Raw genomic sequence first — 72,089 nt, 5'->3', positions numbered from 1 at the left:
AGGATGGTCGGGGTGATATCCTTGACCTTGGATGGCTATATCCCATGTGGGTCGACTGTCCCCAAGTCCATCAACAGTACCAGTGAGCCCAGGCAGGGTCCCCATTCTTGCTCTGGGGGAAAAGCTGTAATGGTGGACAGCCGGAACAGCAGGATGGTCGGGGTGATATCCCTGGCCTTGGGTGGCTGTCTCCCATGTGGGCGGAGCATCTCGCAGCCCAGCAGCGGTTCCAGGAAGCTCCGGCAGGGTCCCACTCCCTCAGGGATGAGGACCCTGCCAGGACTTCCTGGGACAGCCACTTCACTTGGAGATGGTCGCCCCATATGGGAGACAACTCCCCAAGGCCACAAACATTACCCCCAACTATCCTGGACTGTTACAGCTTCTCCCTCCGGGAAAGGTTGGGGACCCTGCCGGGGCTCCCTGGGAGTGCCGCTGCGCTTGGTGATGGATGGTGGACCCACATGGTAGAGTCGTCCAAGGCCGGGGACATCACCCCAGACCATCATGGAGCTCTGGCTAGGCAGCATTACATGTTGGGGCTCCTTGGGACTGCCGTTGGACATGGGGATGGTCAACACTTTTTCTTTTTCACCCAGGTAGGTGCACCCACACATGAGGTACTGTTTTCATTCGGACACCTGTGGGAATGTGGGAAGGTAGGATATGTGTTGTTGGCGGTATGTTTCAGTAGTTTCCTGGTGGTAAATGTCTGAAAATTGTGTTTTAACCCCTTAATTTCAGACTTTGCAGGCTTTTGGGTAATAAATTCTAGGGTGATTCGTGGAAGTCAGACCTCTGTGGGTTCCCACAGGAGTCTGCTCTCCCTAAACACTTTGGTTACCAGTGGTTTAGCCTTTTCCCTTTGCGCCCAGGTAGGTGTACCCATACATGTGAGGTACCATTTTCATTGGGACACCTGCGGGAAGGTAGGACATTTGTTTTCTCTTGGTTTTCATACCGTTTTCATACATTTGCTACACTGCACTTTGTTACACAACCCTTTAATTTCCAAAATGTGACCTACCTTTAGTTGCTGATTTAGGCAATGTATGCTTTTGTAACCTGCACTAGTCACCTACACTTCAAAAGGTCTGTCTGTGCTCTTTCAAAAATGCTATGCTTGCCATTCCTCACATTTATTTTCCTTATTTTCACATGCTAATTACATCTGTTTAGGCCGTAAGCATAAAAACCTGTGTACCATGGCTCTGTTTTTGGCTTGTAGTATTGCTTGTTCTGTGAAACAATACAAAAAATGTGTGATTTCCTAACTGATAGAGTCAGGGGAACGAAGCGGGGCATTGCTTTTCTCAATATTCACAGAAGTCATTACCTTACAGGTCCAACCATGTCCAGCACATACCTTTTTTATCTGTCCAAATGTTCCCTACATAGATGTTGCCTGACCTGCGCAAATCACCCCTTCCTAAAATTGGAATTTTGTCTACTTTTCAGAAATGTATGCCTTTCTGTCTTCCCATTCAGCATCCTACCCTCCTCTTCCATTCCGTCCACGCATGGACTATTGGGGTAAAAATCGCATACCTCTCACAAAATGGATGGTAACCTTATAAAAATGTTTTTTTTTCTTTCCACTCAACCTGTTCTTGAAAGCCTGGAAAATGGTGAATTCAGCACAGCAAACCATTTGTTCCTAGCTCTCGCAAGGAAAAAACCACAGGCTTCTTTGTACATCATTTTATTGGCATTTTCTGAAAATATGCAACATGTGCTCCTTTTTGGTTATTTTCTCTCACCCCCATACAGCAAACTAGGATCGCCTACATGTGGGAAGAAAGGGGGCCGAATTTGGCTGAGATATCACATGTAACAAAAAGGTTACAAGGGATTGAATGGCAACATACCGAAACCACCCAAAAAAGGGGCTTGGCATGGGGTGCGAGGGGGGAATCCATTGGCAGTTAAGGGGTTAAAAACAAATAACACATAAACTTAAAGAAATAGACAATTGGGTAATGGAGGTGTTTTTATTATGACAAGTGCTTACACTCTAAAGCAACAAATAGTACATCTACATGTGTAGACTGGCTACATACTATACATTACACAGTATATTTGGCAATTGCCTTTTTAAAACCAAAGATCGAATTGGTGGAGCCATATGGAGTGAACTTGCTTTACCGGAGGGGATTGGAAGAAAAAGAAGCTGAATAGTGAAACATTTGTGGAAAATGGAAAACAAGTTCTCATAACTGCACATGAAAAGCTGCAAGAATTTGATAACAGGAAAAGTAAACTTTATTATTGCAAATGTTCACAATCTTTCGTCACAATATTTCCTGTAGGGGCTCAACAGATATCACGACTTCACACCTTCAGCAGGGGCACGCTGATCCACATCGCCGGAGGTTTGTGACGCAATTATCGATTTATAAATGATTTGCTTTGCATAATGGTGCTGTATTGTGAACAAGTACAGGAAAACTATAGACAACTAAAGGTCTCAGAACATTTCCAAGTAAAAAATGTCACTCGAATTATGGATTTATATGACAGTGAGTTAAAATAACATGAAAAGCAACTCACACTGCCTAAAATTAAAAATGTGATTAGAGTGGAAGGAACTCACAAACACATGACACTTTTCTGAAGGGCACCTGGTACTTTTTAATCCATTTGACTCTTTGCACTTTAGTCAGGCATTTCCAATATTCACGATTTGTTTTGGTGAAGTAATATGGGTCTGCGTTGACTTTTGCACTCAGCATTTTTATATGGATGTACAATGGATTTGTATGTACAAGGCAGTTTTGTCAGTATTTAACATCAGGCATTTGTCAAGCAGCATGGCCGAGCAGGAACGTACAGACAGAATTTGGCCTGTAGATATTCTGCCCTTGTTCCATAAAAAGCATGATGAACTAGACATTAGGCCTTGACCTGAATGGGCTTGGCCATGGGTAGCCAATGAAGATGGTGCACAACTAGGTGTGTAAGTGGCTACTCTGGCTGCACAGGTTTGCAGGACATGAAGGTGCCATAAGAGGTAGACAGGTATGATATGATATGATATGGTATTTGTAACGCGCCTATACACAAGTGTTTCAGGGCGCGACAAGGCAGGGAGGGGGGTACAAGGGGAGACAGAAAACGATCCTACTAGGCCAGGTGTCATTCAGATCGCGCAAGTGCAGGGGTAGGGGAGGGGAAAAGTGCAAGGGGAAGGGGAGGGGGGGAAGTGCAGTACAAGGTAAGAGGCGTACGTAATAAATAAATAAATAGGGCCAGCTGGTGGCAAGTGTGAGGTAAGTGCAGAACAAGTGCTGGGGGAGGGGGGGCTGTAGGGATACAGAGACAGACCCACAGTGCAAAGGGGTTCCAGGGCATCAGTGCAAGTGGAGAGTGGCAGGGCCCAGGACAGAGGCCGTTTAGAGTGGTCCAATTGCAGGATCAGTGCAGCTTCAGTGAAAATTAATTAGCCGCTCAGCAGGGGAGAGGGAGAGGGAAAGCAGAAGCAAAGAGGAAGGTTTTGAGGTGCTTCCGGAACCGGAGATGGTTCTCCTCAAGTTTCAGGGAGGCAGGAAGGCTGTTCCAGAGGGAGGCCCCTGCCGCGGAGAGAGATCTACCCCCAGCTCGTTGCTTCGAGAAGCGGCTGACCCTGAGGGAGTTGGAGGCGGATGAGCGAAGGGCTCGGGAAGGAAGATATTTGGGAAGAGAGAGTTGAAGGTATTTAGGACCCAGGCCCCAGAAGGCCTTGTGGACAATGCAGAGGGTTTTGAACTTTATCCTCGCAACCACTGGGAGCCAGTGTAGAGATTTCAGTCCTGGAGAGATACGGTCCCTGGGCTTGAGGCCAAGGACAAGTCTCGCAGTTCTGTTCTGGATGAGTTGCAGAGGGCGGAGAGTGGAGGCAGGCAGATTAAGATAGAGGCTGTTACAGTAGTCCAGCTTCGAGAGAACCAGGGCTCGGGAGACAGTGAGCTTCTGGGGGAAGGAGAGGAAGGGAAGAATACCTCTGAGGAGGTGCAGCTGGTAGTGTGACCTCTTGGCGACGTCAGAAATATGAGGAGAGAAGGAGAGTGTGGAGTCGAAGATGACCCCAAGGTTTTTTGCCTTGCAGGTAGGAGCAGGGAGGGGGCCAAGGGAGGCAGGCCAGAGAGCTACAGGGAAGGAGGGAGTGGGAGTACCGATGAGTAGAATCTCAGTCTTACTGGCATTAAGGCAGAGGTCATTGGCGGCACACCATTCTTGGATAGCAGACAGACAGTCAGAGATGAGGGAAGGAGAGGGGGAGGCTGAGGGTAGCCTGAAAATGAGCTGGGTATCGTCCGCATAGCACTGGAAATTAGGGCAGAGAGCGGCGATGCAGTGGGCAAGGAGTGCCAGATACTGGTTGAACAGCCAGGGAGAGAGGTTAGATCCCTGGGGGACACCACAGGTGGAGAAAAAGATGTTGGAGAGGAAGGACCCCAGTTGGACCTGGGAGGGTCGATTTGAAAGGAAAGAGGTCAACCACGCCAGAGCCTGACCAGTGATACCCAGGTTTTCCCGGAGACGGTTGAGCAGGATGGCATGGTTGACAGTGTCAAAGGCAGAGGAGAGATCGAGCAGAATGAGAACACACGGAGTGTTGGAATCAAGGTTCAAGAGCAGGTCTTCACGGATGTTCAGGAGAGCAGTTTCCGTGCTTCTGGCAGCTCTGAAGCCAGATTGATGGTCATGAAGACTACCAACAGATTCAGCATGGAGGTTAAGCTGGGAGATGGCCAGTTTCTCCAGGAGCTTGCCCAGGAAGGGAGTGATGGAGATAGGGCGATAGTTAGCCGGGCAGGAGGGGTCGGAAGAGGGTTTCTTGAGAAGAGGGTGGTTATGCCAGAAATAGGGCGTTGCAGTGGTCCCTGGACGACACAACAAGTGAGGACACCACAGGGGCACGTAACTCAGAAAGGAGTAAATTAAGAACCTTACTAAGGGTTTTCAGTTGAATATAGCCCCTTTGACATACTGTAAGTATCAGATTCCGCAGACAGAAAAGCTAATATATTTACCCCTAAAGATGGCCAAAAAGAGTTGGTCCAATAGACAGCAGAGGAAGGCGGGCCCACCACCAGCATCTCCAATGTTTCCCTGTTCAACTTGAGCCAGCTATTACACATCCATGCAACCACAGCTTCGAGGCAGGACCTAAATCTGGTTCCTTTCTCAACAAGAGAGAGATCTAAACAGACCAGGATCTGTGTCATCTGTTAAGAATAACATTGGAAGCCGTGAGAGCAGATAAGCTTGGTAAGAAGTTGCATGTACATGTTAAACAAAATCTGGAAGATGGAGGAAACCTGAGGGACTCCACATGTCAAGGCAGTGGGCACATAGTGAAAAGGGGTGAGGGAAATTGACTGTTCGGTAAGAGAGAAAAAAAGAAAAACAGGAAAGAATAGCACAAGAAAGGCTGGCCCGGACAAGCAAGACGGCATGGTCAATGGTATCAAGGGCAGTGTATAATTCAAGTAACAAAGCACCAACGCTGCCCGAGTCTCTGCAGCCAAACCACATTGTCAACATTGGAGACCAGCACCCCTCTATGCCACGTCCTGAACGAAAACCGGATTGGGAAGTGTGGAAGAAGAAAGATTACTCAAGAAAGGGCAGACGAAGGCTTCAAAGAGCTTCCTAACAAGATTCCAAGATGGCTACTGTGACCACTCAACTGTGAGGAGCGTGCTCTACCCCAGCGACCCAAAAAAGGAGCAATAAGCAGTGTTAAAAACAAGACCCGATGGCAGCAAACGCAAAGGGGATGACCCGAGAACCAAGTGGTCCCCAAATTAACTCTAACCGAAGCGTTTGAAGGCAGAGAGGGTTAGAGTGAGTGGACCTGAGACCGCCAGCAGCGATGCATTTGTGGGGACTGGCAGCCGAGCCGTAGAAGATCAGAGAGAACCCCAGTGGGTGGTGCAGAAGATGCAGGGTGCCCGTTCAGCCATGGCAACATAGGCGAGACTGAGGAGTGTGAGCGGACCACCACGGATCCCAGGTGGCAGCACAGGGGACACAATGCTGCCAGATCAGTGCGCCTGCCGGGATGCGCTGGCACACCACAACAGCACGGCAATCCAGCAGAGCCAGCACGGCCTGGACACCCAGCTACAAAAGGAAGGAGGGGGAGCGGGTAGTATTCCCCTGAAATCCGGCACCGCCTTGGCCCCATACAGCAAGCCTAGCTCCTTGCGGCGCAGGACCTCCACGAACCACAGGGCGCAGGGCCCCCATGAGCTGTGATGCGCCCCAGCTGGTAGAGGGTAAAAGGCATAATTAAGGGAGTCGGCAGCCACGAAGCGGATGCACCAAAGCCACTCCCCTCCCAAACAACAGACATGGAAGTTTATCAAAGCATCTGCCCAAACGCACCCTACTGAAGTGGGAGAATGGGAACGCACCCTCCCCCCAATCTCGTCTAGGCCCTGGTCTAGAGAATCACGGCCCAGACACCCCCCATGAGAGGAGTTTGTATACCTACCAGATGACAAAATACCTTGGTTCAAAAACCTACATATACGAGGAGTATGCCCACCAGCACGCCATATTCAAGCCGACGCCTGCGACATGGATCATCTCGACTAGAACAACATTCACAAGTATTCACATCGTTAGAGATGCCATGATGACATAACCAACAGACAAGAACATGCACACTGGTCACTCACACACCCACCCACACAAAGAACATACTTAGTGCTATGACGTAGGTGACTGACACACCCACTGACATGCATCGTTGTTATTTTTCACGTAGGTCTTCTACAGCACTGCACAAATGCAAGACGCCTGAAGAGCTCAGGTATATGCTTGCTGATGCTTTCTCGCTACCTATACTCATGAAGATACCACCATGCACATCTAAGTACTGCATATTGTTGTGATGTGCTTGGTTAGTCTGATGTGGTTTGTCATGTGATTTATGATGTCACCTGAGTGCCTGTGGAATGTTGACGCATGAGTGGGAGAATGCTGTGGTGAGTGTTCTAGGTTGTGTCAGTTGAGCCCTCCCTCCCTGGGTGATGGGTGCCGGTGTCTTTCTCTCTCCTTATTGCTTATTTCTTAATTCTGTAACTGTAACTGTAACATAAGAACTGAAGTAAACTTATCAAGTAACCTAAAGCTGCCTGGACTGAGCTTTATAACAATGGCGACGAGGATGTCTTTAAAAAAAGGAACCCATGTGCAAAGGAAGATGAAGAGAAACTAAGTGAAGTGATGAAGAAGCTAATGATTCAAGTCGCCTGCTGCGGGGGGGTGCAGGATGAATCAGGTCCAGAAGAAAACAGAAGACACCGCCCCCAAGGATCAAGTAAGCGAACCCATCACCCAGGGTGTATAAGGGAGGAGGTTTAATGGATCACTATAAATGGGGTCAGCAGCCCGCAGAGATTGGGAGTGCTCCATCCCTGGGCATAAGTTGTTATGGATGTGATCCATTATGTTTAAACGCTTGAACATCAGCTGCAACTTTAATAGGGGCGCTGTGTTGGTGGGCCATAAGTGACTTCCTGGGACAGCGGGAGTTAAGAGAGGCTTGCCCTTAAGTTGTATGCGTCACGTAAGAAAGATGAAGTAAAGGAAACCGGGTGAAAAGTTGTTTTTGACTGGTTTGCGCTCGGATGATTAAAAGTAGCAAAATAAACGCACGTACGAAAATAAATGCACAACGTGCGAAGCGCAGAAGTTGAAGTGACATTATATCTGACATTGAAAGATGGAAGTCCTAATGAGAGGTGGTCCGTTTATAAAAGTCGTGCGATATTGGCATGGAGGATCCAGTAATGGCATTAAACAAGTGTCTGTGCAAATGACAGTGCCTGGCAAGTGACCGTTGGTCATGGGTCAGCGCAGGAGTACCTTCGTCTTCTGTGGCAAGTTCAGGTCTGATGACGTCATGTGTCAACTGAAGGATTCGGCGATCCTTTGGAACTTAGAGTCATAAAGATTCTTACTGTCAGAGAAGTGTACCGGTGCTCGGGAGTCCGTGGCTATCTTGTGAGCTGCGTCAGGGTTTCGAATAACGGACCCTGCAACGTCGTTCAGCGTGTCCAGGAAGTGATTTTCCTTTCTGTGTTACGGGTTCCTATATTAGCTGCGTCGTAGTTGGAGACTGGCACATAAAGTGACTAGCATTGTTTTTTCAGAGCGATGGAAAAAGTGCTTCTTGAAATGATGGGGCAGTGTTGCGTGTATGCCTCTGCTAGAGTGGCATTAAATCGAACTTGGACTCGATGCAAGTAGGGTCTCATCGTAATGCAGCTGAGTCTGGTCTGGCTGTGGGAATCCGGAAGAGACGAAATGAACACTCGTGGAAGGAAGCTACACTGTCACATGAGGAGATTTATGTTGTGGCAATGAAGATGGAACCCTGTTCTTTTGTGAACAGAGAGTCTTATAGGATATAAATAGAGGCAGCCAACGAGGTGCATGAAGAAGCAGGGATGAGCCCAGCTGATGCCGCTCCGTCTCAAATAGTGAGGCGTTGTAGTGGCCAACGTATAAGGTGACCGTTATAGGTCGAGAAAGTATTATGAGCATCATGCTACGTGTTAAGAGTCTAAAGTCGCCAGGTTTATTAATGCATTGCCTGTTTTGGGACATTCGCCAAAGTAGGAAGTAATATGGATTTTATGTGAAGTTATACTTCTACAACAATGTCGGAAGTATAAGCTACGGCCAGTAAGCACTCTTAAGTTGAACGCAGTAGTTTCTGTGTTCATTAGAACATGCCCCGTGCATATGCATATTTTCTAATTGTTGAGATTGGTTATGTAGTTCAGTGCTAATAGGTTTTGAGGATTTGCAGGCCCTATGGACTTATGCTCATATGTGAAGATTCATATGTGTATGCAGAAGTAAGATGTGGAGCTCATTTCGGTGTGAGTGGTTAGTAAATTAGCAATTATGTTAGGGACCTAACATATTTCAAGGATTTGCAGGAATGTGGACTTCTGAAGTTAAATTGTGCATAGCTGAATGCAATGCAAGATGATGTATGTGAGGTGAAGCCTGTGTGGATTGATCTATTTAACGTTTTGAGGATTTTTAGGAGTAAGTTGTTACACAACAACATGGACTTTTAGGCATATGTAACAATCAAATCTAGAAGTGAAGGAAAATTTCATATGCTAGGTATAATATGTTGGAGTTTAAAAAAGAAAATGTTAAATGGTGATTTGAGAATGTCATGTATATCCATGCAATTGAGAAGTATGGAAGTGAAGGTATGTCGCTAGTATGACATATCTAGTTAATAAGTATGGATTTATTCAAGAATGAGTGGGTGCAACATTCATTTTTTTTAGATATTAGGGAGGTAGCGCCTCGGTTGGTATTAACAGTAGGTAGTTTCAATGTTTGGGTGAGTTTGGTTAGGTGGTAGCGCCACTTAACAGTGCTCTCTTTTAGTGCTTTTGGTTGCACTGTTTAGGTCATGGAGATTGCGTATGTGATGCGATTAAGGTGAGGTAGCGCCTCTGTAGGTTTTATGTGTGAGTAAGGTGAATCCTGGGGGTAGCGCCTTTTCAGGAATTTTAATGAGTGGTTAGTTAGAGTTGCACTAATAAGAAGGGTTCTGCTGTGTCTTGGCTATAGCAGTAGTCTAGTGTCTTGATGTTATGGCGGCAGTGCACTCTTTGGAGAATATTATTCTTAACCTAAGGGACAGCTAGTAGAAGTCAGATTAAGCGGGTTGCTGGTAGGGGACGCCCTCTAGTTAATACTGTGTCAAAGTGAAGATGCTGTTCAAGGTGAAGAATTGCATAGTGATTTGTTTATTTTTATGTGTTATGTGTTGATCCTGGCTATTTTGATATGGTCAGGGTTTTGATTATGGGACTGGATTGTACTGCCATTGAGAAGAGAGTTAGAGTCAACCATATGTTTTGTAGATGGTCTTGGAGTTGACTGGCCAGCATCTCCAAGCTGTTTGAGGAGCTTTACACCATGTTGTGGTTAGGTTTGTTGGATTGGCTTGGTTCATCCATATATATGTATTTGCTTGTGTGTTTCTGAGGCATGCCTGTTGCTAGTTTTGTGTGTTAGTGAGCTGTAGAGTTTTACTGAACCTCTTATCTGTCTATGGTGATTTCGTTGTCATCCTGATGACTAGCATTGCGTCGGGGTGACAAGTTGGTGCTTCAGGGTGGCAGCCTGAAGGCTCGCCTGTGGCAGGGGTGAGCAGGAGGACCAAAGTTGTTTTGTGTTGGTTATGGTATTGTGGGTTAGGTATAGCCTTGGATCTGGGTGGTTTGTGTCTAGTGTGGGAGACTAGAATCTGCCCGTGGCAGGGGTGGATGGGAGGTGATTAGTGTTGTTATATATGGTGTTTAAGAATGATAGGCGGAGCTCTGGAATTGCATAGTTGTGGGTTTTTCATGTAAAACTTCCATTGCCCTCTGGTTTGGATGTGATGTGTGTCGTGTGAACATGTCTGGTAATGTTGTGAAGCTCTTGTTGCAAGTGTGTTTGGTAAGGAGGGAGATGTGTTGTGATGTGCTTGGTTAGTCTGATGTGGTTTGTCATGTGATTTATGATGTCACCTGAGTGCCTGTGGAATGTTGACGCATGAGTGGGAGAATGCTGTGGTGAGTGTTCTAGGTTGTGTCAGTTGAGCCCTCCCTCCCTGGGTGATGGGTGCCGGTGTCTTTCTCTCTCCTTATTGCTTATGTCTTAATTCTGTAACTGTAACTGTAACATAAGAACTGAAGTAAACTTATCAAGTAACCTAAAGCTGCCTGGACTGAGCTTTATAACACATATGACACTCGGTCACCCCGCAAAGACTATAGTATGGATTATGTACCGCCACCCACGAACTAGGCCCAAGTAGGCCGCAAGCAAGAGTCCCCAGGCAGGAGCCTTGCAAACGAAATCCTCCCGGAACGAAAATACAAGTGCTGACCAGGCAGAACGAGCCCCAGCGAGAGCCCACCGCCAAGGCCATGATGTTGCAACCCGCATGCCGCGCTTCCAGCGCCAAGGTTATACCTGCCAGTGCCAAGCCCTCAGAGGTGAAAAACCAAAATCTAATGCTCATAATTCTGCTCCAGCGACGGTCTCCCCACACGTGACCAAGCCAAACTGACAAGATGCCAGGCTCACGAGACAGAAAGTCACCAGGGTCCCACGTCTGGGACACAGGTTGCAACAACGAAGCCGCAAGTTGGACACCTACAGCAATGGGAAAGACATGCACACCAGGCCGTAAGCAGACCTGTCCATTGTCCGCACAAACACATAGTTGCACATTGTTGCTAGTGTCAGGTACACCGCGAGCTGGGAATGACGATGGTCCCAGGCTTGGGGGCTCGCGGATGAACCAATCAGAATACAGGGGGCTCATCACTGACGCCATTACTCTTAGCCAATTACCAAGGGTCCCCTTGTAACAATTCCGATGTAGCAACTGTTAGGGACAGCCCAAGTGTGCCACCTGACCTTAACCAATAACATTTCTTTCCATAGGGTACCTATACTAACCCTACCACTCGGGGAACCAACCCAAAGTGGCGATAGGTTTTGTGATGATTTTCCCAGGTGACGCAAGTAGCGCGTCATACTGCTGTAAAAAGGACCTGCGAGCCCCACTAACGACGAGAGTCTCACCGAATGCATACGATCTGAGACCTTTCCCTGCCGTTATTATAATAAACAGCAGTACCTGCCTTGCTCCTTGTGTGTGTCCCATACTCCTTTTGGGGATACGGGAGGAGTCGGGGCCTCCCCAGCCCGGAGGTCCGCGGACGGCTCTGCCGGCCCCCGGGCGATCACCCCGACACTACACTTGGAAGGGGACCGGACCCCCCTCTCCCCCGTTACGGCGGAGAGACCCTCAGCATACCTGGACCCAGGCAAAGGCCCAAACCCATACCATTCAGCCAACATCAGAGGCAAACTGCAGTAATAGAAGGGCAACAGCACTAAGTCTCATACAGGATCTCCCTGGCCAACTGCCAGGGAAGGAACCCGGGAGCGCGGCACATGCCCCTAGCTCCCAGCATTGGACTCCGCAGGAGAGCACTGCTCTGCTCCACCACCCACCCTCATGAAAACTAACCCTGCCATGCAAGATTAACCGAGAAGGAACCTCCAGGGGGGCAAAAGCATACTTAGAGGCCCAGGCCCAGGAGCGATGGGAGCACAGGGGCACCTCAGGAAGGAATTCAAGAAGCTCCTGGGATCTTGGCCAGTCTGACACCGCCACCTTCACCACTTTAAGGTCCCCTTCATACAGAACAACTGGCCAATACCCCAGGGCCATGAGGAACCTCAGAGGCCTGGGGAGAAGCCACCCACAGTAGTGCAGGCAGGCACTTACCATCACCCAGCAATGTTGCGCAACAAGCCAAAGGAGGCCAAAGAGGAACCCCGGGGCCAAGATCTCAAAAAAACAGGAAGGGACCCTCCTAAAGCTATGGATTAAGGAGGGGGAAGCCCCAGAGGAAGAGGATCCCACGGTGACAGAGAGGCAGGGGTCGGAGGAACCCCCAGCGCTGCTCCAGGGGCAAGAGGTCACGAGCAAGGTGCTGCAACTAAGGCGTTCAGTGACCAAATGACGGCTACCCTTAAGACACAATTAAGCCTAATACGTACAGAACTTGCACAATCCCTGCAGGAAATCAAAGGCGACATAGTTGTTTTGGGTGACAGAGTTCATACAAATGAAAACGCCAATCAAGAACTCATTGAAGACACACAGACGATATATGTATTAGCGGAGCAGCTGGCGGTAGCAACACACAACCTGGAGCTCCAAGCAGAGGACTTGGAGAACCGCTCGAAAAGGTCCAACATCAGGGTGAAGGGGCTGCCAGATAGTGAGCGATGCCAACCTCAGGGAAACAATGCAGCACGTGTTCAAAGATTTGCTGGACATAGAGGTTGGGGGAGAAATTATCATAAATAGAATTCACTGCGTTGTCCCACTGCAAGAAGAATCCGGGGCCAAGGCAAGAGAAATGGAGATGGCTTTACAGCAATACGACCGAAGAATCGATCCTCCAAGTGGCGAGGAAAGCAACCCTGATAAAGGTGAAAGGCACTGTCATAGAACTTTTCCAGGACCTGGCCAAATACGCACCAACAAAGAGGGAAATGGGCCCAGTGACCAAAGCCCAGAGAAGATGCAGGTGGACAATCTCCTTTGGAATAGTCTTTAAGTGGGAAGGGCGCCAACACCACATCACCATGTTGCATGAGGGACTCAAGATCTGGAATATTGAAGAAGGGGAGGACATAATAGGAGGCCAGAACATGAAAGCCACCAAGAGAAGCCATGGGAGTGGAGAAGAGTAGAGGGGTCAAAGTCAAGACGCAAATAATTGCAGGGCCCGGGGGGCAGCAACCGAAGCCCCCAGGTTGAATAGGCCATCCACTTAACAGCAGCGGTGGGGACCACGAGACAAGGGTGAAGATCTGGGTAGGGTTACAAGAGGAATGTGAGCCTAAGGGTAAGCTGGGGGAGACAGGGGGCATGGTGACAGATCTTGGAAACGAGGGAGAGCAGAGAAATGGCTCACCCCACACAGTTATTCTCTGGGATGGGAACGAGACCCGGCAACCTAGGATGACGTTACGGCCTGGGGAAGTTGAGCCAAGTCCAGCCGGAGGGGGTGAGAGGCAAATCGAGGAGGATCGCTGCGACATGGTTACTCTCGGGGCGTAACGGGGTATGGGTAGCAGAAAAGGGATCCAAATACTAACACTCAATGTTAAGAGGACTAAACACACCGGCTAAGAGATGGAAACTGGAGAACCTCCTCCAAGATACCAAGCCCGACATTGTGACACTCCAGCAGATCCATATCCGTATGCAAGACAAACACAGAAGGAAGTTGAGAGGGCACGCCCAGGTTCTACAGGCCAACGACCAGAGCAAGGCTCGAGTGCTCCTGATAGCGTTTAGACACCTACCTGACGTCCAAATAATAGGCACAAAAGCCGACAAGGAAGGTAGATTCCTCTTCGTCCAGCTACAATGGAGGGGGGAACCTCCCACAGTCACCACGGTGTATGCCCCCAACTCAGGGCAGGACTGATACTTGCAGGGGTTTTTGGAGGAGCTAGACCAGTTCACAACGGGCCAGCTAATAGCGACAGGGGATTTTTACTTGGCGTGGCCAGAAGCATGGACAGGACGCCCACATCTAAAGGCCCATCTAGTAAACTACAGGATAGCATAAACAGAATGGTATTAGCAGATACATGGCATGAACTAAAAGGGGACACCAAGGGGTATATTACTCACATGTGCACCGATCCTTCTTAAGAATTGATTACATATGGGTTTTCGATGACAGTGCTTGGCCAAGTAGGAAACATAGAAAGATGACCCATAGCCCTGTCCGACCACGCTCCCCTGCAGCTAAGAAATCCATTGGCAATAGAGGGGGGAGGCCTCGGGGCTCTGGAAGTGGCGGTTCAGCGGATTAGCTGCACCTGTCTGCGAAGGGTAGACAAATGATGATCGGTTCAGTGTAGCGCGCGTGCAGCCCCGGACATCTAAGGGCATCAAAGACCTGTTATTGATGAATCTCGTGTGAAACGCGACTAGTCCCTCTAAGAAGTTGAAAGCTGACCGCTGGGGGAGGGGAGGGGTCGCATAACTAGTTAGCATGCAGGAGTCTCGTTCGTTATCGGAATTAACCAGACAAATCGCTCCACCAACTAAGAACGGCCATGCACCACCACCCACAGAATCGTGAAAGAACTATCAATCTGTCAATCCTTTCCGTGTCTGGGCCGGGTGATGTTTCCTGGTGGTGCCCTTTCATCAATTCCTTTAAGTTTCAGCTTTGCAACCATACTCTACCGGAACCCAAAGAAGCTGCTCAGCGGGTCATGGGAAAAACGAGGCCAGATCGGTAGTCTGCATAGTTTAAGGTCGGAGCTACAATGGTATCGGATCATCTTCGAAAACTCAGACTTTCGTTCTTGATTAATGAAAACATTCTTGGCTAATGCTTTCGCTTTGGTTCGTCTTGCACCGGTCCAAAAATGTCACCTGTAGTGGCACAATACAAGTGCCCCCGGCCGTCTCACGGCGCCGGTTCCGAAAACCAACAAAATAGAACCAGAGTCCTATTCCATTATTCCTAGCTGAAGTATTCAGGCGACCGGCCTGCTTTGAGCACTCCCATTATTTCAAAGTAAACGCTTCCGACCCCCAGGACACTCAGGCAATAGCTCCAAGGGGGGGCCCAGGGGCAGGGGCTGGGACAGGCGGTAGCTCACCTCCCTGCGGACCGCCAGCTCGATCCCAAGATCCAACTATGAGCTTTTTAACTGCAGCAACTTTAATGTACGCTATTGGAGCTGGAATTACTGTGGCTGCTAGCATTAGACTTGCCCTCCAATGGGTACTCGTTAAAGGAATTACTGTGGCTGCAGACATCAGTCTTACCCTCCAATGGGTACTCGTTAAAGGATTTAAAGTGTACTCATTCCAATTACAGTGCCTTGAAAGAGTCCTGTATTGTTATTTTTTGTCACTACCTCCTGGAGTCGAGAGTGGGTAATTTGCGCGCCTGCTGCCTTCCGTATCTCAGGCTCCCTCTCAAGAATCGAACACTGATTCCCCATTACCCATGGTCACCATGGTAGGCACAGAAAGTACCATCGAAAGTTGACAGGGCACACATCTGAATGCATCGTCGCCGTCATGGGGACGTGCGATCGGCCCAAGGTTATCTAGCGTCACCAAAGTCGCTGGCGAGCCGGTCTGATAAATGCACGCATCCTGGAAGGTCTGAGCTCGTCGGCATGTATTAGCTTTAGAATTACCACAATTATCAAAATAATAGATGGAGTGATCAAAGGAACCATAACTGATTGAATGAACCATTCACAGTCTCACTGTACCGGCCGTGTGTACTTACACGTGCATGGCTTAATCTTTGAGACAAGCATATGATACTGGCAGGACCAACCGGGTAGCCGAACCTGCTGGAGGGTGACAATGGGGGGAGCTGCAAGCCCGCCTCGGAGCCGACCTACGCACCCTCTGTGGCTGTTTGCAGGACCAGAGCGTCAAAGAGCGTCCCCCAAAGCGTGCGGGTCGGGTGGACAGGTCAGTCACACAGGCGCCGGCGGCACGGCCTGCTCCGCCATGCAGTGGGAGGGACGAGACCAGGCTTAGGCACAACTTGAAGCGGTAGGGGGTTTGGCGACAGAGGGGTTCAGCACCCCATGGAACGTGCGTTCCGAACTGCTGGAGAAACGTGCTTGGTGGAAGAGGGGACGCATCATGGCTTGCGGGGGGACCCCGTCCACTCTGATCTGACCACTTGGGAGATGCCAGGCAGCTCTGACCACTGGGGAGCTGCCGGGCTGCTCAGCCTTTGCTCTGCTCAGTGGGGAGGGCGAGGGGGGCAGACTATTGCCACGGTCCCAAGGCAGGTGGAAGCAAATTGCTTGAAACAGCCGAGGTTGGCCAAGCAGGCCAACCCTAGATGGATCAAGTGCGCAAAATCGATCCCATGGAGTGCTCGGAAGAGTGCCCCCAGCAGGACAGTCTCTGCTGGAGGTGCGGTAGTTTTGCCACAGATCCCGGGTCAGCAGCGAGAACGAAGAGGAGCACAGACAGGTCCCCCCACAGAGCGGCCATCTGGTAGGGCAATGCATTCCAATGGGCCTGGATGGGAAGGGCCTTTGGCCCCCCGCCTGACAAAGGATCGGCCCGTCCCCAAGGGCATGTGCCAGCACCAATGTCATCCTCGAGCTCTGGCCAGGACACCTTAGAGCTTTCCCCCCCCTCCACATAAGAGGTTTCTTGCCCATCTTGGAGCTTATCCCTCCGGTGAGGGACAGTCGACCCACACATGAGACAGGCGCCCAAGGCCGGGGCAGCACCCCCCCCCGGCCTGGAGCTTTAGCAGGGCCCCTTTAGAGCTTCTCATGCCGCCGGGTTTAGGGACTCTCGACCCACATGCACAAGGCTGGTGCCCAAGGCCGGTGGGGGCAGCGACCCTGGAGCTCTGGCCCGGGACGCCTTAGAGCTTCTCCCGCCACGTAAGAGCTTTTCCCTCCAGGGAGGGACGGGGCTCCCCACCACCGCCACTGGGCATGGGGACAGTTGACCCAGACGTGAGACAGGCATCCAAGGCCAGGGGCCAGCACCCCCCCAGCCACCCTGGAGCTTTAGCAGGGGCCCTTTAGAGCCTTTCCCTGTGGGGAGAGATGGGGACCCCACCGGAGCTCCCCACAACCACCGCTGGGCTCGGGGACTTTCGAAACCAGGCACGAGACTGGCGCCCAGGGCCAGGGGATGCAGCACGGCCATCTCCCTGGAGCTCTGGCCAGGCCCCCCCTTTGAGCTTCTCCCACCACATTAGAGCCTTTCCCTCCGGGACTAACCCACAAACACTTTGGAACTCAAGGCCAGTAACTGTGAGCGCATATACCCCAAGGTGGAGGAAAGGGACCTGCTAAGGGCATCCCTTGACACAGGCATCCCGTCTTGGACTTGACCCTTGGCTGTGGTTTCTAGGTAGGGACAGTGGGAATCTAGTGGGAATCTAGTTCATCCATTCATGCGCGTCACTTATTAGATGACAAGGCATTTGGCTACCTTAAGAGAGTCATAGTTACTCTCGCCTTTACCTGCGCTTCATTGAATTTCTTCACTTTGACATTCAGAGCACTGGGCAGAAATCACATTGCGTCAACACCCACCTCAGGCCTTCGCAATTCTTTATTTTAAATAAACAGTCGGATTACCCTGGTCCACACCAGTTCTAAGTCAGCTGCTAGGCGTCAGTCGGCCTGAACCCTTGGAGGGGAACAGAGAGGCGGCCACCGCAGCTGTGGCGATCCACAGGCAGGGCCTGGCTCACATCGAGAGTCAGCGCCACCCCTGGTGGGAGGGGAATGAGATGCCTCCTCCAGCCGTGGCGCATGGCCCGCCCCACTACGCAGCCCAACCGACCCAGCCCTCATAGCCAATCCTTATCCCGAAGTTACAGATCTGGCTTACCGAAGTCCCTTACCTACATTGTTCCAACATGCCAGAGGCTGTTCACTGTGGAGACCTGCTGCGGATATGGGTACGGCCCAGCACTAGATTTACACCATCTCCCCCGCATTTTCAAGGACCAGCAAGAGCTCACTGCACGCCACCGGAACCGCAATGCTTTCCAAGACTTGGGCCCCCCTCTCAGGGCGAACCCATTCCAGGGTGCCCTGCCCTTCACAAAGAAAAGAGAACCCTCCTTAGTGGATTCCGACTTCCATGACACCGTCCTGCTGACTATATCAAACAACACCTTTACTGGGGTCTGATGAGCATCGGCATCGGGCGCCTTAACTCGGCATTCAGTTCATCCTGCAGCGCCAGTTCTGCTTAACAAAGTTGCCGACTGGGCACTTGCATTCACTGCCTGGCTCCACGCCAGAAAGACAGGCTTCGTACATATTAGGTTGAAATCATTTTTGCCCCAAGAGCTCTAATCATTCCCTTTACCAGATAAAACTGTGGTTTCTGTGTGCCAGCTATCCTGAGGGGAAACTCCAGCGGGAACCAGCTACTAGATGGTTCGATTAGTCTTTTGCCCCTATACCCAGGTCAGACGACCGATTTACACATCAGGACTGCTATGGACCTCCACCAGGCCTAGATCACCATCTTTCGGGTCCTATCACAGACGCTCATGCTGCATTTCCCTGAGAGCGGGCGAGACGGGTCAGTCCGCGACAGGATCCCACTGCAATCGGCACGCGCTGGCCATCACCTTCTTTGCACTACAGAGTTTCAATCGGCCCTCCAACTTGTGCACATGTTAAGACTCCTCAGACCCCTGGCACTCTTTGTGGGGCTCCCCACCCAGCGGCACAACGTGGTCGGGGCGCTCTGAGGTCCGTCCACCACAGTCGCATTGAGAGCCCTGTCCCCCTTCGCCGCACCAGTGACCCCCAAGAGGGGCCAGGACAGTTGCCAGAGAAGGGCACGGCAGCAGTCAATCTCCCTCGGCCCAGCAGGCACAGCAAAACTGCTGTCAGGGGGCTGTAACACTCTCTGCCAGAGCAGAGAGCCACCTACCCCCTGGGGCCTACCCAGCCCGTCGCGGTGCACCGCCACAGAGGAAATGCGCTCTGCAGGGGCCGGGTCTGCCCAGGCCAAAGTCTCACAAGGGCATCCACCGTTCCAGGCGACCGACCTGCCTCCCATGTTGAATCCGGTGGGTGGACTGCACAGACCCCACCAGTTTACCCCTCTACGGTTTCATGCCCTCTTGAACTCTCTCTTCAAAGTTGTTTTCAACTTTTCCTTACGGTACTTGTTAACCATCCGTCTTGCGCACGTATTTAGCCTTAGATGGAGTTTACCACAGGCTTTGGGATGCATTCCCAAGCAACCTGACTCCAAGAAGACCTGATTCCGGTGTGCCAGAGGCAGCTACCGGCCTAACACCATCCGAAGGGTGAGACTCGATCAGAAGGACTTGAGTCCCCTGAGCGATGCCAGGGAGTAGATCTTCTGTATGCCACATTTCCCACACCTGCCGTTGAACAGAGATTTGGCGCTGGGCTCTTCCCTTTTCACTGGCCATTACTGAGGGAATCCTGGTTAGTTTCTTTTCCTCCGCTTAGTAATAAGTTCAGCGGGTCACGACATCTGATCTGAGGCCGTAGTCGGGGGGAGCACAAAGCTCAGGGCAGCTGGCCTCAGGCCTGTACAGGGGCGGGGGGGTAGTATTACCCAGCCCTGTGCCTCTGGCGCAGCAGAGTGTGCGATGTCCCAACCTGCGACCGAACTCCACATGGTCACAAGGCCCGTGCTCCATGGCCATCCTACGCCGGTAGTTGCTGGACACCAAAGACAGCCACACACAGCATGGCCAGGTGCAGGAGAGGCAGTCTGTGGCGAGACAGCCCAGCGCCCTGTCCAGCTCAGCCGAGACCATTGTGGTTTAACCTCGACGGCTGTTATGTAAGCCTGCTGTGCCATGGCTCAGGGCTCGCGCCTGGTGTGCTGGGCCCCTGTCTGCCTGGGGAAGCACCCTTTGAGAGAAGTCAGGTTTCCCTCGGCTCCCGGCTGCCCCATTTCGGGGCTTCCCTGCTGAACGGGGTGCGCCCACCAATGCCCACCCACTGGCGGGTCAGAAAGTGGAAAGCATGGCCCTGGCCAGTGCAGTGGCCTGCTTGGTGACGAAAGGGGGCCGCACAGGGCTTCCTTTCCGGTGCATGGTTGAGGACATCCCCAGCAGGTTAACCCAACCCTGCCAGGTGTCACCATCCATCTGCTGGGTTGCGGTCTCCCCCCAATGTTGGAAGGGAATCTCTGCTCGCCGGCGCCTGGTTGCCCACGCACCCCGGACCTCTCTGCGAAAGGTGCCCCGGGCTGTGTGAGTGCCCGTCTGGGATGTAACCGAGGTCGGGCCGCGGCTCTCCCGCCGGCTGCTCCGCTGTTCATGTTCCTTCATGCCCCCACTCACAAGCAGATACCCCAGCCCTACATGTCCCAGCCCTACATGTCCCAATTCACACTCAAATGCCCCATTTCTCCTTCCAAACACATTTTCAAGATTCAAATGCCACCTACCTCCTTACCCACATGCCACCATCCCTCCCTACGAACCCACACAAAGACACCAACATCCGTCCCTCCATACCTACACCAAGCTCTACCTCTCAGAGCCACACCCATATGCTTCACCCTCGACCTCCAGACTCACACTCAGATGGCACCATCCACCCTCTCTCTATACCCACACCGATTACCCCATCCCTTCAACATACACATGCTCCCACCCCTCCCATAAACATGGGAACATCCTTCAAGCTAGACATACATACCCCATCCCTCCATTCAAACCCAGATGCCCCCTTCCTTCCCAACAGAGTGCTCCAGCCCTCACTCAGACCCAAATGCCCCATCATTCCCTGACATGCCCCCATCATGTGCCCTGTCCCGCCATTCCAGATCAACAATGCCCCCTTCCGATCCAGACTCGGAGATGCCCAATCCCTTCAAGACCCATACAATGATGCCTCAGCCTCCCTCCTCACAGCAAGATGCCCCATCCCTTCCCTGACCAATGAGCACCCATCCCTCCCTCTAGACCCACACCAATGTGTCCTATGCCACCCGTCACACCCACAACAATGTCCTCATCCCTCAGGACCCACACCCATATGCCCCATCCCTCCCTCCAGATACACACCATGCTCCTATCCCTCCCTCCAGAACCACACCACTGTGTCCCTATCCCACCCTCCAGACCCACATCAAAGTCCCTATCCCACCCTCCAGACCCACACCACTGTGTCCCTATCCCACCCTCCAGACACACAACACTGTGTCCCTATCCCTCGCTCCAGACCCACACCACTGTGTCCCTATGCCTCTCTCCAGACCCACACCACTGTGTCCCTATGCCTCCCTCCAGACACGCACCACTGTTTCCCTATCCCTCGCTCCCTCCAGACCGACACCACTGTGTCCCTATGCCTCTCTCCAGACCCACACCACTGTGTCCCTATCCCTCCCTCCAGCCATGCACCACTATGTCCCTATCCCTCTCTCCAGACCCACACCAGTGTCCCTATGCCTCCCTCCAGACACGCACCACTGTGTCACAATTTCTCCCTCCAGACCCACTGTGCCCTATCCCTCCCAAACCCACACAAATGTGCCCGCACCCCCTCCCTCCAGAGCCACACCAATATGCCATCTTACCCTCCTAACCCACACCTAGATGACCCATGCCACCCTCCAGACCCACTGTGCCCATCCCTCTCGCAGACCCACACCAATGTACCCCAAACCCACACCACTGTCCCTATCCCTCCGCCCAGACCCACACCACTATGTTCCTATCCCTCCCTCCAGACCCACACAAATGTGCCCCTTCCTCCAGACCCACACCAATGTGCCCCATCCTGCCAGACCGACCAGTGTCCCCCTATCCATCCATTCAGAACCCACTAAGATTCCCATCCCTCCCTCTAGACCAATACCACAATGCTCCATCCTCCCTCCACATAGCAAGATGCCCCATCCCCTTGCAACAGATGCCCATGTGACGATCCTGAATCACACGCAGATAGCCCCAGCCAACCCCATCTAAAACCACCCATCCTAGTATGCCCCATCCCCCAGACCCACACTAATGTGCCCCAACCCAGCCTCCCAACCCACACCTAGATGACCCATGCAACCCTCCAGACCCACTGTGCACCATCTCTCCCTCAGAAAACACACCCATGTGCCGCATCCCTCCCCTAAACCGACACCAATGTGCCCCATCACCTCCCTCCAAAGCCACACCAAGATACCCCGTCCCACCCCACACCTAGGTGACCCATGCCACCCTCCACACCCACTGTGCCCCATCTCTAGCTCCAGAAACACACCCATGTGCCCCATCCCTCCCCTAGACCCAAACCAATGTGGTCCCACTACCTCCCTCCAGAGCCACACCAAGATGCCCCATCCCACCCTCCCAACCCACACCTAGATGACCCATGCTAGACTCCAGACCCACTGTGCCCCATCTCTCCCTCCGGAAACACTCATGTGCCACATCCCTCCCCCTAAACCCACACCAAAGTGTCCCATCCCTCCCATCAAACCCACACCAATGTGGTCCCACCCCCTCCCTCCAGAGCCACACCAAGATGCCCCAACCCACCCTCCCAACCCACACCTAGATGACCCATGCCACCCTCCAGACCCACTGTGCCCCATCTCTCCCTCAGAAAACACACCCATGTGCCACATCCCTCCCCTAATCCCACACCAATGTGCCCCCACCCCCTCCCTCCAGAGCCACACCAAGATGCCCCATCCCACCCTCCCAACCTACACCTAGATGACCCATGCCACCCTCCAGACCGACTGTGCCCCATCTCTCCCTCCGGAAACACACCCATGTGCCACATCCCTCCCCCTAAACCCACAATCTGCCCCATCCCTCCCATCAAACCCACACCAATGTGGTCCCACCCCCTCCCTCCAGAGCCACACCAAGATGCCCCAGCCCACCCTACCAACCCACACCTAGATGACCCATGCCGCCCTCCAGACCCACTGTGCCCCATCTCTCCCTCAGAAAACACACCCATGTGCCACATCCGTCCCCCCAGACCCACACCAAAGTGCCCCATCCCTCCCATCAAACCCATACGAGTGTGCCCCCACCGCCTCCCTCCAGAGCCACACCAAGAGGCCTCATCCTACCCTCCCAACCAACACCTAGATGAGCCATGCCACCCTCCACACCGACTGTGCCCCATCTCTCCCTCCAGACCCACAACCATGTCCCCCATCCCTCCCCCACCCACACCAATGTGCCCCAGCGTGGCCCTATCAATCCATTCAGACCCCACCAAGATGACCCCAGCTCTCCCTTAGGACAATACCACAATGCCCCATCCTCCCTTCACATAGTAAGATGCCCCTTCCCCTTGCAACAGATAACCCATGTGCCGATCCTGAATCATACGCGGATAGTCAGCAAACCCCCTCTAAAACCACACATCCTAGTATGCCCCATCCCCCCAGACACACACCGATGTGCCACATCCCCTCCTTCCAGACCCGCACCAATATGCAGCCATCCCTCCCAAGACCAATGTCCCTGTCCCTCCCAAACCCACACCAATGTGCCCTGCCCCCACATCAAACTCACACCAATGTGCCCCCAGACCGACACCAATGTGCCCCTATCCATTGCAGACCCCAAGATGCCACCATCCCTCCATGCACACAGCAAGATACCCCCATCCTGCCCTCCAGACCCCCACCTAGATGAACCACCCCTCCCCCAGTCCCACAATGTGCCCCTATCCCTCCCCCAGACACATCAATGTGCCCCATCCCAACAGATCTACACCAGCGTGCCCTATCCAACCATTCAGGCCCCACCAAGATGCCCCATCACTCCCTCTTGTCTAGACCAAGACAATAATGCCCCATCCTCCCTCCACATAGCAAGATGCCCCTCCCCCTTGCAACAGATGCTCAGCCCCAGTCGACCCCTCTAAAACCACCCATCCTAAACACACCCTCATGAAAGATTAAATGACTCTATTAGCCCCCTTTGATCAGTTAAACACCACCATCCACTGTCTCCCTGTTCCTTTTCTTAGCCCCCCATGCCTTTCATGATGAATAGCTGAACGTGATTTTTAAATAAATGTAATTTCCCGCTCCCATATGGAAATCTGGTGGTGTGCAGGAACGTTCGTGGTATCTCGTAAGAAAATGCTAATTGTATTTGCAGCCAAGAGCAGACGGACTGCAGCTGCTGCTGTAGCCTGGCAGCCAGAGCCTTGCCCAGACAAGACCAAGTCCGACGCTCCAGGATCTCGTAGAAACATTCCCGGTATTAAAAAAAAAATGCCCACCCCAACCACTGCAAGCCAGCACTTGCCACTCATTGCGGAGTCCGGCGGAAATGACACGGATGACATCACTGAGCACGCGAGGAAGAGGGGGCGGCCGTTGCTATGGTTCTTTTCTCGGATGGGAACTAGTCGCTACCCTAGGAGCATGGCAGAGTGGAGTGAAAGCAACTATAGGCTAGGAGCATGCGCAGAGTGGAGAGAAGGCTTCTCATAGGCAAGGAGCATGCATAGAGTGGAGAGAAGGCTTCTCATAGGCTAGCAGCATGCGCAGAGTGGAGTGAAGCCACCATAGGCTAGGAGCATGCGCAGAGTGGAGGCACGACCTCTCATGGGCTAGGAGTATGCGCAGAGTGGAGAGAAGGCTTCTCATAGGCTAGGAGCATGCGCAGAGTGGAGTGAAGCCACCATAGGCTAGGAGCATGCATAGCTCTCAACCTTTTTCGATGCAAATGCGGGTGAAATCGCCCGATTTTGTGTTTGGCGGGTGAGAGGCCCATTGAAATGAATGGGCGTGCACGAGGCTTGGCGGGTGACTCACCTGTTTACAAGGCGGGTGACACCCGCCAAAAGCGGGTGAGTTGAGGGCTATGAGCATGCGCAGAGTGGAGAGAAGGCTTCTCATAGGCTAAGAGCATGCATAGAGTGGAGAGGCGACCATTCATAGGCTAGGAGCATGGCAGAGTGGAGTGAAGCCACCATAGGCTAGGAGCATGCGCAGAGAGGAGAGAAGGCTTCTCATAGGCTAGGAGCATGCATAGAGTGGAGAGGCGACCATTCATAGGCTAGGAGCATGGCAGAGTGGAGTGAAGCCAGCATAGGCTAGGAGCATGGCAGAGTGGAGTGAAGCCACCATAGGCTAGGAGCATGCGCAGAGTGGAGGCACAGCCTCTCATGGGCTAGGAGCATGCGCAGAGTGGAGTGAGGCCTCTCATAGGCTAGGAGCATGCGCAGAGTGGAGAGAAGGCTTCTCATAGGCTAGTAGCATGCATAGAGTGGAGAGGCGACCATTCATAGGCTAGGAGCATGGCAGAGTGGAGTGAAGCCACTATAGGCTAGGAGCATGGCAGAGTGGAGTGAAGCCACCATAGGCTAGGAGTATGCGCAGAGTGGAGGCACGGCCTCTCATGGGCTAGGAGCATGCGCAGAGTGGAGTGAGGCCTCTCATAGGCTAGGAGCATGTGCAGAGTGGAGAGAAGGCTTCTCATAGGCTAGGAGCATGCGCAGAGTGGAGAGAAGGCTTCTCATAGGCTAGGAGCATGCGCAGAGTGGAGTGAAGCCACCATAGGCTAGGAGCATGCGCAGAGTGGAGAGAAGGCTTCTCATAGGCTAAGAGCATGCATAGAGTGGAGAGGCGAACATTCATAGGCTAGGAGCATGGCAGAGTGGAGTGAAGCCACCATAGGCTAGGAGCATGCGCAGAGAGGAGAGAAGGCTTCTCATAGGCTAGGAGCATGCATAGAGTGGAGAGGCGACCATTCATAGGCTAGGAGCATGGCAGAGTGGAGTGAAGCCAGCATAGGCTAGGAGCATGGCAGAGTGGAGTGAAGCCACCATAGGCTAGGAGCATGCGCAGAGTGGAGAGAAGGCTTCTCATAGGCTAGGAGCATGCGCAGAGTGGAGTGAAGCCACCATAGGCTAGGAGCATGCGCAGAGTGGAGAGAAGGCTTCTCATAGGCTAAGAGCATGCATAGAGTGGAGAGGCGACCATTCATAGGCTAGGAGCATGGCAGAGTGGAGTGAAGCCACCATAGGCTAGGAGCATGCGCAGAGAGGAGAGAAGGCTTCTCATAGGCTAGGAGCATGCATAGAGTGGAGAGGCGACCATTCATAGGCTAGGAGCATGGCAGAGTGGAGTGAAGCCAGCATAGGCTAGGAGCATGGCAGAGTGGAGTGAAGCCACCATAGGCTAGGAGCATGCGCAGAGTGGAGGCACAGCCTCTCATGGGCTAGGAGCATGCGCAGAGTGGAGTGAGGCCTCTCATAGGCTAGGAGCATGCGCAGAGTGGAGAGAAGGCTTCTCATAGGCTAGTAGCATGCATAGAGTGGAGAGGCGACCATTCATAGGCTAGGAGCATGGCAGAGTGGAGTGAAGCCACTATAGGCTAGGAGCATGGCAGAGTGGAGTGAAGCCACCATAGGCTAGGAGTATGCGCAGAGTGGAGGCACGGCCTCTCATGGGCTAGGAGCATGCGCAGAGTGGAGTGAGGCCTCTCATAGGCTAGGAGCATGTGCAGAGTGGAGAGAAGGCTTCTCATAGGCTAGGAGCATGCATAGAGTGGAGAGGCGACCATTCATAGGCTAGGAGCATGGCAGAGTGGAGTGAAGCCACCATAGGCTAGGAGCATGGCAGAGTGGAGTGAAGCCACCATAGGCTAGGAGCATGCGCAGAGTGGAGGCACGGCCTCTCATGGGCTAGGAGCATGCGCAGAGTGGAGTGAGGCCTCTCATAGGCTAGGAGCATGTGCAGAGTGGAGAGAAGGCTTCTCATAGGCTAGGAGCATGCGTAGAGTGGAGAGGTGACCATTCATAGGCTAGGAGCATGGCAGAGTGGAATGAAGCCACCATAGGCTAGGAGCATGGCAGAGTGGAGAGAAGGCTTCTCATAGGCTAGGAGCATGCATAGAGTGGAGAGGCGACCATTCATAGGCTAGGAGAATGGCAGAGTGGAGTGAAGCCACCATAGGTTAGGAGCATGGCAGAGTGGAGTGAAGCCACCATAGGCTAGGAGCATGGCAAGGAGCATGCATAGAGTGGAGAGGCGACCATTCATAGGCTAGGAGCATGGCAGAATGGAGTGAAGCCACCATAGGCTAGGAGCATGCGCAGAGTGGAGAGAAAGCTTCTCATAGGCTAGGAGCATGCATAGAGTGGAGAGGCGACCATTCATAGGCTAGGAGCATGGCAGAGTGGAGTGAAGCCACCATAGGCTAGGAGCATGGCAGAGTGGAGAGAAGGCTTCTCATAGGCTAGGAGCATACATAGAGTGGAGAGGCGACCATTCATAGGCTAGGAGCATGGCAGAGTGGAGTGAAGCCATCATAGGCTAGGAGCATGCGCAGAGTGGAGAGAAGGCTTCTCATAGGCTAGGAGCATGCATAGAGTGGAGAGGCGACCATTCATAGGCTAGGAGCATGGCAGAGTGGAGTGAAGCCACCATAGGCTAGGAGCATGCGCAGAGTGGAGATAAGGTTTCTCATAGGCTAGGAGCATGCATAGAGTGGAGAGGCGACCATTCATAGGCTAGGAGCATGGCAGAGTGGAGTGAAGCCACCATAGGCTAGGAGCATGGCAGAGTGGAGAGAAGGCTTCTCATAGGCTAGGCGCATGCATGGAGTGGAGAGGCGACCATTCATAGGCTAGGAGCATGGCAGAGTGGAGTGAAGCCACCATAGGCTAGGAGCATGCGCAGAGTGGAGAGAAGGCTTCTCATAGGCTAGGAGCATGCATAGAGTGGAGAGGCGACCATTCATAGGCTAGGAGCATGCGCAGAGTGGAGGCACGGCCTCTCATGGGCTAGGAGCATGCGCAGAGTGGAGAGAAGGCTTCTCATAGGCTAGGAGCATGCATAGAGTGGAGAGGCGACCATTCATAGGCTAGGAGCATGGCAGAGTAGAGTGAAGCCACCATAGGCTAGGAGCATGCGCAGAGTGGAGAAAGGCTTCTCATAGGCTAGGAGCATGCATAGAGTGGAGAGGTGACCATTCATAGGCTAGGAGCATGGCAGAGTGGAGTGAAGCCACCATAGGCTAGGAGCATGGCAGAGTGGAGTGAAGCCACCATAGGCTAGGAGCATGGCAGAGTGGAGAGAAGGCTTCTCATAGGCTAGGAGCATGCATAGAGTGGAGAGGCGACCATTCATAGGCTAGGAGCATGGCAGAGTGGAGTGAAGCCACCATAGGCTAGGAGCATGGCAGAGTGGAGTGAAGCCACCATAGGCTAGGAGCATGGCAAGGAGCATGCATAGAGTGGAGAGGCGACCATTCATAGGCTAGGAGCATAGCAGAATGGAGTGAAGCCACCATAGGCTAGGAGCATGCACAGAGTGGAGAGAAAGCTTCTCATAGGCTAGGAGCATGCATAGAGTGGAGAGGCGACCATTCATAGGCTAGGAGCATGGCAGAGTGGAGTGAAGCCACCATAGGCTAGGAGCATGGCAGAGTGGAGAGAAGGCTTCTCATAGGCTAGGAGCATGCATAGAGTGGAGAGGCGACCATTCATAGGCTAGGAGCATGGCAGAGTGGAGTGAAGCCACCATAGGCTTGGAGCATGCGCAGAGTGGAGAGAAGGCTTCTCATAGGCTAGGAGCATGCATAGAGTGGAGAGGTGACCATTCATAGGCTAGGAGCATGGCAGAGTGGAGTGAAGCCACCATAGGCTAGGAGAATGCGCAGAGTGGAGATAAGGTTTCTCATAGGCTAGGAGCATGCATAGAGTGGAGAGGCGACCATTCATAGGCTAGGAGCATGGCAGAGTGGAGTGAAGCCACCATAGGCTGGGAGCATGGCAGAGTGGAGTGAAGCCACCATAGGTTAGGAGCATGGCAGAGTGGAGAGAAAGCTTCTCATAGGCTAGGAACATGCATAGAGTGGAGAGGCGACCATTCATAGGCTAGGAGCATGGCAGAGTGGAGTGAAGCCACCATAGGCTAGGAGCATGCGCAGAGTGGAGATAAGGTTTCTCATAGGCTAGGAGCATGCATAGAGTGGAGAGGCGACCATTCATAGGCTAGGAGCATGGCAGAGTGGAGTGAAGCCACCATAGGCTAGGAGCATGGCAGAGTGGAGAGAAGGCTTCTCATAGGCTAGGCGCATGCATGGAGTGGAGAGGCGACCATTCATAGGCTAGGAGCATGGCAGAGTGGAGTGAAGCCACCATAGGCTAGGAGCATGCGCAGAGTGGAGAGAAGGCTTCTCATAGGCTAGGAGCATGCATAGAGTGGAGAGGCGACCATTCATAGGCTAGGAGCATGCGCAGAGTGGAGGCACGGCCTCTCATGGGCTAGGAGCATGCGCAGAGTGGAGAGAAGGCTTCTCATAGGCTAGGAGCATGCATAGAGTGGAGAGGCGACCATTCATAGGCTAGGAGCATGGCAGAGTAGAGTGAAGCCACCATAGGCTAGGAGCATGCGCAGAGTGGAGAAAGGCTTCTCATAGGCTAGGAGCATGCATAGAGTGGAGAGGTGACCATTCATAGGCTAGGAGCATGGCAGAGTGGAGTGAAGCCACCATAGGCTAGGAGCATGGCAGAGTGGAGTGAAGCCACCATAGGCTAGGAGCATGGCAGAGTGGAGAGAAGGCTTCTCATAGGCTAGGAGCATGCATAGAGTGGAGAGGCGACCATTCATAGGCTAGGAGCATGGCAGAGTGGAGTGAAGCCACCATAGGCTAGGAGCATGGCAGAGTGGAGTGAAGCCACCATAGGCTAGGAGCATGGCAAGGAGCATGCATAGAGTGGAGAGGCGACCATTCATAGGCTAGGAGCATAGCAGAATGGAGTGAAGCCACCATAGGCTAGGAGCATGCACAGAGTGGAGAGAAAGCTTCTCATAGGCTAGGAGCATGCATAGAGTGGAGAGGCGACCATTCATAGGCTAGGAGCATGGCAGAGTGGAGTGAAGCCACCATAGGCTAGGAGCATGGCAGAGTGGAGAGAAGGCTTCTCATAGGCTAGGAGCATGCATAGAGTGGAGAGGCGACCATTCATAGGCTAGGAGCATGGCAGAGTGGAGTGAAGCCACCATAGGCTTGGAGCATGCGCAGAGTGGAGAGAAGGCTTCTCATAGGCTAGGAGCATGCATAGAGTGGAGAGGTGACCATTCATAGGCTAGGAGCATGGCAGAGTGGAGTGAAGCCACCATAGGCTAGGAGAATGCGCAGAGTGGAGATAAGGTTTCTCATAGGCTAGGAGCATGCATAGAGTGGAGAGGCGACCATTCATAGGCTAGGAGCATGGCAGAGTGGAGTGAAGCCACCATAGGCTGGGAGCATGGCAGAGTGGAGTGAAGCCACCATAGGTTAGGAGCATGGCAGAGTGGAGAGAAAGCTTCTCATAGGCTAGGAACATGCATAGAGTGGAGAGGCGACCATTCATAGGCTAGGAGCATGGCAGAGTGGAGTGAAGCCACCATAGGCTAGGAGCATGCGCAGAGTGGAGAGAAGGCTTCTCATAGGCTAGGAGCATGCATAGAGTATGGAGGCGACCATTCATAGGCTAGGAGCATGGCAGAGTGGAGTGAACCCACCATAGACTAGGAGCATGCGCCGAGTGGAGAGAAGGCTTCTCATAGGCTAGGAGCATGCATGGAGTGGAGAGGCGACCATTCATAGGCTAGGAGCATGGCAGAGTGGAGTGAAGCCACCATAGGCTAGGAGCATGCGCAGAGTGGAGAGAAGGCTTCTCATAGGCTAGGAGCATGCATAGAGTGGAGAGGCGACCATTCATAGGCTAGGAGCATGCGCAGAGTGGAGGCACGGCCTCTCATGGGCTAGGAGCATGCGCAGAGTGGAGAGAAGGCTTCTCATAGGCTAGGAGCATGCATAGAGTGGAGAGGCGACCATTCATAGGCTAGGAGCATGGCAGAGTGGAGTGAAGCCACCATAGGCTAGGCGCATGCGCAGAGTGGAGAAAGGCTTCTCATAGGCTAGGAGCATGCATAGAGTGGAGAGGCGACCATTCATAGGCTAGGAGCATGGCAGAGTGGAGTGAAGCCACCATAGGCTAGGAGCATGGCAGAGTGGAGTGAAGCCACCATAGGCTAGGAGCATGCGCAGATTGGAGTGAAGCCACCATAGGCTAGGAGCATGCGCAGAGTGGAGGCACGGCCTCTCATGGGCTAGGAGTATGCGCAGAGTGGAGTGAGGCCTCTCATACGCTAGGAGCATGCGCAGAGTGGAGAGAAGGCTTCTCATAGGGTAGGAGCATGCATAGAGTGGAGAGGCGACCATTCATAGGCTAGGAGCATGGCAGAGTGGAGTGAAGCCACCATAGGCTAGGAGCATGCGCAGAGTGGAGAGAAGGCTTCTCATAGGCTAGGAGCATGCATAGAGTGGAGAGGCGACCATTCATAGGCTAGGAGCATAGCAGAGTGGAGTGAAGCCACCATAGGCTAGGAGCATGCCCAGAGTGGAGATAAGGCTTCCCATAGGCTAGGAGCATGCATAGAGTGGAGAGGCGACCATTCATAGGCTAGGAGCATGGCAGAGTGGAGTGAAGCCACCATAGACTAGGAGCATGCGCAGAGTGGAGAGAAGGCTTCTCATAGGCTAGGAGCATGCATAGAGTGGAGAGGCGACCATTCATAGGCTAGGAGCATGGCAGAGTGGAGTGAAGCCACCATAGGCTAGGAGCATGGCAGAGTCGAGTGAAGCCACCATAGGTTAGGAGCATGCGCAGAGTGGAGGCATGGCCTCTCATAGGCTAGGAGCATGGCAGAGTGGAGAGAAGGCTTCTCATAGGCTAGGAGCATGCATGGAGTGGAGAGGCGACCATTCATAGGCTAGGAGCATGGCAGAGTGGAGTGAAGCCACCATAGGCTAGGAGCATGCGCAGAGTGGAGAGAAGGCTTCTCATAGGCTAGGAGCATGCATAGAGTGGAGAGGCGACCATTCATAGGCTAGGAGCACGCACAGAGTGGAGGCACGGCCTCTCATGGGCTAGGAGCATGCGCAGAGTGGAGAGAAGGCTTCTCATAGGCTAGGAGCATGCATAGAGTGGAGAGGCGACCATTCATAGGCTAGGAGCATGGCAGAGTGGAGTGAAGCCACCATAGGCTAGGAGCATGCGCAGAGTGGAGAAAGGCTTCTCATAGGCTAGGAGCATGCATAGAGTGGAGAGGCGACCATTCATAGGCTAGGAGCATGGCAGAGTGGAGTGAAGCCACCATAGGCTAGGAGCATGGCACAGTGGAGTGAAGCCACCATAGGCTAGGAGCATGGCAGAGTGGAGAGAAGGCTTCTCATAGGCTAGGAGCATGCATAGAGTGGAGAGGCGACCATTCATAGGCTAGGAGCATGGCAGAGTGGAGTGAAGCCACCATAGGCTAGGAGCATGGCAGAGTGGAGTGAAGCCACCATAGGCTAGGAGCATGGCAAGGAGCATGCATAGAGTGGAGAGGCGACCATTCATAGGCTAGGAGCATGGCAGAGTGGAGTGAAGTCACCATAGGCTAGGAGCATGGCAGAGTGGAGAGAAGGCTTCTCATAGGCTAGGAGCATGCATAGAATGGAGAGGCGACCATTCATAGGCTAGGAGCATGGCAGAGTGGAGTGAAGCCACCATAGGCTTGGAGCATGCGCAGAGTGGAGAGAAGGCTTCTCATAGGCTAGGAGCATGCATAGAGTGGAGAGGCGACCATTCATAGGCTAGGAGCATGGCAGAGTGGAGTGAAGCCACCATAGGCTAGGAGCATGCGCAGAGTGGAGATAAGGTTTCTCATAGGCTAGGAGCATGCAGAGAGTGGAGAGGCGACCATTCATAGGCTAGGAGCATGGCAGAGTGGAGTGAAGCCACCATAGGCTGGGAGCATGGCAGAGTGGAGTGAAGCCACCATAGGTTAGGAGCATGCATAGAGCGGAGAGGCGACCATTCATAGGCTAGGAGCATGGCAGAGTGGAGTGAAGCCCCCATAGGCTAGGAGCATGCGCAGAGTGGAGAGAAGGCTTCTCATAGGCTAGGAGCATGCATAGAGTGGGGAGGCGACCATTCATAGGCTAGGAGCATGGCAGAGTGGAGTGAAGCCAGCATAGGCTAGGAGCATGCGCAGAGTGGAGAGAAGGCTTCTCATAGGCTAGGAGCATGCATGGAGTGGAGAGACGACCATTCATAGGCTAGGAGCATGGCAGAGTGGAGTGAAGCCACCATAGGCTAGGAGCATGCACAGAGTGGAGAGAAGGCTTCTCATAGGCTAGGAGCATGCATAGAGTGGAGAGGCGACCATTCATAGGCTAGGAGCATGCGCAGAGTGGAGGCACGGCCTCTCATGGGCTAGGAGCATGCGCAGAGTGGAGAGAAGGCTTCTCATAGGCTAGGAGCATGCATAGAGTGGAGAGGCGACCATTCATAGGCTAGGAGCATGGCAGAGTGGAGTGAAGCCACCATAGGCTAGGAGCATGCGCAGAGTGGAGAAAGGCTTCTCATAGGCTAGGAGCATGCATAGAGTGGAGAGGCGACCATTCATAGGCTAGGAGCATGGCAGAGTGGAGTGAAGCCACCATAGGCTAGGAGCATGAGCAAAGTGGAGTGAAGCCACCATAGGCTAGGAGCATGCGCAGAGTGGAGGCACGGCCTCTCATGGGCTAGGAGTATGCGCAGAGTGGAGTGAGGCCTCTCATAGGCTAGGAGCATGCGCAGAGTGGAGAGAAGGCTTCTCATAGGGTAGGAGCATGCATAGAGTGGAGAGGCGACCATTCATAGGCTAGGAGCATGGCAGAGTGGAGTGAAGCCACCATAGGCTAGGAGCATGCGCAGAGTGGAGAGAAGGCTTCTCATAGGCTAGGAGCATGCATAGAGTGGAGAGGCGACCATTCATAGGCTAGGAGCATGGCAGAGTGGAGTGAAGCCACCATAGGCTAGGAGCATGCACAGAGTGCAGATAAGGCTTCCCATAGGCTAGGAGCATGCATAGAGTGGAGAGGCGACCATTCATAGGCTAGGAGCATGGCAGAGTGGAGTGAAGCCACCATAGACTAGGAGCATGCGCAGAGTGGAGAGAAGGCTTCTCATAGGCTAGGAGCATGCATAGAGTGGAGAGGCGACCATTCATAGGCTAGGAGCATGGCAGAGTGGAGTGAAGCCACCATAGGCTAGGAGCATGGCAGAGTCGAGTGAAGCCACCATAGGTTAGAAGCATGCGTAGAGTGGAGGCACGGCCTCTCATGGGCTAGGAGCATGCGCAGAGTGGAGTGAGGCCTCTCATAGGCTAGGAGCATGCGCAGAGTGGAGAGAAGGCTTCTCATAGGCTAGAAGCATGCATAGAGTGGAGAGGCGACCATTCATAGGCTAGGAGCATGGCAGAGTGAAGTGAAGCCACCATAGGCTAGGAGCATGCGCAGAGTGGAGAGAAGGCTTCTCATAGGCTAGGAGCATGCATAGAGTGGAGAGGTGACCATTCATAGGCTAGGAGCATGGCAGAGTGGAGTGAAGCCACCACAGGCTAGGAGCATGCACAGAGTGGAGAGAAGGCTTCTCATAGGCTAGGAGCATGCGCAGAATGGAGACACGGCCTCTCACGGGCTAAGAGCATGCGCAGAGTGGAGACACGGCCTCTCATAGGATAGGAGCATGCACAGAGTGGAGCCACGGCCTCTCATAGGCTAGGAGCATGCGTAGAGTGGAGTGAGGCCTCTCATAGGCTAGGAGCATGCGCAGAGTGGAGGGAGGGCTCTCATAGGCTAGGAGCATGCGCAGAGTGGAGAGAAGGATTCTTATAGGCTAGGAGCATGCGCAGAGTGGAGTGAAGCCACCATAGGCTAGGAGCATGCACAGAGTGGAGAGAAGGCTTCTCATAGGCTAGGAGCATGCATAGAGTGGAGAGGCGACCATTCATAGGCTAGGAGCATGCGCAGAGTGGAGGCACGGCCTCTCATGGGCTAGGAGCATGCGCAGAGTGGAGAGAAGGCTTCTCATAGGCTAGGAGCATGCATAGAGTGGAGAGGCGACCATTCATAGGCTAGGAGCATGGCAGAGTGGAGTGAAGCCACCATAGGCTAGGAGCATGCGCAGAGTGGAGAAAGGCTTCTCATAGGCTAGGAGCATGCATAGAGTGGAGAGGCAACCATTCATAGGCTAGGAGCATGGCAGAGTGGAGTGAAGCCACCATAGGCTAGGAGCATGCGCAGAGTGGAGTGAAGCCACCATAGGCTAGGAGCATGCGCAGAGTGGAGGCACGGCCTCTCATGGGCTAGGAGTATGCGCAGAGTGGAGTGAGGCCTCTCATAGGCTAGGAGCATGCGCAGAGTGGAGAGAAGGCTTCTCATAGGGTAGGAGCATGCATAGAGTGGAGAGGCGACCATTCATAGGCTAGGAGCATGGCAGAGTGGAGTGAAGCCACCATAGGCTAGGAGCATGCGCAGAGTGGAGAGAAGGCTTCTCATAGGCTAGGAGCATGCATAGAGTGGAGAGGCGACCATTCATAGGCTAGGAGCATGGCAGAGTGGAGTGAAGCCACCATAGGCTAGGAGCATGCACAGAGTGGAGATAAGGCTTCCCATAGGCTAGGAGCATGCATAGAGTGGAGAGGCGACCATTCATAGGCTAGGAGCATGGCAGAGTGGAGTGAAGCCACCATAGACTAGGAGCATGCGCAGAGTGGAGAGAAGGCTTCTCATAGGCTAGGAGCATGCATAGAGTGGAGAGGCGACCATTCATAGGCTAGGAGCATGGCAGAGTGGAGTGAAGCCACCATAGGCTAGGAGCATGGCAGAGTCGAGTGAAGCCACCATAGGTTAGGAGCATGCGCAGAGTGGAGGCACGGCCTCTCATGGGCTAGGAGCATGCGCAGAGTGGAGTGAGGCCTCTCATAGGCTAGGAGCATGCATAGAGTGGAGAGGCGACCATTCATAGGCTAGGAGCATGGCAGAGTGGAGTGAAGCCACCATAGGCTAGGAGCATGCACAGAGTGGAGATAAGGCTTCCCATAGGCTAGGAGCATGCGCAGAGTGGAGGCACGGCCTCTCATGGGCTAGGAGCATGCGCAGAGTAGAGAGAAGGCTTCTCATAGGCTAGGAGCATGCATAGAGTGGAGAGGCGACCATTCATAGGCTAGGAGCATGGCAGAGTGGAGTGAAGCCACCATAGGCTAGGAGCATGCACAGAGTGGAGATAAGGCTTCCCATAGGCTAGGAGCATGCATAGAGTGGGGAGTCGACCATTCATAGGCTATGAGCATGGCAGAGTGGAGTGAAGCCACCATAGACTAGGAGCATGCGCAGAGTGGAGAGAAGGCTTCTCATAGGCTAGGAGTATGCATAGAGTGGAGAGGCGACCATTCATAGGCTAGGAGCATGGCAGAGTGGAGTGAAGCCACCATAGGCTAGGAGCATGGCTGGCAGAGTCGAGTGAAGCCACCATAGGTTAGGAGCATGCGTAGAGTGGAGGCACGGCCTCTCATGGGCTAGGAGCATGCGCAGAGTGGAGTGAGGCCTCTCATAGGCTAGGAGCATGCGCAGAGTGGAGAGAAGGCTTCTCATAGGCTAGAAGCATGCATAGAGTGGAGAGGCGACCATTCATAGGCTAGGAGCATGGCAGAGTGAAGTGAAGCCACCATAGGCTAGGAGCATGCACAGAGTGGAGAGAAGGCTTCTCATAGGCTAGGAGCATGCATAGAGTGGAGAGGTGACCATTCATAGGCTAGGAGCATGGCAGAGTGGAGTGAAGCCACCACAGGCTAGGAGCATGCACAGAGTGGAGAGAAGGCTTCTCATAGGCTAGGAGCATGCGCAGAATGGAGACACGGCCTCTCATGGGCTAAGAGCATGCGCAGAGTGGAGACACGGCCTCTCATAGGATAGGAGCATGCACAGAGTGGAGACACGGCCTCTCATAGGCTAGGAACATGCATAGAGTGGAGAGGCGACCATTCATAGGCTAGGAGCATGGCAGAGTGGAGTGAAGCCACCATAGGCTAGGAGCATGCGCAGAGTGGAGAGAAGGCTTCTCATAGGCTAGGAGCATGCATAGAGTATGGAGGCGACCATTCATAGGCTAGGAGCATGGCAGAGTGGAGTGAACCCACCATAGACTAGGAGCATGCGCCGAGTGGAGCGAAGGCTTCTCATAGGCTAGGAGCATGCATGGAGTGGAGAGGCGACCATTCATAGGCTAGGAGCATGGCAGAGTGGAGTGAAGCCACCATAGGCTAGGAGCATGCGCAGAGTGGAGAGAAGGCTTCTCATAGGCTAGGAGCATGCATAGAGTGGAGAGGCGACCATTCATAGGCTAGGAGCATGCGCAGAGTGGAGGCACGGCCTCTCATGGGCTAGGAGCATGCGCAGAGTGGAGAGAAGGCTTCTCATAGGCTAGGAGCATGCATAGAGTGGAGAGGCGACCATTCATAGGCTAGGAGCATGGCAGAGTGGAGTGAAGCCACCATAGGCTAGGCGCATGCGCAGAGTGGAGAAAGGCTTCTCATAGGCTAGGAGCATGCATAGAGTGGAGAGGCGACCATTCATAGGCTAAGAGCATGGCAGAGTGGAGTGAAGCCACATAGGCTAGGAGCATGGCAGAGTGGAGTGAAGCCACCATAGGCTAGGAGCATGCGCAGAGTGGAGTGAAGCCACCATAGGCTAGGAGCATGCGCAGAGTGGAGGCACGGCCTCTCATGGGCTAGGAGTATGCGCAGAGTGGAGTGAGGCCTCTCATACGCTAGGAGCATGCGCAGAGTGGAGAGAAGGCTTCTCATAGGGTAGGAGCATGCATAGAGTGGAGAGGCGACCATTCATAGGCTAGGAGCATGGCAGAGTGGAGTGAAGCCACCATAGGCTAGGAGCATGCGCAGAGTGGAGAGAAGGCTTCTCATAGGCTAGGAGCATGCATAGAGTGGAGAGGCGACCATTCATAGGCTAGGAGCATAGCAGAGTGGAGTGAAGCCACCATAGGCTAGGAGCATGCCCAGAGTGGAGATAAGGCTTCCCATAGGCTAGGAGCATGCATAGAGTGGAGAGGCGACCATTCATAGGCTAGGAGCATAGCAGAGTGGAGTGAAGCCACCATAGACTAGGAGCATGCGCAGAGTGGAGAGAAGGCTTCTCATAGGCTAGGAGCATGCATAGAGTGGAGAGGCGACCATTCATAGGCTAGGAGCATGGCAGAGTGGAGTGAAGCCACCATAGGCTAGGAGCATGGCAGAGTCGAGTGAAGCCACCATAGGTTAGGAGCATGCGCAGAGTGGAGGCATGGCCTCTCATAGGCTAGGAGCATGGCAGAGTGGAGAGAAGGCTTCTCATAGGCTAGGAGCATGCATGGAGTGGAGAGGCGACCATTCATAGGCTAGGAGCATGGCAGAGTGGAGTGAAGCCACCATAGGCTAGGAGCATGCGCAGAGTGGAGAGAAGGCTTCTCATAGGCTAGGAGCATGCATAGAGTGGAGAGGCGACCATTCATAGGCTAGGAGCACGCGCAGAGTGGAGGCACGGCCTCTCATGGGCTAGGAGCATGCGCAGAGTGGAGAGAAGGCTTCTCATAGGCTAGGAGCATGCATAGAGTGGAGAGGCGACCATTCATAGGCTAGGAGCATGGCAGAGTGGAGTGAAGCCACCATAGGCTAGGAGCATGCGCAGAGTGGAGAAAGGCTTCTCATAGGCTAGGAGCATGCATAGAGTGGAGAGGCGACCATTCATAGGCTAGGAGCATGGCAGAGTGGAGTGAAGCCACCATAGGCTAGGAGCATGGCACAGTGGAGTGAAGCCACCATAGGCTAGGAGCATGGCAGAGTGGAGAGAAGGCTTCTCATAGGCTAGGAGCATGCATAGAGTGGAGAGGCGACCATTCATAGGCTAGGAGCATGGCAGAGTGGAGTGAAGCCACCATAGGCTAGGAGCATGGCAGAGTGGAGTGAAGCCACCATAGGCTAGGAGCATGGCAAGGAGCATGCATAGAGTGGAGAGGCGACCATTCATAGGCTAGGAGCATGGCAGAGTGGAGTGAAGCCACCATAGGCTAGGAGCATGGCAGAGTGGAGAGAAGGCTTCTCATAGGCTAGGAGCATGCATAGAATGGAGAGGCGACCATTCATAGGCTAGGAGCATGGCAGAGTGGAGTGAAGCCACCATAGGCTTGGAGCATGCGCAGAGTGGAGAGAAGGCTTCTCATAGGCTAGGAGCATGCATAGAGTGGAGAGGCGACCATTCATAGGCTAGGAGCATGGCAGAGTGGAGTGAAGCCACCATAGGCTAGGAGCATGCGCAGAGTGGAGATAAGGTTTCTCATAGGCTAGGAGCATGCAGAGAGTGGAGAGGCGACCATTCATAGGCTAGGAGCATGGCAGAGTGGAGTGAAGCCACCATAGGCTGGGAGCATGGCAGAGTGGAGTGAAGCCACCATAGGTTAGGAGCATGCATAGAGTGGAGAGGCGACCATTCATAGGCTAGGAGCATGGCAGAGTAGAGTGAAGCCCCCATAGGCTAGGAGCATGCGCAGAGTGGAGAGAAGGCTTCTCATAGGCTAGGAGCATGCATAGAGTGGGGAGGCGACCATTCATAGGCTAGGAGCATGGCAGAGTGGAGTGAAGCCAGCATAGGCTAGGAGCATGCGCAGAGTGGAGAGAAGGCTTCTCATAGGCTAGGAGCATGCATGGAGTGGAGAGACGACCATTCATAGGCTAGGAGCATGGCAGAGTGGAGTGAAGCCACCATAGGCTAGGAGCATGCACAGAGTGGAGAGAAGGCTTCTCATAGGCTAGGAGCATGCATAGAGTGGAGAGGCGACCATTCATAGGCTAGGAGCATGCGCAGAGTGGAGGCACGGCCTCTCATGGGCTAGGAGCATGCGCAGAGTGGAGAGAAGGCTTCTCATAGGCTAGGAGCATGCATAGAGTGGAGAGGCGACCATTCATAGGCTAGGAGCATGGCAGAGTGGAGTGAAGCCACCATAGGCTAGGAGCATGCGCAGAGTGGAGAAAGGCTTCTCATAGGCTAGGAGCATGCATAGAGTGGAGAGGCGACCATTCATAGGCTAGGAGCATGGCAGAGTGGAGTGAAGCCACCATAGGCTAGGAGCATGCGCAAAGTGGAGTGAAGCCACCATAGGCTAGGAGCATGCGCAGAGTGGAGGCACGGCCTCTCATGGGCTAGGAGTATGCGCAGAGTGGAGTGAGGCCTCTCATAGGCTAGGAGCATGCGCAGAGTGGAGAGAAGGCTTCTCATAGGGTAGGAGCATGCATAGAGTGGAGAGGCGACCATTCATAGGCTAGGAGCATGGCAGAGTGGAGTGAAGCCACCATAGGCTAGGAGCATGCGCAGAGTGGAGAGAAGGCTTCTCATAGGCTAGGAGCATGCATAGAGTGGAGAGGCGACCATTCATAGGCTAGGAGCATGGCAGAGTGGAGTGAAGCCACCATAGGCTAGGAGCATGCGCAGAGTGCAGATAAGGCTTCCCATAGGCTAGGAGCATGCATATAGTGGAGAGGCGACCATTCATAGGCTAGGAGCATGGCAGAGTGGAGTGAAGCCACCATAGACTAGGAGCATGCGCAGAGTGGAGAGAAGGCTTCTCATAGGCTAGGAGCATGCATACAGTGGAGAGGCGACCATTCATAGGCTAGGAGCATGGCAGAGTGGAGTGAAGCCACCATAGGCTAGGAGCATGGCAGAGTCGAGTGAAGCCACCATAGGTTAGGAGCATGCGTAGAGTGGAGGCACGGCCTCTCATGGGCTAGGAGCATGCGCAGAGTGGAGTGAGGCCTCTCATAGGCTAGGAGCATGCGCAGAGTGGAGAGAAGGCTTCTCATAGGCTAGAAGCATGCATAGAGTGGAGAGGCGACCATTCATAGGCTAGGAGCATGGCAGAGTGAAGTGAAGCCACCATAGGCTAGGAGCATGCGCAGAGTGGAGAGAAGGCTTCTCATAGGCTAGGAGCATGCATAGAGTGGAGAGGTGACCATTCATAGGCTAGGAGCATGGCAGAGTGGAGTGAAGCCACCACAGGCTAGGAGCATGCACAGAGTGGAGAGAAGGCTTCTCATAGGCTAGGAGCATGCGCAGAATGGAGACACGGCCTCTCACGGGCTAAGAGCATGCGCAGAGTGGAGACACGGCCTCTCATAGGATAGGAGCATGCACAGAGTGGAGCCACGGCCTCTCATAGGCTAGGAGCATGCGTAGAGTGGAGTGAGGCCTCTCATAGGCTAGGAGCATGCGCAGAGTGGAGGGAGGGCTCTCATAGGCTAGGAGCATGCGCAGAGTGGAGAGAAGGATTCTTATAGGCTAGGAGCATGCGCAGAGTGGAGTGACGCCACCATAGGCTAGGAGCATGCACAGAGTGGAGAGAAGGCTTCTCATAGGCTAGGAGCATGCATAGAGTGGAGAGGCGACCATTCATGGGCTAGGAGCATGCGCAGAGTGGAGGCACGGCCTCTCATGGGCTAGGAGCATGCGCAGAGTGGAGAGAAGGCTTCTCATAGGCTAGGAGCATGCATAGAGTGGAGAGGCGACCATTCATAGGCTAGGAGCATGGCAGAGTGGAGTGAAGCCACCATAGGCTAGGAGCATGCGCAGAGTGGAGAGAAGGCTTCTCATAGGCTAGGAGCATGCATAGAGTGGAGAGGCGACCATTCATAGGCTAGGAGCATGGCAGAGTGGAGTGAAGCCACCATAGGCTAGGAGCATGCACAGAGTGGAGATAAGGCTTCCCATAGGCTAGGAGCATGCATAGAGTGGAGAGGCGACCATTCATAGGCTAGGAGCATGGCAGAGTGGAGTGAAGCCACCATAGACTAGGAGCATGCGCAGAGTGGAGAGAAGGCTTCTCATAGGCTAGGAGCATGCATAGAGTGGAGAGGCGACCATTCATAGGCTAGGAGCATGGCAGAGTGGAGTGAAGCCACCATAGGCTAGGAGCATGGCAGAGTCGAGTGAAGCCACCATAGGTTAGGAGCATGCGCAGAGTGGAGGCACGGCCTCTCATGGGCTAGGAGCATGCGCAGAGTGGAGTGAGGCCTCTCATAGGCTAGGAGCATGCATAGAGTGGAGAGGCGACCATTCATAGGCTAGGAGCATGGCAGAGTGGAGTGAAGCCACCATAGGCTAGGAGCATGCACAGAGTGGAGATAAGGCTTCCCATAGGCTAGGAGCATGCGCAGAGTGGAGGCACGGCCTCTCATGGGCTAGGAGCATGCGCAGAGTAGAGAGAAGGCTTCTCATAGGCTAGGAGCATGCATAGAGTGGAGAGGCGACCATTCATAGGCTAGGAGCATGGCAGAGTGGAGTGAAGCCACCATAGGCTAGGAGCATGCACAGAGTGGAGATAAGGCTTCCCATAGGCTAGGAGCATGCATAGAGTGGAGAGTCGACCATTCATAGGCTATGAGCATGGCAGAGTGGAGTGAAGCCACCATAGACTAGGAGCATGCGCAGAGTGGAGAGAAGGCTTCTCATAGGCTAAGAGTATGCATAGAGTGGAGAGGCGACCATTCATAGGCTAGGAGCATGGCAGAGTGGGGTGAAGCCACCATAGGCTAGGAGCATGGCAGAGTCAAGTGAAGCCACCATAGGTTAGTAGCATGCGTAGAGTGGAGGCACGGCCTCTCATGGGCTAGGAGCATGCGCAGAGTGGAGTGAGGCCTCTCATAGGCTAGGAGCATGCGCAGAGTGGAGAGAAGGCTTCTCATAGGCTAGAAGCATGCATAGAGTGGAGAGGCGACCATTCATAGGCTAGGAGCATGGCAGAGTGAAGTGAAGCCACCATAGGCTAGGAGCATGCACAGAGTGGAGAGAAGGCTTCTCATAGGCTAGGAGCATGCATAGAGTGGAGAGGTGACCATTCATAGGCTAGGAGCATGGCAGAGTGGAGTGAAGCCACCACAGGCTAGGAGCATGCACAGAGTGGAGAGAAGGCTTCTCATAGGCTAGGAGCATGCGCAGAATGGAGACACGGCCTCTCACGGGCTAAGAGCATGCGCAGAGTGGAGACACGGCCTCTCATAGGATAGGAGCATGCGCAGAGTGGAGCCACGGCCTCTCATAGGCTAGGAGCATGCGTAGAGTGGAGTGAGGCCTCTCATAGGCTAGGAGCATGCGCAGAGTGGAGGGAGGGCTCTCATAGGCTAGGAGCATGCGCAGAGTGGAGAGAAGGATTCTTATAGGCTAGGAGCATGCGCAGAGTGGAGTGAAGCCACCATAGGCTAGGAACATGCGCAGAGTGGGGAGAGAGGATGCCCCTCAGAGGCTCGGAGCATGTGCAGAGTGGGGAGAGAGGACCCCCCCTCATTTGCTCGGAGCATGCGCAGAGTGGGGAGAGAGGACCCCCCCTCAAAGGCTAGGAGCATGCGCACTGGAGACCCTGCGTCCTGTCTCACCCTTGGCCTGCGGTGGGTCAGAGGCCCCGATTCTCCTTCTCCGGGAGTCGGAGGTGAGAGGTTTATTATTACCCCCTGTTACGATCGTCCGTCCTGCTCCCTCCTGCAATCGCCCTGCTTCACTGCACACTCAGCAACATTCCGAAATGAACACACTGGAAATCAGAGGTAGAAGAGTATTTGCATATAATGAAAGCACATATCCAAACCACCTGGGTGGACTGCTCTGCTCCCCCAGGCCGGCAACATCCTTATATACAGTTTAGGTGGCTATTCCATTCCTAAACAACATTACTCATGTCAAAGGGATGCCTGCGGCCTGCATCCGGGCCCATGTATGGAGTGTAGCAATCAGAACCCAAGCGATAAATGTGTTCAAGTTCTTATAATGGACTGTTTCCTGAGCACAGGGCAATGTGGCCTTGGGTTCTGGTTACACCTTGTTACGTCCTGTTTGATCTGTGTACATTCTCTCAGAAATGAAATGGGTGTCCATCCCTGGAGGCATGACGGTCACGCATTCCACAGCCACAGTGACCTTGCCGGTTTCAGATCCCATCTCCTTCTATGCAGGGGCCTCCGAGAAAATAGAAAAAACACATAATTAGATCATGTAACATACGCCCACTTTTCTTTTTCATCTCTTTTAGTTTTACAAGTGTTGCCTAATATTTTGTATTTCTACATTTTCCATACCCTTCCTAGCTATACATTTAATAATAGCAATGATGCAATATATACACAGTAATTGTATTACCAACATTTTCTTCTCTGCGCCCATCCTCATCATAACACGTGCATATTACTCTTTTAAATCCATATATGTAAATTTCTTTTGTGTCTATCGTTATTATCATGGCACAGTGCTCGTATCTTCCTACCGCATAGTCATGTGGTTTCGCTCCTCCCCCACCCCCTGATTTAATGCAAAATGGTGCAAACAGTGATTCTTGGAACGTAAATGAAGGTACAGGCCGTCCTGTTTCATCCTTTCTGGTCCCTGCCCTTACACCCCCCACCCATTTTTCCATAGTAAATGGTTCTGCCACCAGCGGTGTCCCTTGTTGTGCATGTGTAGGGAACTGTGCACATAACCAGCAGCTGGATATGTTGAAAGTATCGGCCACCGCCTGGGTGATGATGAGGAAGCCATTCATGTGCCATTTTGCAGTGGAGATCGACAGTAGTGAGAGCATGAGCCATATGCACAGGCACATCTGGAAGACAAAAATAGACATATATTCATCCAGATACCTCTGTAGTACCTTTTTTGGTACGTACTTTCCATACTTTTCTCACACCCTACTTTCTGCCCCTGTCGTGCACATTTCTTTCCATTTATTCCCTTCCTTTTTTCACTCTTTTCAGTTGACTGAGGTGTCTCATAACTAGACCTTCACCATCCCATTGGTCGATACAGTATTCAACGTTACTTATCCTGTCTGTTACAGTGGATGGTCCTTTCCATTTATGTTGACTTTTTGCAGTTCTACCCTCATTACGTAACATCACAGTGTCCGCTATGTGTAGTATCATCTCCTTTCTTGTTTTGTTGTGTTTTCTTGCTGTGTCAATGTCTGTTTGTGCCTGTGTTTCTATTGTCATTTTGCGGATGGCCTGTAATCTAGTTACCAATGCTGATATGTAATCTGCTTCTATAACTTCATAATCTTTGGGTGCCCCCGTTGTCAGTGGCAGCAATAACTTCTCAGTGCTGGGCATGCTTCTTCCGAACAGTATTTCATAGGGCGAGTTCCCAGTAGCCGAGTGTTGTCTTGATCGTATTCCGTGTAGTACGAATGGAAGCAGTAGGTCCCACTGTGATCCTTCTTCATCCATTATTTTGAACAGTCCCTCCCCTGCTTCTCCATACCGATCCTCCTCCTCTGTCTGTGGTTCTGGGGGTGGTGGTGTCGGCCATTCTTCTTCCAATCCTTCTCCTTGCTCTGTTGTTAGGGCCCTGTCTTGTACTTGGAGGGGCGCCATGGGGGGTACCGGTGTACGTGAGTATTCTTTTATTGCCAATTTTGTTGTTGCATCTGACCTGTTGTTTCCTTCAGCCCATCGTCCATAGTCTGAGTCCACCACCAACTTTCAGTGGTATTTTCTGCATTGCCCTAAGTGCCAGTACTACCGCTTGGAGTTCGCCGTACTGTGCGCTTTTTCCTTGAAACACCCTTGAGTTGTGCTGCCACTGATCATTTTGCTTGTACACTACCGCTGCTGCAGCATGTAGCTTGTTATTTACATATGTAGGGCTCCCATCACAATAGAATGTGGGACCATTAATATCTTTATCTGGTGCACATGCCCTGAATATGTTGTGTAATGTGTTCACCATTTCTGCTTTGTATTCATGTGGCTCGTCTACCTGTATACCGTCTACTGGTATGTACTTCTCGCCTCCTTCCTCAAAGTGTAGTGTGATTGTAGTTAATAATGCAATCCATTTACCTATCCTCTGTGTACTGACATTCCCTTGATACATTATGAAGGATAAATAACATCTGTAGAGGTTTGTGGTTTGTTTTAATGATACATGTAGCCCCTCCCCTTATGTATCTAAATTTGTTGCTTGCCCAGTATAGTGTGCATAGCTGTCTCTCGCAGTGATAATGGTGCCATTTCAACTGCTTTATTATATGGTGGGGGACTTACATTGCCCAGTATAGTGTGCATAGCTGTCTCTTGCAGTGATATTGGTGCCATTTGAACTGCTTTATTATATGGTGGGGGACTTACATTGCCCAGTATAGTGTGCATAGCTGTCTCTCGCAGTGATATTGGTGCCATTTGAACTGCTTTATTATATGGTGGGGGACTTACATTGCCCAGTATAGTGTGCATAGCTGTCTCTCGCAGTGATATTGGTGCCATTTGAACTGCTTTATTATATGGTGGGGGACTTACATTGCTCAGTATAGTGTGCATAGCTGTCTCTCGCAGTGATATTGGTGCCATTTGAACTGCTTTATTATATGGTGGGGGACTTACATTGCCCAGTATAGTGTGCATAGCTGTCTCTTGCAGTGATATTGGTGCCATTTGAACTGCTTTATTATATGGTGGGGGACTTACATTGCCCAGTATAGTGTGCATAGCTGTCTCTCGCAGTGATATTGGTGCCATTTGAACTGCTTTATTATATGGTGGGGGACTTTTGGTGCCATTTCAACTGCTTTATTATATGGTGGGGGACTTACATTGCCCAGTATAGTGTGCATAGCTGTCTCTCGCAGTGATATTGGTGCCATTTCAACTGCTTTATTATATGGTGGGGGACTTACATTGCCCAGTATAGTGTGCATAGCTGTCTCTCGCAGTGATATTGGTGCCATTTGAACTGCTTTATTATATGGTGGGGGACTTACATTGCTCAGTATAGTGTGCATAGCTGTCTCTCGCAGTGATATTGGTGCCATTTGAACTGCTTTATTATATGGTGGGGGACTTACATTGCTCAGTATAGTGTGCATAGCCGTCTCTCGCAGTGATATTGGTGCCATTTGAACTGCTTTATTATATGGTGGGGGACTTACATTGCTCAGTATAGTGTGCATAGCTGTCTCTCGCAGTGATATTGGTGCCATTTGAACTGCTTTATTATATGGTGGGGGACTTACATTGCTCAGTATAGTGTGCATAGCTGTCTCTCGCAGTGATATTGGTGCCATTTGAACTGCTTTATTATATGGTGGGGGACTTACATTGCCCAGTATAGTGTGCATAGCTGTCTCTTGCAGTGATATTGGTGCCATTTGAACTGCTTTATTATATGGTGGGGGACTTACATTGCCCAGTATAGTGTGCATAGCTGTCTCTCGCAGTGATATTGGTGCCATTTGAACTGCTTTATTATATGGTGGGGGACTTACATTGCCCAGTATAGTGTGCATAGCTGTCTCTCGCAGTGATATTGGTGCCATTTGAACTGCTTTATTATATGGTGGGGGACTTACATTGCTCAGTATAGTGTGCATAGCTGTCTCTCGCAGTGATATTGGTGCCATTTGAACTGCTTTATTATATGGTGGGGGACTTACATTGCCCAGTATAGTGTGCATAGCTGTCTCTTGCAGTGATATTGGTGCCATTTGAACTGCTTTATTATATGGTGGGGGACTTACATTGCCCAGTATAGTGTGCATAGCTGTCTCTCGCAGTGATATTGGTGCCATTTGAACTGCTTTATTATATGGTGGGGGACTTTTGGTGCCATTTCAACTGCTTTATTATATGGTGGGGGACTTACATTGCCCAGTATAGTGTGCATAGCTGTCTCTCGCAGTGATATTGGTGCCATTTCAACTGCTTTATTATATGGTGGGGGACTTACATTGCCCAGTATAGTGTGCATAGCTGTCTCTCGCAGTGATATTGGTGCCATTTGAACTGCTTTATTATATGGTGGGGGACTTACATTGCTCAGTATAGTGTGCATAGCTGTCTCTCGCAGTGATATTGGTGCCATTTGAACTGCTTTATTATATGGTGGGGGACTTACATTGCTCAGTATAGTGTGCATAGCCGTCTCTCGCAGTGATATTGGTGCCATTTGAACTGCTTTATTATATGGTGGGGGACTTACATTGCTCAGTATAGTGTGCATAGCTGTCTCTCGCAGTGATATTGGTGCCATTTGAACTGCTTTATTATATGGTGGGGGACTTACATTGCTCAGTATAGTGTGCATAGCTGTCTCTCGCAGTGATATTGGTGCCATTTGAACTGCTTTATTATATGGTGGGGGACTTACATTGCCCAGTATAGTGTGCATAGCTGTCTCTTGCAGTGATATTGGTGCCATTTGAACTGCTTTATTATATGGTGGGGGACTTACATTGCCCAGTATAGTGTGCATAGCTGTCTCTCGCAGTGATATTGGTGCCATTTGAACTGCTTTATTATATGGTGGGGGACTTACATTGCCCAGTATAGTGTGCATAGCTGTCTCTTGCAGTGATATTGGTGCCATTTCAACTGCTTTATTATATGGTGGGGGACTTACATTGCTCAGTATAGTGTGCATAGCTGTCTCTCGCAGTGATATTGGTGCCATTTCAACTGCTTTATTATATGGTGGGGGACTTACATTGCTCAGTATAGTGTGCATAGCTGTCTCTCGCAGTGATATTGGTGCCATTTGAACTGCTTTATTATATGGTGGGGGACTTACATTGCCCAGTATAGTGTGCATAGCTGTCTCTCGCAGTGATATTGGTGCCATTTGAACTGCTTTATTATATGGTGGGGGACTTACATTGCCCAGTATAGTGTGCATAGCTGTCTCTCGCAGTGATATTGGTGCCATTTGAACTGCTTTATTATATGGTGGGGGACTTACATTGCCCAGTATAGTGTGCATAGCTGTCTCTTGCAGTGATATTGGTGCCATTTGAACTGCTTTATTATATGGTGGGGGACTTAGATATTCCTCCGGTTGCGTAGTTTTTACAGGCAACACCGGATAGGCCCAATCATCTTTGTCTGGGTGCTTTTGTTTGTATACCTCAAATGCATTTTTGTGCATCTCTAGCTCCTCTTGGCAATCAGTAAGCTGCTGTCTAATATCTTCACACTCTTGTGCCTTTAGCACACTAGTAGACGACATCTGCATACAGTGAGTATTTGCCATTTGCCGTGCGTACATGAGGTTATCTCTCATGTCACACCGCAGTATTTTTTGTCATGTAACCTCAACATTTTCCCCTTTAGTAATGCGATACATCTTCCAGAGACATGTCACAATGCCATGTGTCTTATTATTGCAATAATATTTCTTGCCTGCGGTGTACAGTAACTCATCAATTAAATCCTCCACTGTTCCTGGAGGCCTGTCAATATTCGACCACATGCATATCCCCTTCTTTTTTCATAAAAAGTCCTCAATACCCTCTTTAGCATCCTCTTCCCGCCTGGTCAGTGGACTGGCGTCCGCCATCTTTCTTATTTTTCTGTCCCTATTTGACCCTACCGCAGTGCAAGCTTCCCACCCTGCACAGTGCTTGATGTCAATACAGCTCTGACCCTGCACCTGTAGTGTGCTCTGACTGTACCACAAGCCCTACTTTAACGTGCTCTGACTAACACTGCGGCTCTGTTACTGCCCTTTGACCCTGTACCAACAAAAAAATAGTACTCTGAGGCAACTGACCCTACCAGACAGACAGTTGGCGTTACCTCTAAGTATGTCTCAGAGACCCCAGGCCTCCGAAGTCAGTCTCCCTTGCAACAATAATTAATCCATTTTTAGTGCCACTTTGCACAAAAAAAAAATTACAAATACATTGGTAGAGTGAAAAACACTTTTCACTTACCATATTGGATGTTGCCTCCGCGACTGTGTCAGTGATGGGCGAGAAAGAGAGCTCCCGGGCTTCAGGCACCAAATGTTACGATCGTCCGTCCTGCTCCCTCCTGCAATCGCCCTGCTTCACTGCACACTCAGCAACATTCCGAAATGAACACAAGGGAAACCAGAGGTAGAAGAGTATTTGCATGTAATGAAAGCACGTATCCAAACCGCCTGGGTGCACTGCTCTGCTCCCCCAGGCCGGCAACATCCTTATATACAGTTTAGGTAGCTATTCCATTCCTAAACAACATTACTCATGTCAAAGGGGATGCCTGCGGCCTGCATCCGGGCCCATGTATGGAGTGTAGCAATCAGGACGCGAGCGATAAAAGTGATCAAGTTCTTATAATGGACTGTTTCCTGAGCACAGGGCAATGTGGCCTTGGGTTCTGGTTACACCTTGTTAGGTCCTGTGTGGTCTGTGTACATTCTCTCAAAAATGAAATGGGTTTCCATCCCTGGAGGCATGACGGTCACGCATTCCACAGTCACAGTGACCTTGCCTGTGCCAGATCCCATCTCCTCCTGCGCAGGGGCCTCAGAGAAAATAGAAAAAACACATAATTAGATCATGGAACACCCCCGCATTCCAGCGTTTATTCTGAGTTCTGGGCTCTTATATCCCCTTCCCGTTCCCCAAGGTTTAAGACAGGGGGTGTCAGGTGCCCCACAAGATTCTTCCTCATGTGTTCACACACCAACCACCCCTCCCGCTCCCGGCCACTCTGCTCTCCCCCTGCCACTCCTGTTCTCACCCCCCCGCTACTCCTGCACCCTCCAGCCACTCCTGTCCCCCCCACTCCTGCCCCTCCCCCCCACTCAAATCCCCCCTCCCTGGCCACTCCTGCTCTCCCCCTGACCACTCCTGCTCTCCCCCCTGACCACTCCTGCTCTCCCCCTGACCACTCCTGCTCTCACCCTGCCACTCCTGACCACCTCTGAAAGCTGCTACGCTCCCCCTCTCTGGCTGCTTCTGCGCTCTCCCCCCACCCACCCCTTTCTGGCTGCTCCTGTTCTCTCTCCCCCCACCAACCCCTTTCTGGCTGCTCCTGTTCTCTCTCCCCCCCACCCACCCCTTTCTGGCTGCTCCTGCTCTCTCTCCCCCCTCCACTGCCCCTCTGGCTGCTCCTGCTCTCTCTCCCCCCTCTGCCCCCCTCTGGCAGCTCCTGCTCTCTCTCCCCCCTCCGCCCCCCTCTGCTTGCTCCTGCTCTCTCTCCCCCTCCCCCCCTCTTGCTGCTCTTGTTCTCTCTCCCCCCACCCACCCCTTTCTGGCTGCTCCTGTTCTCTTTCCCCCCACCCACCACTTTCTGGCTGCTCCTGTTCTCTCTCCCCCCACCCACCCCTTTCTGGCTGCTCCTGTTCTCTCTCCCCACCCACCCACCCCTTTCTGGCTGCTCCTGCTCTCTCTCCCCCTCTGCCCCCTCTGGATGCTCCTGCTCTCTCTCCCCCTCTGGCTGCTCCTGCTCTCTCTCCCCCCTCTGCCCCCCTCTGGCTGCTCCTGCTCTCTCTCCCCCTCTGGCTGCTCATGCTCTCTCTACCCCCTTCACCCCCCTCTGGCTGCTCCTGCTCTCTCTCCCCCCTCTGGCTGCTCCTACTCACTCTCCCCCCTCCACCCCCCTCTGGCTGCTCCTGCTCTCTCTCCCCCCTCTGGCTGCTCCTGCTCTCTCTCCCTTCTCCGCCCCCCTCTGGCTGCTCCTGCTCTCTCTCCCCCCTCCGCCCCCCTCTGGCTGCTCCTGCTCTCTCCCCTTCCTGTTCCCCGAGATTTAGGACAGAGGGTGCCTGCCCCACAAGCTTCTTCCTCATATGTTCACACTCTTGCTCTACCCTGGATACTCCTGACCCCCCGCCACTCCTGCCCCCTCCGGCCCCTCCTGCTCTCCCCTAGCTGTTCCTGCCCTCCCTTGCAACTCCTAAACACCCCCGCCACTCCTGCTCTCTGCCAGGCCACTGCAGCCCCCCCCACCCCTGGCCACTCCTGTAATATATCCCCTTCCCATTCCCCGAGGTTTAGGACAGAGGGTGTCTGCCCCACAAGCTTCTTCCTCATATGTTCACACTCCTGCTCTACCCTGCATACTCCTGCACCCCCTGCCACTCCTGCACCCCCGCCACTCCTCCCCCCTGGCCTCTCCTGCTCTCCCCTAGCTGCTCCTGCCCTCCCTTGCAACTCCTACACCCCCCGCCACTCCTGCCCTCTGCCAGGCCACTGCAGCCCCCCCACCCCCAGCCACTCCTGTAATATATCCCCTTCCCGTTCCCTGAGGTTTAGGACAGAGGGTGCCTGCCCCACAAGCTTCTTCCTCATATGTTCGCACTCCTGCTCTACCCTGGGTACTCCTGCCCCCCTGCCACTCCTGCCCCCCGGGCCTCTCCTGCTCTCCCCTGGCTGCTCCTGCCCTCCCTTGCCACTCATACACCCCCCGCCACTCCTGCTCTCTGCCAGGCCACTGCAGCCCCTCCCACCCGCGGCCACTCCTGTAATATATCCCCGTCCCCCGAGGTTTAGGACAGAGGGTGTATGAGCCACAGGCCTCTTCCTAATATGTTCACACTCCTGCTCTCCCCTGGATACTCCCACCACTCCTCCCCCCGCCACTCCTGCCCCCCCTGCCACTCCTGCCCACCCCCACAACTCCTGCTCTCCCCTGGCCACTCCTGCTCTCCCCTGGCCACTTCTGCTCTCACCCCTGGCCACTCCTGCTCTCATGGGCTAGGAGCATGCGCGGAGCATGCACGGAGTGGAGAGGCGGCCTCTCATAGAGGTCCGGATTCTACTTTCCCTGGGAGTTGGAGGTGAGGTTTATTATCCCCATTCTAGCGTTTATTCTGAGTTCTGGGCTAATATATCCCCTTCCCCGAGGTTTAGGACTGAGGGTGCCTGCCCCACAAGCCTCTTCCTCAGATGTTCACACTCCTGCTCTCCCCCTGGCCACGCCTGCTCTCCCCCGGCCACGCCTGTTCTCCCCCCGGCCACGCCTACTCTCCCCCACCCCTGGCCGCTCCTGCTCTCCCCCACCCCCGGCCACTCCTGCTCTCCCCTTCTCCTGCCCCCTCCCGCTCCTGCCCCCTCCCGCTCCTGCTCCCTCCTGCTCCTGCTCCCTCCCGCTCCTTCCCCCCTGGCCACTCCTGCTCCTTCCCCCCTGGCCACTCCTGCTTCTTCCCCCCTGGCCACTCCTGCTCCTTCCCCCCTGTCCACTCCTGCGCCTTCCCCCCCTGGCCACCCCTGCTCTCCCCCACCCCCGGCAGCTCCTGCTCTTCCCCACCCCAGGCCACTCCTGCTCTCCCCCACCACTGGACACTCCTGCTCTCCCCCACCCCCGGCCACTCCTGCTCTCCCCCACCCCCAGCCACTCCTGCTCTCTCCTGCTCCTGCCCCTGTGGCCACTCCCGCTCCATCCCCCCTGGCCACTCCCGCTCCTGCCCCCCTGGCCACTCCCACTCCTTCCCCCCTGGCCACTCCCACTCCTTCCCGCCTGGCCACTCCCGCTCCTTCCTGCCTGGCCACTCCCGCTCCTTCCCGCCTGGCCACTCCTGCTCCTTCCCCCTGGCCACTCCTGCTCCTTCCCCCGTGGCCACTCCTGCTCCTTCCCCCCTGGCCACTCATGCTCTTCCCCCCTGGCCACTCCTGATCCTGCCCCACCCCCGCCACTCCAGCCCTCCTGCCCACCACTCCCACTCCTGCCCCCCTGGCCACTCCCGCTCTCCCCCCTGGCCACTCCTGCCACTCTTGCTCTTCCCCCCACGGCCACTCTTGCTCTTCTCCCCCTGGCCACTCTTGCTTTTCCCCCCGGCCACTCTTGCTCTCCCCCCGGCCACTCCTGCTCACCCCTGGCAACTCCTGCTCTCCCCCTACCCACTCTGGCCGCTCCTGATCTTCCCGGCCTCCAGTCCGCCGGGTAAATATAAAAAAAACAGGAGGGCTAAGACACCCTCCCCTGGCCACTCCTGCTCTCCCCTGGCCACTCCTGCTCTCATCTGGCCACACCTGCTCCCCCCTGGCTACTCCTGCTCTCCTCCCTCCCCCCTTGCCACTTCTACTCTCCCCGGCCTCCAGTCCGCCAGGTAAATATTAAATAATAGGAGGGCTAAGACACCCCCCGGCCACTCCTGCTCCCCCCTGGCCACTCCTGCTCTCCCCCTCCCCCTTCTGGCTGTTCCTGCTCTCCCCGGCCTCTAGTCCATAAGGTAAATATTAAATAACAGGATGGCTAAGCCCCCCGGCAACTCCTGCACCCCCGCCACTCCTCCCCCCTGGCCTCTCCTGCTCTCCCCTAGCTGCTCCTGCCCTCCCTTGCAACTCCTACACCCCCCGCCACTCCTGCCCTCTGCCAGGCCACTGCAGCCCCCCCACCCCCAGCCACTCCTGTAATAAATCCCCTTCCCGTTCCCTGAGGTTTAGGACAGAGGGTGCCTGCCCCACAAGCTTCTTCCTCATATGTTCGCACTCCTGCTCTACCCTGGGTACTCCTGCCCCCCTGGCACTCCTGCCCCCCGGGCCTCTCCTGCTCTCCCCTGGCTGCTCCTGCCCTCCCTTGCCACTCCTACACCCCCCGCCACTCCTGCTCTCTGCCAGGCCACTGCAGCCCCTCCCACCCGCGGCCACTCCTGTAATATATCCCCGTCCCCCGAGGTTTAGGACAGAGGGTGTATGAGCCACAAGCCTCTTCCTAATATGTTCACACTCCTGCTCTCCCCTGGATACTCCCACCACTCCTCTCCCCTGCCACTCCTGCCCCCCCTGCCACTCCTGCCCACCCCACAACTCCTGCTCTCCCCTGGCCACTCCTGCTCTCCCCTGGCCACTTCTGCTCTCACCCCTGGCCACTCCTGCTCTCATGGGCTAGGAGCATGCGCGGAGCATGCGCGGAGTGGAGAGGCGGCCTCTCATAGAGGTCCGGATTCTACTTTCCCTGGGAGTTGGAGGTGAGGTTTATTATCCCCATTCTAGCGTTTATTCTGAGTTCTGGGCTAATATATCCCCTTCCCCGAGGTTTAGGACTGAGGGTGCCTGCCCCACAAGCCTCTTCCTCATATGTTCACACTCCTGCTCTCCCCCTGGCCACGCCTGCTCTCCCCCGGCCACGCCTGTTCTCCCCCCGGCCACGCCTGCTCTCCCCCACCCCCGGCCGCTCCTGCTCTCCCCCACCCCCGGCCACTCCTGCTCTCCCCTTCTCCTGCCCACTCCCGCTCCTGCCCCCTCCCGCTCCTGCTCCCTCCTGCTCCTGCTCCCTCCCGCTCCTTCCCCCCTGGCCACTCCTGCTCCTTCCCCCCTGGCCACTCCTGCTTCTTCCCCCCTGGCCACTCCTGCTCCTTCCCCCCTGTCCACTCCTGCGCCTTCCCCCCCTGGCCACCCCTGCTCTCCCCCACCCCCGGCAGCTCCTGCTCTCCCCCACCCCAGGCCACTCCTGCTCTCCCCCACCACTGGACACTCCTGCTCTCCCCCACCCCCAGCCACTCCTGCTCTCCCCCACCCCCAGCCACTCCTGCTCTCTCCTGCTCCTGCCCCTGTGGCCACTCCCGCTCCATCCCCCCTGGCCACTCCCGCTCCTGCCCCCCTGGCCACTCCCACTCCTTCCCCCCTGGCCACTCCCACTCCTTCCCGCCTGGCCACTCCCGCTCCTTCCTGCCTGGCCACTCCCGCTCCTTCCCGCCTGGCCACTCCTGCTCCTTCCCCCTGGCCACTCCTGCTCCTTCCCCCGTGGCCACTCCTGCTCCTTCCCCCCTGGCCACTCATGCTCTTCCCCCCTGGCCACTCCTGATCCTGCCCCACCCCCGCCACTCCAGCCCTCCTGCCCACCACTCCCACTCCTGCCCCCCTGGCCACTCCCGCTCTCCCCCCTGGCCACTCCTGCCACTCTTGCTCTTCCCCCCACGGCCACTCTTGCTCTTCTCCCCCTGGCCACTCTTGCTTTTCCCCCCGGCCACTCTTGCTCTCCCCCGGCCACTCCTGCTCACCCCTGGCAACTCCTGCTCTCCCCCTACCCACTCTGGCCGCTCCTGATCTTCCCGGCCTCCAGTCCGCCGGGTAAATATAAAAAAAACAGGAGGGCTAAGACACCCTCCCCTGGCCACTCCTGCTCTCCCCTGGCCACTCCTGCTCTCATCTGGCCACACCTGCTCCCCCTGGCTACTCCTGCTCTCCTCCCTCCCCCCCTTGCCACTTCTACTCACCCCGGCCTCCAGTCCGCCAGGTAAATATTAAATAATAGGAGGGCTAAGACACCCCCCGGCCACTCCTGCTCCCCCCTGGCCACTCCTGCTCTCCCCCTCCCCCTTCTGGCTGTTCCTGCTCTCCCCGGCCTCTAGTCCATCAGGTAAATATTAAATAACAGGACGGCTAAGCCCCCCGGCAACTCCGGCTCCCCCCCTGGCACTCCTGCTCTCCCCATAACTCTTCTGGCCACTCCTGCTCTCCCTGGCTTCCAGTCCATCAGGTAAATATTAAATAATAGGAGGGCTAAGACACCACACCCGACCACTCCTACCCTCCTGCCCACCACTCCTGCTCTCCCCCCTGGCCACTCCCACTCCTGTCCTCCTGGCCACTCCCGCTCTCCCATCCTGGCCACTCCTACCACTCTTGCTCTTCCCCCCCGGCCACGCTTGCTCTTCTACCCCTGGCCACGCTTCCTCTTCCCCCCTCCCGGCTACGCTTGCTCTTCCCCCCCGGGCCACGCTTGCTCTTCACCCCCTGGCCACGCTTGCTCTTCCCCCCCTGGCCATGCTTGCTCTCCCCCCCTCGCCACGCTTGCTCTCCTCCCTGGCCACACTTGCTCTCTCCCCCCCCTGGTCACTCATGCTCTCCCCCCCTGGTCACTCATGCTCTTCCCCCCGGTCTCTCATGCTCTTCCCCCCCTGGTCACTCATGCTCTTTGCCCCCCTGGTCACTCATGCTCTTCCCCCCCTGGTCACTCATGCTCTCCCCCCTGGTCACTCATGCTCTTCCCTCCCCCTGGTCACTCATGCTCTTCCCCTACTGGTCACTCATGCTCTTTCCCCCCCTGGTCACTCATGCTCTCCCCCCCTGGTCACTCATGCTCTTCCCTCCCCCTGGTCACTCATGCTCTTCCCTCCCCCTGGTCACTCATGCTCTGCCCCCCCCTGGTCACTCATGTTCTTCCCCCCCTGGTCACTCATGCTCTTCCCTCCCCCTGGTCACTCATGCTCTCCCCCCCTGGTCACTCATGTTCTTCCCCCCCCGGTCACTCATGCTCTTCCCCCCCTGGTCACTCATGCTCTTTCCCCCCCTGGGCACTCATGCTCTTCCCCCCCTGGTCACTCATGCTCTTTCCCCCCGGTCACTCATGCTCTTTCCCCCCTGGTCACTCATGCTCTTCCCCCCTGGTCATTCATGCTCTTTCCCCCCCGGTCACTCATGCTCTTTCCCCCCCCCTGGTCACTCATGCTCTTTCCCCCCTGATCACTCATGCTCTTCCCCCCCCCGGTCACTCATGCTCTCCCCCCCCCTGGTCACCCATGCTCTTCCCCCCTGGTGACTCATGCTCTTCCCCCCCTGGTCACTCATGTTCTCCCCCCCTGGTCACTCATGCTCTTTCCCCCCTGGTCACTCATGCTCTCCCCCCCGGTCACTCATGCTCTTCCCCCCCGGTCACTCATGCTCTTCCCCCCTGGTCACTCATGCTCTTTCCCCCCTCCCCTGGTCACTCATGCCCCCCCCCCCCTGGTCACTCATGCTCCCCCCCCCCTGGTCACTCATGCTTTCCCCCCCTGGTCACTCATGCTCTTCCCCCGCCTGGTCACTCATGCTGTTCCCCCCCCTGGTCACTCATGCTCTCCCCCCCCCTGGTCACTCATGCTCTTTCCTCACCTGGTCACTCATGCTCTTCCCCTGCCTGGTCACTCATGCTTCCCCCCCCGGTCACTCCTGCTCTTCACCTCCTGGTCACTCATGCTCTCCCTCCCTGGTCACTCATGCTCTTCCCCCCCTGGCCACTCCTGCTCTCCCCCCTGGCCACTCCTACTCCTGCCCCACCCCTGGCCACTCCTGCCCACCCGCCCATCACTCCTGCCCTCCCCCCTGGTCACTCCTGCTCTTCCCCCCTGGTCACTCATGCTCTCCCCCCCCGGTCAATCATGCTTCCCCCCCTGGTCAATCATGCTCTTTCCCCCCTGGTTACTCATGCTCTTTCCCCCCCTGGTCACTCACGCTCTTTCCCCCTCTGGTTACTCATGCTCTTGCCCCCCCTGGTCACTCATGCTCTCCCCCCTGGTCACTCATGCTCTCCCCCCCTGGTCACTCATGATCTCCCCCCCCCTGGTCACTCATGCTCTCCACCCCCCGGTTACTCATGCTCTTTTCCCCCCTGGTCACTCATGCTCTTTCCCCCCCTGGTCACTCATGCTCTTCCCCACTGGTCACTCATGCTCTTCCCCCCTGGCCACTCATGCTCTTCTCCCCTAGCCACTCCTGCCCCACCCCCAGCCACTCCCGCACCTGCCCCCCTTGGCCACTCCCGCTCTCCCCCCTGGGCACTCCTCCCACTCTTGCTCTTCCCCCCCTGGTCACTCCTGCCATGCTTGCTCTCCCCCCTGGCTACTCTTGCTCTCCCCTACCCCCGTGGCCACTCCTGCTCCCCCCTGGCAACTCCTGCTCTCCCCCTACCCACTCTGGCCATTAAATAACAGGAGGGCTAAGATACCCCCCTGGTCACTGCTGCTCTCCCGCCCCCCCCCTTTCTGGCTGCTCCTGCTCTTCTCGGCCTCCAGTCCGCCAGGTAAATATAAAAAAAACAGGAGGGCTAAGACACCCTCCCCTGGCCACTCCTGCTCTCCCCTGGCCACTCCTGCTCTCCCCTAGCTGCTCCTGCCCTCCCTTGCAACTCCCACACCCCCCCACCACTCCTGTTCTCTGCTAGGCTACTGCAGTTCCTCCCCCACCCCCGGCCACTCCTGTAATATATCCCCTTCCCGTTCCCCGAGGTTTAAGACAGAGGGTGTCTGCCCCACAAGCTTCTTCCTCATATGTTCACACTCCTGCTCTACCCTGGATACTCCTGCCCCCCCGGCACTCCTGCACCCCTGCCACTCCTTCCCCCCCAGCCCCTCCTGCTCTCCCCTAGCTGCTCCTGCCCTCCCTTGCAACTCCTACACCCCCTGCCACTCCTGCTCTCTGCCAGGCCACTGCATCCCCCCCACCCCCGGCCACTCCTGTAATACATCCCGTTCCCGAGGTTTAGGACAGAGGGTGTCTGCCCCCACAAGCTTCTTCCTCATATGTTCACACTCCTGCTCTACCCTGGATACTCCTGCACCCCTGCCACTCGTGCACCCTCCCGCCCCCTCCTGCTCTCCCCTAGCTGCTCTTGCCCTCCCTTGCAACTATTACACACCCCCCGCCACTCCTGCTCTCTGCCAGGCCACTGCAGCCTCCCCCACCCCCCGGCCACTCCTGTAATATATCCCCTTCCCGTTCCCCGAGGTTTAGGACAAAGGGTGTCTGCCCCACAAGTTTCTTCCTCATATGTTCACACTTCTGTTCTACCCTGGATATTCCTGACCCCCCGCCACTCCTGTACCCCCCCACCACTCCTGCCACCCTGGCCCCTCCTGCTCTCCCCTAGCTGCTCCTCGTCAGCCTCCTCATCGCTATCATCAGAATTACGATTCAGATCAACACCATCACTGTTATCTACATTTGCTGAAGCGATTGGTTCCTCTGAACCAGTACCCAGACTTCGGTTCGCCAGCAATCTCTCGATTAGTTCTAACTTCTTGCCTCTTACAGAAAGATTCTCTTGCCTACAGAGAGCTCGCAAACTCTCAGTATTTTCACCTGACAAGGACTCTTGACTGTAAGTTTCCATCGTAGACATGTTTTTTGAAAGTTGCTTTTTGTGCAAAGTTTGTGGTTAGTTATCCTACAGTGTCGAAAAGCACTCTAAACTGTATACTCGATACAAATCCCACCGCTGTACACCAGTGTTAGGCGGAAACCTGTGCAGTTCCCTCTGGGACAACTGCAAAAGATTTAGGACTACAGGTGTTTGGCGGTGAACCCACTTGGTAGCAGTCTGTACCACACAGATTCACTTGGTAGCTGTGGCTGAGCAGTCAGACCTCCCTCAAGAAGAGTTGAGCAGTATGTGAGTATACAAATAGGGCATTCTTCACAGCAAGACAAGCAAACACGCAACGAGGCTTAGTGTAAAGATATTAAGGTATTTATTTATAACGAAACATCTATCAAAAACACTATGGCACTTTCACGGCAAACAAATCAAACACAATTACTCTACGAAGAAGAAACGATCAATCCCCTAGTAATATTTCGACAAGGCTAGGTTCTACCGGCACCAACTTATTTACAGACAGAGGTGTATACCTCAACCTAGATGGCACTCTAATATTAGTTAGGATGGGAGAGAAAAAGATAGGCAGGTTACGAAATCAACACAGTTCAATACTTCACGGGCAAAAATGCAAGGCAGGAAGGCAGGAATCACAATAGAGCGTAAAGTTCAGAGGCCAGGCCCACTCGGAGAGAGGGCAAGGCGATATGTCCCAAAAAGTCTCTAGTGGAGAGGCCTTCAAGTCTTTGTAGCAAATTTGTTATCGGCAGATTGAACCAGTTCAGAACAATAAATGAGGAAAGCTTGGAGGCGACCCAACGGAAAGGAGAGGATTAAGACACCTCACTCGAACCGATCGAAAGGGAAGCCAGGCGGACACGGTACCTTGTTGTGGAGGGCAGCTCCGGCGGGGGCAGTTGTTCCTGGTGGTGGATGCACGTCGGGTCTTTGCCAAGAGTAGAGATGATCTCGTCGTCGAAGAAAAAGCGAAGTCCGGTGCACCACCAGGGAAGAGACCAGCCGCGGAGTGCTCCGTCACAAGGCACCACCTTTTGGTCGTGGTACAGGGGTAGTGGCTATCCGGTTGCCGAGGTGCTCTGCACGGGCAATTCGACCACTGCGTCCTGAGGCGAATAAAAAGCAAAGGGGACTGGTTGTTCCCACCAGTCAGGGAAGAGACTCTCCGGCAGAGAGATCTCCTCTGTCGTCGGGAAGTGGTGAGTCGGTTCTGCTGGGCTCGACCGGAGGTGTCGTCGTGCAGGTCGGCTCAGCGTTACCCTCGTCGGATTCTTAGGTCCTGTGGCGACTTCTGAAGATCCAGTCCCAAAAGCCCTGCTTTTATGCAGAAAACCCCCATTCATTCAGCCTAGCTGTCAATCAACACATGCTAAGTGGTGAGCGGGGAAGGCTCACCACTTAGCCAATCACTCCAGAGTGCGACCGGAGTTGGCAAGGCAACTCGGTCCAGGGTGCCTAAAAACCCCTCCCATACCCCTGTGGTAACCCAGACAGAATGGCACCACTTTGGAGGGTCTCTGTACAGAGGCCCGCCAAAGTGGAACAAAGGGCTCAACCTTTGGTTTAGGAGTCACAGAGACGAACACAGACGCCATTTTACAAACTGAGTTCTGGCAGAAAATACCATCCGATAAACTTATTTAAGATAAGTAGACCGGTGGTACGTTAGAGATTAACGAGAAAAAGTATTAATCTCCACAATGGGACGAATCCCATAGGGTTATGTTCGGGGTCGGACATAACAAGTAGTTCCACTGCCACCAGCCAAAACTCGACGAGGGGGGACGGGGACAGTGCCCCCTCGAGTAACAGATCCAGGAGTAATTGAATTACCCCTACTAGTACGTCCACAATAAGATGGTTTGTACTAGTTCTGTTAGTAAATTTAGGTCTAGTAAAGCCAATGTGACTTACATGCCCGGGGAGACAGTAGTCAGTCCCCGGGTATGGAGCCTATGGTGGAGGTCCGCTAGGACGCCCCAGTGTTACGGCACGTAGGGTGCGGTGTAACACACATAGAAAAACATATGAGACCCTATGGAGTAAAAGACCCCATAGCCCATAGAACACATTGGCATTCAAAGGAATTACACACATACATGTCCAAGAGTGGGAGAAAAAGAGTCTCACTCTTGGCAGGGATGGAAAAAACAAACTCCAGAAATCCAGCAAAGCTGCTGGGGGACTCACTAGGTTAGGAAATTCAGCCTAAACAGAGAATTCTCCCTAACACTCGCCCCCCCCCCCAGACTAAGGGACAGGAGGATTTAATCCACTCCTGGATGAATCTCATACCTCTAGTCGATGACATACATCCTAGAGAGACCATCAGGATTTTGGTGGTGACACCCTGACCTGTGCTCAATGGTGAAATCAAACCCTTGCAGGCAGATCGACCATCTCAATAGTTTTGGGTTTTCCCCTTTCATTTGCATTAACCATCTCAAGGGTTGGTGGTCAGTCGGAATGACAAAAGTAGAACCATACAAGTACGGCCTAAACTTCTTCAGAGCCCACACGATAGCAAAGCACTCTCTTTCGATTGTTGCCCACCTTGTTTCAGGATCCTTCAGCTTGCGGCTGATGAAGCAAACGGGGTGCTCCCTACCTTTCCTATCCAGTTGACTGAGTACGGCACCTATCCCTACATTTGAAGCATCTGTCTGCACAATGAAGTGTTGGCGGTAATCAGGAGCTCTGAGTACCGGGGCTTGGCAAAGAGCCTTTTTCAGGTTTTCAAAAGCCTGATTGCACTCCTCGTTCCATTTAACCTTTTTAGGAAATTTGGGCGAGGAGATGACATTCAGTGGAGAAGCTATGGTCCCATAGTTCTCTAGGAAATTCCTGTAATACCCAGTGAGGCCTAGAAAGGCTCTCACCTGGGTTTGAGTAGTCGGTGTTGTCCAATTTTGCACAGCTTCAATTTTACTGAGCAAAGGCCTTATTTCTCCACCTCCTACCTCATGTCCAAGATAGACTACCTTACTCTGTCCAATTTGGCATTTACTCGCCTTTATGGTCAGATTGGCTCGTCCAAGAGCCTGCAAAACATCTCTCAGGTGGGTTACATGTTCTTCCCAGGAATTGCTGAACACTGCGATGTCATCCAAGTATGCCATGCAGAAGTCCTCCATCCCATTCAGAACCTGGTTTACCATCCGTTGAAACGTAGCAGGTGCATTCTTCAGTCCGAAAGGCATTACCTTAAACTGGTATAAGCCAAGGGGGGTAGAAAATGCAGTTTTCTCCTTGGCATGGTCTGTCAGGGCTATTTGCCAATAGCCTGACGTCAAGTCAAATGTGCTGAGGAACTTGGCGGCGCCAAGTTTATCCACCAACTCATCTGTTCTTGGCAAAGGGTGGGCATCAGTCTTGGTGACTGCATTAAGAGCTCTATAATCCACGCAGAATCTAAGTTCTTTAGATCCGGCCTTTGGTACTAACACAACTGGGCTAGACCATGGACTAGTAGAGGGCTCTATTACCCCGAGATCGAGCATCTTGCTGACCTCACCTTTGATGTGGGTTCGTACGTTTTCTGACATGCGGTATCCTCTGCTTTTGACTGGCAGACAGTCACCAGTGAGTATGTCGTGCTGGCCCCAAGGGGTCAAGCCTGGTGAAAGCGAGAACAGAGAGGCAAACTGATTCAACATAGATTTGCACTCTTCTTGTTGCTCGGGTGTCAGATTGGAGGAGAGATTTACTCCTTCAACATTTTCATCTAAAGGTAAGCCTCTGAGGAGATCCAGAAGAGCTTCACTCTCTTCTTCTTCCTCGGATGACGCTAGAAGCAACGCTCCTACATCAGGTCGCGAGACATACGCTTTAAGTCGGTTGGTGTGAAAGACTGTCGGAGCCTCCTTGGGATTGCCCAAGTCCACCAGATAGTTAACCTCTCCGAGTTTACCCACGACTCGGAAGGGTCCCATCCACTTATCTTGCAAGGCCCTCTGCCTTGTTGGGATCATAACGAGAATGAGCTGGTCTTGAGCGAACTCAACCATGTTAGCCTTTTGATCGTGCCAGTGCTTGACCAATGCTTGTCCAGCTTTCAAGTTATTGCTTGCTTCCGTCATCATGTGCGACATTCTCCTCCGGAGACCTATCACGTAGTCAGTCACTCTGACTGGCTTGGGGGAAGGAGCACTCTCCAACCCCTCCTTAATCAGGGCCAATGGACCTCTGACGGGATGACCATAGAGTAGTTCGAAGGGTGAGTAACCTACACCCTCCTGAGGGACTTCTCTAAAAGCAAAGAGAAGGCATGGCAGTAGAAGGTCCCACTTACGCTTAAGGGGTTCCTCTAAAGCACCTATCATGCTCTTCATGGTTCGGTTGAACCGTTCTACCAACCCATTGGTTTGTGGGTGGTACGCTGTTGAGAACTTGTAAGTAACTCCACAGGTTTTCCACATGGCTTTCATGTAGTTGGACATAAAGTTTGACCCCCTGTCAGAGATTACTTCCTTAGGAAACCCGACCCTAGTAAAAATACCAAGGAGGGCCTTAGCCACAGCCGGAGCTGTAACAGTCCTCATAGGAATTGCCTCAGGATACCTAGTAGCATGGTCTACTACAACAAGTATAAACCTGTTGCCTGAGGAGGATGGAGTCTCAAGGGGACCAACGATGTCAATCCCTACTCTCTCAAATGGGACTCCCACAACTGGGAGAGGCACTAAAGGTGCCACATTCTTGGAGCCAACCTTACCAGAGGTCTGGCAGGTGTGGCAGCTCCTGCAGTGTTTTTCTACTTCGGCCCCCATCTTTGACCAATAGAAGTAGCGGGAGAGCCTTTCCTTAGTCTTCTTGAAACTCAAGTGACCAGCCAAAGGAATCTTGTGGGCTAACTGCAAGAACTGTGGTCTGTTCTCTTGGGGCACTACAAGTCGTTTGTAGTCTCCAGGTGCAGACTCGGTCGGTTCACTGTAGAAGAGGCCATCTTCCCAGTGCAACCTGTATTTCCCAGGCTCTTGCCCTTCAGCCTGAGCTTCTGCCTGGTGGCAAAGACCTTCCAGAGTTGGACATTCTCTCTGTCCCTTACTGAAGTCTGCCCTGCTGGGTCAACCTTCTGCCAGTAAAGACTGCAGCTCAGGATGGTCAACAGGATCCAGATCTCCAATGAGTTCCTGTCCTTCCATTAGCTCTTCCTCAGAGTCTAATTCTACCACACAGGGTTGTAACTCCCTCTCAGCCTCGGCTGGAGGTGAAGTTACGGGCGTAACTTTGGACAACCGCGGGGAAGTCCGTGTGGGCTGCACTGGAATGCTGGCTGCGGGTTTCGGGATAGAAGTCTTAGGTTTCCCTTTCGCTTCTGATTTCTTGGAGACAGCGGCCGACAATTCCAGTGGAGCAGGAGTGATTTCTTTCTTCATCATCTCCTGGAGAGTACCGCGCATGGTCCTCTCTCTTGCAGGTCTGGTTAGCTCCTGTAACCGTTTACTAGGAGGTCTGGGAGTATGCGATACAACTCTGAGAGTTTTCAAATCGTTACCCAACAGTACGCGTCCTGGTACCTCACTCTGTATGCTGACAGGTATCTTCAAAGTCATGTTGTTACACTGGATGAGAACTTGTAATTGGGGAAGCATCTGCACAGGCCCTCCAGCTAACTTGGTGAGCCGTTTGGGTGCCTTAGCAACATCCTCAGCCTGAAAAAACGATTTATCCACCACAGTTATGCTGGCCCCAGTGTCCCTAATGGCAGGAGTCTCCTGACCATTCACCTGGACACTGTCCTTATAATACTCTTTAGTATTATCGGGGATAGAATTATAGACATCTAAATTCTGTTGTTCCCACAACCCCAGAGATACTAAAGAAACGCTGGCTGAGACTCCAATGGGTTCGTCGTCTAGCAGTAGAAAGTTTCCACTTGCCATTTGGACTTCCTCCTCTGGAGCGAAGGCTAAGGAGACAAGCAGGACCCCTGAAGGTTTACCCTTACATCTGGGATCTCCTTTCACGTGGTCAGTCGAGCCACAAACAAAGCATTTACCGAATGCTTTCTGGAATGGTGGCTTGTTCTGACCTCCTTCCGGTTTGGCACCAGAAGACACACTATTCTGCTGTGGTTTTCCTTGTGGCTTACCCTTCTGGTTTTGTTTGGGGCCCTCTTTGGAATGTGAGTTATTAGAATTATCTTTTGAGTCTTTTTTAGGCTGTTTTCCCTCATCCTTTTTCTGAGTTGCCCCAGAATCCTTATGAGTAGCCCGGTTGGCCACCCATAAGTCAGCAGCCTTAGCTAGCTCCCGGGAATCCAATTCCTTCGAATCAGCCAAGTGCTTTCTGAGCTCAGGAGAACAGGCATCATAAATAGACTCCAACATAAAAAGATTCCTCATACCCTCATAAGTGTACACTTTGTAACCCTTAATCCATACCTCTAGGTTTTTCAACCCTTCACTCACCCAGGTAGCCCAAGGAGTACCATCATGCTTTTTGAGGGTTCTAAACCTCTTAAGATACTGGGAAGGGGTCTTCCCGAATCTAGCTATTAAAGCTAGTTTCACACTTTCATAATCAGTCTTATCTGCCTCCCCCAGCTCCATTACCACATCAGTCGCAACAGGAGGGAGCCTAGAGAACAACCAGGGGAGCAAAGCATTACCGGTGATGTCCTGGAGCCCATGATTGTATTCAAACAGTTTCAACCAATCCAACACATCCAATCTCGGTTCATACATACCCACTAATTCCTTCGGCATCCGGGGTCTTTTGGGACTGGAGCTCCTAGAGGAACCAGAGGAGAGAGAAGCATTTTCCATAGACAACTTTTTCATCTCTAACTCATGATTAAGTTCTATTTCTCTGAGTCTTAACTCAGCTTGCTTCTGCTCAGCCTAGGCATTCATCCGTCTGAACTCGAGCTCTTGGTTTCGTTCGGATTGAGCCAAGAACCGTTTGTATTCTAATTCGAGCTTCATTTTTTCAAGTTCAAAATAAGCAGGGTTACTTGTGGGACCTGGTATGGGCCCCGTAGGCACAGCTGGTAAGGCAGGTAGAGGAGCAGGGGAGACAGTTTCATTAGCCTCTCCGTCCTCGTCAGCCTCCTCATCGCTATCATCAGAATTACGATTCAGATCAACACCATCACTGTTATCTACATTTGCTGAAGCGATTGGTTCCTCTGAACCAGTACCCATACTTCAGTTCGCCAGCAATCTCTCGATTAGTTCTAACTTCTTGCCTCTTACAGAAAGATTCTCTTGCCTCCAGAGAGCTCGCAAACTCTCAGTATTTTCACCTGACAAGGACTCTTGACTGTAAGTTTCCATCGTATACATGTTTTTTGAAAGTTGCTTTTTGTGCAAAGTTTTGTGGTTAGTTATCCTACAGTGTCGAAAAGCACTCTAAACTGTATACTGGATACCAATCCCACCGCTGTACACCAGTGTTAGGCGGAAACCTGTGCAGTTCCCTCTGGGACCACTGCAAAAGATGTAGGACTACAGGTGTTTGGTGGTGAACCCACTTGGTAGCAGTCTGTATCACACAGATTCACTTGGTAGCTGTGGCTGAGCAGTCAGACCTCCCTCAAGAAGAGTTGAGCAGTATGTGGAGTATACGAAATAGGGCAATTCTTCACAGCAAGACAAGCAAACACGCAACGAGGCTTAGTGTAAAGATATTAAGGTATTTATTTATAACGAAACATCTATCAAAAACACTATGGCACTTTCACGGCAAACAAATCAAACACAATTACTCTACGAAGAAGAAACGATCAATCCCCCTAGTAATATTTCGACAAGTCTAGGTTCTACCGGCACCACTTATTTACAGACAGAGGTGTATAACTCAACCTAGATGGCACTCTAATATTAGTTAGGACGGGAGAGAAAAAGATAGGCAGGTTACGAAATCAACACAGTTCAATACTTCACGGGCAAAAATGCAAGGCAGGAAGGCAGGAATCACAATAGAGCGTAAAGTTCAGAGGCCAGGCCCACTCGGAGAGAGGCAAGGCGATATGTCCCAAAAAGTCTCTAGTGGAGAGGCCTTCAAGTCTTTGTAGCAAATTGTTATCGGCAGATTGAACCAGTTCAGAACAATAAATGAGGAAAGCTTGGAGGCGACCCAACGGAAAGGAGAGGATTAAGACACCTCACTCGAACCGTTCGAAAGGGAAGCCAGGCGGACACGGTACCTTGTTGTGGAGGGCAGCTCCGGCGGGGGCAGTTGTTCCTGGTGGTGGATGCACGTCAGGTCTTTGCCAAGAGTAGAGATGATCTCGTCGTCGAAGAAAAAGTGAAGTCCGGTGCACCACCAGGGAAGAGACCAGCCGCGGAGTGCTCCGTCACAAGGCACCACCTTTTGGTCGCGGTACAGGGGTAGTGGCTATCCAGTTGCCGAGGTGCTCTGCACGGGCAATTCGACCACTGCGTCCTGAGGCGAATAAAAAGCAAAGGGGACTGGTTGTTCCCACCAGTCAGGGGAAGAGACTCTCCGGCAGGGAGATCTCCTCTGTCGTCGGGAAGTGGTGAGTCGGTTCTGCAGGGCTCCACCGGAGGTGTCGTCGTGCAGGTCGGCTCAGCGTTACCCTCGTCGGATTCTTAGGTCCTGTGGCGACTTCTGAAGATCCAGTCCCAAAAGCCCTGCTTTTATGCAGAAAACCCCCATTCATTCAGCCTAGCTGTCAATCAACACATGCTAAGTGGTGAGCGGGAAGGCTCACCACTTGGGCCAATCACTCCAGAGTGCGACCGGAGTTGGCAAGGCAACTCGGTCCAGGGTGCCTAAACCCCCTCCCACACCCCTGTGGTAACCCAGACAGAATGGCACCACTTTGGAGGGTCTCTGTACAGAGGCCCGCCAAAAGTGGAACAAAGGGCTCAACCTTTGGTTTAGGAGTCACAGAGACGAACACAGACGCCATTTTACAAACCGAGTTCTGGCAGAAAATACCATCTGATAAACTTATTTAAGATAAGTAGACCGGTGGTACGTTAGAGATTAACGAGAAAAAGTATTAATCTCCAACAATGGGACGAATCCCATAGGGTTATGTTCGGGGTTGGACATAACAAGTAGTTTCCACTGCAACCAGCCAAAACTCGACGAGGGGGATGGGACAGTGCCCCCTCGAGTAACAGATCCAGGAGTAATCGAATTACCCCTACTAGTACGTCCACAATAAGATGGTTTGTACTAGTTCTGTTAGTAAATTTAGGTCTAGTAAAGCCAATGGTGACTTTACATGCCCGGGGAGACAGTAGTCATTCCCCGGGTATGGAGCCTATGGTGGAAGTCCGCTAGGACGCCCCAGTGTTACGGCACGTAGGGTGCGGTGTAACACACATAGAAAAACATATGAGACCCTATGGAGTAAAAGACCCCATAGCCCATAGAACACATTGGCATTCAAAGGAATTACACACATACATGTCCAAGAGTGGGAGAAAAAGAGTCTCACTCTTGGCAGGATGGAAAAAAACAAACTCCAGAAATCCAGCAAAGCTGCTGGGGGACTCACTAGGTTAGGAAATTCAGCCTAAACAGAGAATTCTCCCTAACACTCCTGCCCTCCCTTGCAACTCCTACACCCCCCGCCACTCCTGCTCTCTGCCAGGCCACTGCAGCCCCCCCCCACCTCCGGCCACTCCTGTAATATATCCCCTTCCCGTTACCCGAGGTTTAGGACAGAGGGTGTCTGCCCCACAAGCTTCTTCCTCATATGTTCACACTCCTGCTCTACCCTGGATACTCCTGCCCCCGCCACTCCTGCACCCCCCCACCACTCCTGCCCCCCGGTCCCTCCTGCTCTCCCCTAGCTGCTCCGCACTCCCTTGCAACTCCTACACCCCCCGCCACTCCTGCTCTCTGCCAGGCCACTGCTGCCCCCGCACCCCCTTAATATATCCCCTTCCCGTTCCCCGAGGTTCAGGACAGAGGGTGTCTGCCCCACAAGCTTCTTCCTCATATGTTCACACTCCTGCTCTACCCTGCATCACCCCCGCCACTCCTGCACCCCCCGCCACTCCTCCCCCCCGGCCTCTCCTGCTCTCCCCTAGCTGCTCCTGCCCTCCCTTGCAACTCCTACACCCCCCGCCACTCCTGCTCTCTGCCAGGCCACTGCAGCCCCCCCACTCCCGGCCACTCCTGTAATATATCCCCTTCCTGTTCCCTGAGGTTTAGGACAGAGGGTGCCTACCCCACAAGCTTCTTCCTCATATGTTCGCACTCCTGCTCTCCCCTGGGTATTCCTGCCCCCCTGCCACTCCTGCCCCCCGGCCCCTCCTGCTCTCCCCTGGCTGCTCCTGCCCTCCCTTGCCACTCCTACACCGCCCGCCACTCCTGCTCTCTGCCAGGCCACTGCAACCCCTCCCACCCGTGGCCATTCCTGTAATATATCCCCTTCCCCCGAGGTTTAGGACAGAGGGTGTATGAGCCACAAGCCTCTTCCTAATATGGTCACACTCCTGCTCTCCCCTGGATACTCCCACCACTCCTCCCCCCTGCCACTCCTGTCCCCCCTGCCACTCCTGCCCACCCCTGCAACTCCTGCTCTCCCCTGGCCACACCTGCTCTCCCCTGGCCACTTCTGCTCTCCCCCCTGGCCACTCCTGCTCTGATGGGCTAGGAGCATGCGCGGAGCATGCGCAGAGTGGAGAGGCGGCCTCTCATAGAGGTCCGGATTCTACTTTCCCTGGGAGTTGGAGGTGAGATTTATTATCCCCATTCTAGCATTTATTCTGAGTTCTGGGCTAATATATCCCCTTCCCCGAGGTTTAGGACTGAGGGTGCCTGCCCCACAAGCCTCGTCCTTATATGTTCACACTCCTGCTCTCCCCCTGGCAACGCCTGCTCTCCCCCGGCCACGCCTGCTCTCCCCCCAGCCACTCCTGCTCTCCCCCACCCCCGGCCACTCCTGCTCTCCCCCACCCCCGGCCACTCCTGCTCTCCCCTGCTCCTGCCCCTCCTGCTCTTGCCCCCTCCCGCTCCTGCTCCCTCCCGCTCCTGCTCCCTCCCGCTCCTTCCCCCCCTGGCCACTCCTGCTCCTTCCCCCCTGGCCACTCCTGCTTCTTCCCCCCTGGCCACTCCTGCTCCTTCCCCCCTGGCCACACCTGCTCCTCCCACCCTGGCCACCCCTGCTCTCCCCCACTGCCGGCAGCTCCTGCTCTCCCCCACCCCAGGAAACTCCTGCTCTCCCCCACCCCTGGACACTCCTGCTCTCCCCCATCCCCGGCCACTCCTGCTCTCCCCCACCCCCAGCCACTCCTGCTCTCTCCCGCTCCTGCCCCCCTGGCCACTCCCACTCCATCCCCCCTGTCCACTCCCACTCCTGCCCCCCCTGGCCACTTCCGCTCCTTCCCCCCTGGCCACTCCCACTCCTTCCCGCCTGACCACTCCCGCTCCTTCCCGCCTGGCAACTCCCGCTCCTTCCCTCCTGGCCACTCCCGCTCCTTCCCGCCTGGCCACTCCTGCTCCTTCCCCCTGGCCACTCCTGCTCCTTCCCCCTTGGTCACTCCTGCTCCTTCCCCCCTGGCCACTCATGCTCGTCCCCCCTGGCCACTCCTGCTCCTGCCCCACCCCCGCCACTCTAGCCCTCCTGCCCACCACTCCCACTCCTGCCCCCCTGGCCACTCCCGCTCTCCCCTCTGGCCACTCCTGCCACTCTTGCTCTCCCCCCCTGGCCACTCTTGCTCTTCCCCCCGGCCACTCTTGCTCTCCCCACCGGCCACTCCTGCTCGCCCCTGGCAACTCCTGCTCTCCCCCTACCCACTCTGGCCGCTCCTGCTCTTCCCGGCCTCCAGTCCGCCGGGTAAATATATAAAAACAGGAGGGCTAAGACACCCTCCCCTGGCCACTCCTGCTCTCCCCTGGCCACTCCTGTTCCCCCCTGGCAACTCCTGCTCTCCTCCCTCCCCCCTGGCCACTTCTGCTCTCCCCGGCCTCCAGTCTGCCAGGTAAATATTAAATAATAGGAGGGCTAAGAAACCCCCCCGGCCACTCCTGCTCCCCCCTGGCCACTCCTGCTCTCCCCCTCCCCCTTCTGGCTGTTCCTGCTCTCCCCGGCCTCTAGTCAATCAGGTAAATATTAACTAACAGGACGGCTAAGCCCCCCGGCAACGCCTGCTCCCACCTGGCCACTCCTGCTCTCCCCCTCTCCCTTCTTGCCACTCCTGCTCTCCCTGGCCTCCAGTCCATCAGGTAAATATTAAATAACAGAAGGGCTAAGACACCACACCCGGCCACTCCTGCCCTCCCGCCCGCCACTCCTGCTCTCCACCCTGGCCACTCCCACTCCTGTCCCCCTGGCCACTCCCGCTCTCCCCCCTGGCCACTCCTACCACTCTTGCTCTTCCCCCCGGCCACGCTTGCTCTTCCCCCCCTGGCCACGCTTGCTCTTCCCCCACCTGGTCACTCATGCTCTTCCCTCCCCCTGGTCACTCATGCTCTCCCCCCCGGTCACTCATGCTCTTTCCCCCCCCTGGTCACTCATGCTCTTCCCTCCCCTGGTCACTCATGCTCTTCCCACCCTAGTCACTCATGCTCTTCCCCCCCCTTGTCACTCATGCTCTTTCCCCCCCCTGTTCACTCATGC

Source organism: Ambystoma mexicanum, chromosome 12, assembly GCF_040938575.1.
Source record: "Ambystoma mexicanum isolate Mex_15411 chromosome 12, UKY_AmexF1_1, whole genome shotgun sequence".
Lineage (NCBI taxonomy): Eukaryota > Metazoa > Chordata > Amphibia > Caudata > Ambystomatidae > Ambystoma > Ambystoma mexicanum.
Note: the sequence above shows the minus strand (reverse complement) of the source record.